The 66,179-nt window shown below is 40.2% G+C and overlaps 5 protein-coding genes across 5 annotated transcripts; 3 read left to right on the top strand and 2 right to left on the bottom strand.

Moving 5' to 3' along the window:
* Nucleotides 1–1,140: 1,140 nt before the first annotated feature.
* LOC306708422 (uncharacterized protein) lies at nucleotides 1,141–14,424 on the bottom strand (the record flags this gene model as incomplete). Its single annotated transcript, XM_079176259.1, has 16 exons — nucleotides 14,190–14,424; nucleotides 13,279–13,399; nucleotides 13,048–13,170; nucleotides 10,495–10,647; nucleotides 10,175–10,399; nucleotides 9,474–9,639; nucleotides 8,406–8,511; nucleotides 8,203–8,298; nucleotides 7,741–7,757; nucleotides 2,774–2,895; nucleotides 2,406–2,528; nucleotides 2,147–2,296; nucleotides 1,838–2,062; nucleotides 1,580–1,745; nucleotides 1,347–1,449; nucleotides 1,141–1,240 (listed from the first exon to the last, which is right to left on the bottom strand). The coding sequence occupies exons 2-16, from the start codon at nucleotides 13,396–13,398 to the stop codon at nucleotides 1,141–1,143; spliced, it is 1,995 nt and encodes a 664-aa protein (XP_079032385.1). The 5' UTR covers nucleotide 13,399; nucleotides 14,190–14,424.
* Nucleotides 4,645–6,420, bottom strand: LOC306708725 (cathepsin S-like; the record flags this gene model as incomplete). The annotated part of the gene is made up of 7 exons (XM_079176645.1): nucleotides 4,645–4,744; nucleotides 4,851–4,953; nucleotides 5,084–5,249; nucleotides 5,342–5,566; nucleotides 5,651–5,800; nucleotides 5,924–6,046; nucleotides 6,301–6,420. 7 exons carry the CDS (start codon nucleotides 6,418–6,420, stop codon nucleotides 4,645–4,647), a joined length of 987 nt encoding a protein of 328 aa, XP_079032771.1.
* A 5,648-nt stretch (nucleotides 14,425–20,072) lies between the features above and the next one.
* Nucleotides 20,073–21,902, top strand: LOC306708236 (leucine-rich repeat and immunoglobulin-like domain-containing nogo receptor-interacting protein 1; the record flags this gene model as incomplete). Its single annotated transcript, XM_079176021.1, has 1 exon — nucleotides 20,073–21,902. One exon carries the CDS (start codon nucleotides 20,073–20,075, stop codon nucleotides 21,900–21,902), a length of 1,830 nt encoding a protein of 609 aa, XP_079032147.1.
* A 1,118-nt stretch (nucleotides 21,903–23,020) lies between these two features.
* Nucleotides 23,021–28,304, top strand: vps72a (vacuolar protein sorting 72 homolog a). The gene is made up of 6 exons (XM_079176401.1): nucleotides 23,021–23,371; nucleotides 24,943–25,095; nucleotides 25,335–25,455; nucleotides 25,645–25,821; nucleotides 25,942–26,086; nucleotides 26,248–28,304. Exons 1-6 carry the CDS (start codon nucleotides 23,255–23,257, stop codon nucleotides 26,636–26,638), a joined length of 1,104 nt encoding a protein of 367 aa, XP_079032527.1. The 5' UTR covers nucleotides 23,021–23,254; the 3' UTR covers nucleotides 26,639–28,304.
* Nucleotides 28,305–38,563: 10,259 nt separating this feature from the next.
* LOC306708420 (ras/Rap GTPase-activating protein SynGAP-like) lies at nucleotides 38,564–65,291 on the top strand (the record flags this gene model as incomplete). The annotated part of the gene is made up of 19 exons (XM_079176257.1): nucleotides 38,564–38,660; nucleotides 45,738–45,826; nucleotides 46,101–46,222; nucleotides 49,467–49,620; nucleotides 50,022–50,120; nucleotides 50,235–50,495; nucleotides 50,590–50,925; nucleotides 51,041–51,185; nucleotides 51,841–51,985; nucleotides 52,621–52,857; nucleotides 54,077–54,278; nucleotides 54,968–55,158; nucleotides 56,194–56,398; nucleotides 57,004–57,582; nucleotides 59,657–60,298; nucleotides 60,426–60,587; nucleotides 61,638–61,849; nucleotides 64,339–64,411; nucleotides 65,286–65,291. 19 exons carry the CDS (start codon nucleotides 38,564–38,566, stop codon nucleotides 65,289–65,291), a joined length of 3,957 nt encoding a protein of 1,318 aa, XP_079032383.1.
* Between the last annotated feature and the right edge of the window lie 888 nt (nucleotides 65,292–66,179).

The following is a 66,179-nucleotide window of genomic DNA, read 5'->3' as shown; positions in this document are numbered from 1 at the left end:
TCTGATAAAGGGATGGAGGACTTTTCATGGCATGGTTTCGGTCTCTACTCTAAGAGCACATGGATCACTTCTGAATACTGGAAGAAAAAAAAAGGGCCGACCCATGCCAGAAAACAAATCCCTCATCTGCAAAGAACTGCAAGAATCCTTCACTACAGCGTGGACTGAAGGAATTTGTTTGCCTTTTTCTTTAGTTTGACTCTGACTTGTTTAAATGATAAAAGTTCTACTCTAAATGAGTTAGAAAAAAAAAAAAACTCAATGTACTTTGTGTAGAAACTGTAGTTGTTTGTACGTGCAAGTTTGGAATTTGTGGAACAAAAGATCAAGGAAAACTATTCCCCAAAAAAGTTCAATATGACAAAAATCTATTGTGTGTTGTCCGTTTTGTAAATGACTGGAAATCTTGGTAAATTCAGTATTTTTTTGTTATTGAGAATATTTTAGTGATGCTGAAAAGGTGCTGTATTTATTTTATGTGAGAGTTTTTCATTATGCTGGGATTTGCACTTGTGCCATTTATCCAGTTCTATGAAGCAAATGATAAATTATGGAAATAAAACTTAAGAAAGCCATTGTCATGGTTTGCATTACACAGCATGAAGTCAACTTTCTTAACTGTAAATGTCAATGTCAGGAGAACTTGCGTTGCAATTTGTCCGAAGAAGTCGCAGGATGAATTTTGATCACAAAAAAAAAAAAACTAAAGGCCAGACCTCTTAGTTCTTTGCCTTTTCCTCCCATCACACACACTTAATCATTCCTCCTGGTCTGTAGAAAGATCCTTACTAGACTTTGAATTAAGAGTCATTAGCAACCATTATTGGCTTCAGATGAGGAACATGTAAATCAAAATAAATGATCAACCATCTCCTTTTGGAAAATCTTGACCCTTAGTGAAAAGCATCATTTGTACTGATATTTGGCTTTGCTTATGTACAAATTAAGTCAAACATGCAGCTGGGGATGCTTGTATTTTCCTCACCACACATTTATAACACTCAAAAAAAGGATGTAAACAATCAGTTGCAATCATTAAGTTATAAAAACTACAAATCCAGAAGTAAGGCATCAAACAATTTAAAATAATGTCCCAACTACTGCTGAGAAATGTACATCCAAACATTTTTTATCTGCTGATCACATGATGGGGTAACAAGCACAGAGAGCGATGCCACACTGGTTGTGTCTGTTTCGAGCCATCTTGATGTAGCCTTCATCGCCGTACTTCACACCCCAACTACAATGCAAGAATATTTAGATCAGAAAACCTAAAATAAGAATCCTTGAAAGACAATCAATGCTGTAATCAAAAATTCACATTGAACATTAAAATCTTCCAACACCTGTTTTTGACCAGCCAGTAGTCGTACTCTCTCTCAGTGCCGTAGCCCACAACCAGCACTCCATGGTTCACGTTGTGGGTGCATGTGTGGTCCCTGTACACACCTGAAGGACCACACACAAAAAACAGGTGTAGAAACAAACTTGAGCTTTAGTTTACAGAACACTTTAACATATGATCCCATTTGAGAATAAACTTGTGCATTATTTAAAGATGTATGAAGCCACTACTCACCATGACGGTAGAAGACGAACTTTCGCTTGGAGGCATCAATAGCTACAGAGATGGGGCCGATGCTAGCCAGAGCTTCCTTCAACGCAAACTCATCCCCCTTCGGTATGAAGGCGTAGTCCGAGCAATTAGCAGCCCGGTGCTGCGAGTTATAGTTGCATTGACCACGCTGAGAAGACAGTTGTTTACAGGGGGAGTTAATAGTCAAAGTTCAACCACAGTAGACCTGAAATGTTAACATGCACTGTTTTTGAAGCTCACCATGGCGACATAGGGGTAGCCTGCATCAGAATCTATGCCTTGGTTTGCAATGACGTACTGGAAGGCATCTGTCATGAAGCCACCGTTACACCCATGGTTGCTGCCTTTCACAGAACAATCCACCAGGTTCTGAGGACTGAGGGATAACAGGACGCCTGTAGACTTCTTGAGTTGCCCTTCCAGAGCTCCAACCGCACTGAAGGCCCAACAAGAGCCACAAGAACCCTAGAAGATAGAAAAGTTGCACATGTAGACCATCTCTTCTTCAAAGACGACTACGTTCTATGTTAACGTGTACCGATACATCACCTGCATTTTGACCTCAGTTACCAGGCCTTTATCCCTCCAGTCCAGTGACGCTGGTAGAGAGGTGTTGAGCCTGACAAAGTTTGAAGGACCCCTCTCCAGGTCAGAAGGCACAGTGGTGCCCATCAGCTTGCTAGTGATCTCCTCAGTTGTCTACATAAGAAAAATAAATCCACATGCATCGTTTGTTGGCATGGCTTTGAGGAGACACAGTATCATTTTAAACCAATGTTTGTAGTAAATATGCGAGTAGATCACTAACCAGATCTCCCAGGTGGTTCATTGCCAGCTCATATGTATGCAAGCCCAGAGAGGCTTCAAGGTTATGGTCACCAATCATTTCCAAGTTCTCTTCCCATATCCGCCTGCGACCCAACTCCTCAATCTGGAACACAGCATTAATATTAACCACATGTGATGCCCGAGTTGATTTATGGGTCACCCTTAACAGATACCAAGAGGTGAAGACAGACGGTATAATGAGTGTTAAAAGAATAGGTTCTTTAAATAAAAAACAAAAAGAACTCCATTAATCATCAAGGAAGAGACAACAAATCAAAGTCCGATTTTATGCCTAAACCAGATTCTGTTGCGATTTACAGGCTATTCATTTCATTGTTTTAGCATTACCTGGTGAGAATAGACTTTATTATGCATCTTCTTCCATAGCAGCCAGTGTCGATCCCGTTCTGAATTGATGGCGGCTGCTGCAAAGCCACAAACCACGGTGAGAAGCAGGCTTCCAAACATCTCTGGATCCGGGAAGAGAAGAACTTGTCACTGAAACAGCAAACACAAAAGGTTCTTATAAGGTGTCCTACATCAGCCTTATGGTCTGGCTCAGACTTTGATTGGCCAGCTGCAGCTGCTTGAAACACTGCCAGCTGATATCAATTGACATTGAGTAGCAGATAAATGTCAGTAGCAAATAAAATCTAAACTAAATCCAAATACAGTAGGTGGCGGTAATGCACCGTTCACTGGATGCCATCCGCCAAAAAACTTAAAAGAAGAAGAAGAAGAAGAATCTAAACTAAACTAAACTGACTGAAGTCAGTGTGTTTGTTCCAGATATTTCTGCATGCATGGAAATCAGTGAAGGCTTATTGTGAGTGTTTTTATGTTGCAAAAGTGCAAAAGTTGATGTATGAAGAAATGCATTTACATAATCAAATTATTTATCGGCTATTTCCAATAAATTCCAGATGTTCCGAGTTCATTTAATTTAACAAATTGATTGGTAGAGGATGCTATACAGGTGAACCACTATTCTTATTGGCCTGTATACTATGCCATTATTAGTGGAAAACAAAACTCGGTAACCAAAGTGAGCACTGAAAAGTATTTAGTTATCCTCATTTAATGACAAATAACATAAAATATGACCAACCAGGGGAGATAACCAGGGGGAAATCCGGGCTGAAGCTCAAATATGTATGCGTCACAATGCTCACTGCACACCAACAAATAATTAAACCTCCAATAACTAAATGTGCCACTTGGAGGAAGCAGAGACAAGTTGTAAACACAACATCGACTGTATCATCGCCTCTCAAGATGATACGGCGAATTCATAGTAAATCAGCTTTAATTTACACATCCAGCAGTTACGGAGCAACATTATTATTCATCTTGAGTCCTGTTTACGGCATTCTGGTAAATGTAAGTCCACTATTCACTCTTTTTGTTGCTGTGATATTCACCAACTCTAGGGGGAAATATCTGTGTTTCGTTCTCTGGCCTCAGGGGGGCAGTAATGAGCCCATTATGATTTAGCGAGGAGAAGAATACGCAGCACGAGAAAATCTACTTTCCTGGGGACAAGTGGCACAAAAAGGTGATCTGTTTACATTTAGTTCTGCTGTCACTGCTGCAAATCATATGTTACCTTGTTGCTGTCCCTCCTCGCTGTACTATCAATACTTTCAGTAGATTGATTATTTAATTCAAATTAAAGAATGTATATGTCTGTTTAGTTTGCAATGCGACCAAAACAACAAAACATGCGAGTGCAAAGTGTCTGAATATGTTTATGACCACGTGTAAAACATGTGTCATTCTTTTAAGATAAGCTCCATAACTTACTGTCCTCCTTGGTGAAGCTTGTGAGGATTTAGGAGGAATACCAAAGGAGAGAAGCTCTATTACACACAGGCTGGTGACATGAAGAATTGGGCTGAAACCCGTATTCTCACCTACGATTATATTTAATAGCTTTATTCAATAGTACAATATTGAACACACTGAAAGCAAATCCAACTGGTACATGTTAAGGTTAACATTTAGATAAACACATCACATTGATCAAACAGAAGGACAAATAGAAGATGAGATCTTATTGAAGTGAGGGAAACTCAAACATGTATTAAAACATCATTGAGTGAGTTGCAATCATTAAGTTATAAAAACTACAAATCCAGAAGTAAAGCATCAAACAATTTATTTAAAATAATGTCCCAACTACTGTTGAGAAATGTTCATCCAAAAACTTAATCTGCTGATCACATGATGGGGTAACAAGCATAGAGAGCGATGCCACACTGGTTGTGTCTGTTTCGAGCCATCTTGATGTAGCCTTCATCGCCGTACTTCACACCCCAACTACAATGCAAGAATATTTAGATCAGAAAACCTAAAATAAGAATCCTTGAAAGACAATCAATGCTGTAATCAAAAATTCACATTGAACATTAAAATCTTCCAACACCTGTTTTTGACCAGCCAGTAGTCGTACTCTCTCTCAGTGCCGTAGCCCACAACCAGCACTCCATGGTTCACGTTGTGGGTGCATGTGTGGTCCCTGTACACACCTGAAGGACCACACACAAAAAACAGGTGTAGAAACAAACTTGAGCTTTAGTTTACAGAACACTTTAACATATGATCCCATTTGAGAATAAACTTGTGCATTATTTAAAGATGTATGAAGCCACTACTCACCATGACGGTAGAAGACGAACTTTGGCTTGGAGGCATCAATAGCTACAGAGATGGGGCCGATGCTAGCCAGAGCTTCCTTCAACGCAAACTCATCCCCCTTCGGTATGAAGGCGTAGTCCGAGCAATCAGCAGCCCGGTGCTGCGAGTTATAGTTGCATTGACCACGCTGAGAAGACAGTGATTTACAGGGGGAGTTAATAGTCAAAGTTCAACCACAGTAGACCTGAAATGTTAACATGCACTGTTTTTGAAGCTCACCGTGGCGACATAGGGGTAGCCTGCATCAGAATCTATGCCTTGGTTTGCAATGACGTACTTGAAGGCCTTTGACATGAAGCCACCGTTACACCCTTGGTTGCCGCCTTTCACAGAACAATCCACCAGGTTCTGAGGACTGAGGGATAACAGGACGCCTGTAGACTTCTTGAGTTGCCCTTCCAGAGCTCCAACTGCACTGAAGGCCCAACAAGAGCCACAAGAACCCTAGAAGATAGAAAAGTTGCACATGTAGACCATCTCTTCTTCAAAGAAGAATACGTTCTATGTTAACGTGTACCAATACATCACCTGCATTTTGACCTCAGTTACCAGGCCTTTATCCCTCCAGTCCAGTGACGCTGGTAGAGAGGTGTTGAGCCTGACAAAGTTTGATGGACCCCTCTCCAGGTCAGAAGGCACAGTGGTGCCCATCAGCTTGCTAGTGATCTCCTCAGTTGTCTACGTAAGAAAAATAAGTCATTCAATTAAAAAATCCACATGCATCATTTGTTGGCATGGCTTTGAGGAGACAGTATCATGTTAAACCAATGTTTGTAGTAAATATGCGAGTAGATCACTAACCAGATCTCCCAGGTGGTTCATTGCCAGCTCATATGTATGCAAGCCCAGAGAGGCTTCAAGGTTATGGTCACCAATCATTTCCAAGTTCTCTTCCCATATCCGCCTGCGACCCAACTCCTCAATCTGGAACACAGCATTAATATTAACCACATGTGATGCCCGAGTTGATTTATGGGTCACCCTTAACAGATACCAAGAGGTGAAGACAGACGGTATAATGAGTGTTAAAAGAATAGGTTCTTTAAATAAAAAACAAAAAGAACTCCATTAATCATCAAGGAAGAGACAACAAATCAAAGTCCGATTTTATGCCTAAACCAGATTCAGTTGCGATTTACAGGCTATTCATTTCATTGTTTTTAAGACCTTAGCGTTACCTGGTGAGAATAGACTTTATTATGCATCTTCTTCCATAGCAGCCAGTGTCGATCCCGTTCTGAATTGATGGCGGCTGCTGCAAAGCCACAAACCACGGTGAGAAGCAGGCTTCCAAACATCTCTGGATGCAGGAAAAGAAGAACTTGTCACTGAAACAGCAAACACAAAAGGTTCTTATAAGGTGTCCTACATCAGCCTTATGGTCTGGCTCAGACTTTGATTGGCCAGCTGCAGCTGCTTGAAACACTGCCAGCTGATATCAATTGACATTGAGTAGCAGATAAATGTCAGTAGCAAATAAAATCTAAACTAATCCAAATACAGTAGGTGGCGGTAATGCACCCTTCACTGGATGCCATCCGCCAAAAACTTAAAAGAAGAAGAAGAAGAAGAATCTAAACTAAACTAAACTGACTGAAGTCAGTGTGTTTGTTCAAGATATTTCTGCATGCATGGAAATCAGTGAAGGCTTATTGTGAGTGTTTTTATGTTGCAAAAGTGCAAAAGTTGATGTATGAAGAAATGCATTTACATAATCAAATTATTTATCGGCTATTTCCAATAAATTCCAGATGTTCCGAGTTCATTTAATTTGACAAATTGATTGGTAGAGGATGCTATACAGGTGAACCACTATTCTTATTGGCCTGTAGACTATGCCATTATTAGAGGAAAACAAAACTCCTTAGAACTTAGTTATCCTCATTTAATGACAAATGACATAAAATATGACCAACCAGAGGAGATAACCAGGGGGAAATCCAGGCTGAAGCTCAAATATGTATGCATCACAATGCTCACTGCACACCAACAAATAATTAAACCTCCAATAACTAAATGTGCCACTTGGAGGAAGCAGAGACAAGTTGTAAACACAACATCGACTGTATCATCGCCTCTCAAGATGATACGGCGAATTCATAGTAAATCAGCTTTAATTTACACATCCAGCAGTTACGGAGCAACATTATTATTCATCTTGAGTCCTGTTTACGGCATTCTGGTAAATGTAAGTCCACTATTCACTCTTTTCTTTGCTCTGATATTGGTCTTCACCAACTCTAGGGGGAAATATCTGTGTTTCGTCCTCTGGCCTCAGGGGGGCAGTAATGAGCCCATTATGATTTAGCGAGGAGAAGAATACGCAGCACGAGAAAATCTCCTTTCCTGGGGACAAGTGGCACAAAAAGGTGATCTGTTTACATTTAGTTCTACTGTCACTGCTGCTACTGGTGCAAATCATATGTTACCTTGTTGCCGTCCCTCCTCGCTGTACTATCAATACTTTCAGTAGATTCAAATTCAGGAATGTATATTTTTTTCTGTTTAGTTTGCAATGTGACCAAAACAACAAAACATGTGAGTGCAAAGTGTCTGAATATGCTTATGACCACGTGTAAAACATGTGTCATTCTTTTAAGATAAGCTCAATAACTTACTGTCCTTCTTGGAGAAGCTTGTGAGAATTTAGGAGGAATACCAAAGGAGAGAAGCTCTATTACACACAGGCTGGTGACATGAAGAATTGGACTGAAACCCGTATTCTCACCTACGATTATATTTAATAGCTTTATTCAATAGTACAATATTGAACACACTGAAAGCAAATCCAACTGGTACATGTTAAGGTTAACATTTAGATAAACACATCACATTGATCAAACAGAAGGACAAATAAAAGATGAGATCTTATTGAAGTGAGGGAAACTCAAACATGTATTAAAACATCAAAACATCATTGAGTGAGGCTACTAAAGCAGATACAGTAATTTAGCAAAAGAAACTTTTTTTGGCAGTATTTTTAACATAAAGGACAGGTCTAAACAATCATCAGGTTTCTGATACTAAAGAAGAAACCTTAATTCTACCAAGATGATTCAGGTGACGGGTCACTTCTTCACAGCGTTGGGTACACTGCAAAGCTGGCAATGCCACAGAGATTTTTCTTGTTTCTGGCAATTCGAAAGAAGCCTTTTTCTCCCCACGCAGTGCCCCAACTGAAATCACAAAACCACTTGCCTTAAATATTGAACATCGGTCAAACATCTCTTTTCACATGTGGGGTAAATACATTTTACTTTGTGACCAGAAAAGACCAATTCACCTGTTTTTCACGAGCCAGAAGTCTTGTCCTCCTTGTGTGCCGTAGCCCACAACCAGGACAGCATGATTTATGAGCTTTGGGTTGCAGTTTGGTACGTTGTATAAACCTGGAAGATCCATAAGTTTATCAGTAGTGGAAAAATACAGGTAAAACAATAACAAATATAGTATAAATACTGCTGATACCATTTTCTCTATGTACTTTGGAGGTAGAGAAACTCCCACTCTGCTTCTACAGTATTACTGGTAATATCATTCATCCCTTGTGTGTAGTAGACGTTATCTAAATTTAGGATTTTGGGAATGGGGACCATTTCATCAAATTATTTAGTGGCTCTACTATCAACTAAACTAATTTAACTGAGACTTCATGCTGTAAATCCCTCCTCTTCCTACGTTGTTGATCACTCCTGACAGCTTCCTGTCTATTAGATAAAATACAGTTAACACATAACAAAACTGAAAATAAATCACATTTCATGTAAGTACCACACAGAGCTGCCCCTGTACGCCTCTAAAGATCTAATCCACTTAGATTTAAAGTGCAATCGATGATGTATTTAATGGTGGTAACTGCACACACAGATTCGTGGTCGGCCTTAGAAGTCTTTGAAAAGTGTATTTTGGACACTCTGGACACACATCCGAGCTTTAAGCACCCCATAATAGTTATACCCTAAATCTGTCATTCTTTAGAGGACTGTGGCATTAAAATTCAGTCAAGTTAAAAGACAAATATTGAAGCAAAACGAAATCATACTACTTTAATCATTGGATTTCCCTGAATGGCAGTCGTACTTTTTGCGAAACAGATTTTTTTTAAATGTTAAAATAAATGGAACAGAAAATGACTGCAAAGCCTGACTTGTTTTTGGCAACCAAAGTATAAAATATAAAGTCATGTTACCCATTAAATTCACACAGATATGTAATGCAACTGATTTCATGCACCACAACCAAAGTTCTCCGTTCTCTCGGGTGTGACTCAGACTCAGGGTTCAGAGCTACAGTAACTAACTCATCACTCATCAGTCTGCTGGCATTAAATGCTCAAATTCAGAAGCCTCACCTCCTCTGTAGAGATGAAAAGATTTCAGCCTGGAGTTCATGGCCACAGCGACCGGCCCCACTGATGCCACCACAGCCTTCAGGGTCTTCTCATCTCCTTGTGGGAGGATGTGTAAATTAGAGCAGTAGCCGGCCTTTCCCTTGACAGAATACCGACATTTACCGTCCTACAAGTAGAAAATCACAAAATATATTATCACTATAAATTGGTTAATATTTTTTTTGTTTTTTTGTCTTAAACACATTTTATAGAAGTTTTGTATTCTGTTTGTTATATAGTTGAATATGCACAAAATCGTAATGTTATACAATATATTATGTACATTATTCATGCAATCACACTGCATATATACAGTGTAAATATGAATATGTATGTATGAATTAAAATTCTCATATCACTTCAGCTAGAGACAGAGCTGTTTTTCTCTGTATTTGACACATCTGTCAAAACACAATTCCAGGTCTAAAATATAACAATAATTTATGTTTCATTATTACATACAATGAACTTCATAAGGATTTAGGCAATCACACATGGCATGGTGCTTTGTCAGATATTCTAAACATTCAAACTAAAATCATTTTCTTGAAAGACGACGAAAGGAAAGAAAGAATCAAGAAAACAAGAAACAAACCAAACATGGAAGAAAACAGACAAACAAACAAAAAGCAGCATCAGTAGTTGCACATTTTTAGGACGACCTGGTGTTTGTAGGGGTAAAAGCACTCTGAGTCTACGCCTCGGTTGCGGATGATGTAGCTGAAGGATTTCGAGATGTATCCGCCTTTGCAGCCGTGATTCCCATCTTTGCGGCTGCAGTCCACCAGGTTCTGTGGACTCAGGGGGACGAGGACGCCTGTCCGCTTCTTCATCTGTCCCTCAAGAGCTCCTAAAGCGCTGAAGGCCCAGCAGGACCCACACTGCCCCTTGAAAAAGAGAAATGGTGTTTATTACCACAGGTTATTTACAGATTGTTTTAATTTCCTGAATTTAAAATAGCTGATCTCAAATCATGGCATACCTGGTTTTGGACTGGACTGACGAGGCCTTTCTTCCTCCAGTCGACACTCCGAGGTGTCAATAAGCCACTTCCATCCTTAACAGTCACATTTCTGAAATGAACATGCTCCTCCAGCTTCAGGCCGTTTAGCTTCTCGTTGATTTCCTCAGCTGTCTTCATAGAAAAGAAAAGAAATATAAGAAATGCAAATATTACAATGTCCAAGCTTAGTGGAAATGTATCATATCGTTCTTTTAGTTAGAACTTGTATCGCTTAAACCTAAACATATGCCGACGAGGCCAACCAGACTAATTTAAAGCCTAATAATGAATGTTATCATATTGAAGGTATTTTCATGTCCCATGAAGACAATACCAAGGCTGGGACCTTGGCCTTGGTGGATGCCTCGGTGAACAGAGGAGGAGGACATCTGTGAAGGGCGGAGGGGACGAGATACTGTGCATATATACTCTGTTAAACTATTCTTTGTTGTTAGACCTCCGAACCATCTGTGGGGAAAGAGCTCTATCCATTCAGCTGAATTATTATAACGTCTGTTCAAAAAATATGTTTTTATATTTTAAGAGTTTTCTCATCTCGGTTATTTCTCACAGGGAGGTTAAAACGATTTTTTTCCACCACACACAGCACACATTTAAAATTGCAATGTTGTTACAGCAGATTCATCTTCCTCTTCTAAATGTTTGCTCTGAAACAGCTCTGCTCTAAGAAACACATGAGCATATAGGATGCTGGTTCCTCCTCCCTCCCAGCACCCCACTAGACTATGGCCACAATTTGGGGAATTAAACTTGAGTATTTAAGTTATTATTTTGCACATGGAGTCCCTTAGCCTCGGCGACACCAGCAAGCAATCATAAAAATGAACCACAAGTTCCTCTTTAAACTTCTGCTTTTAGGAGAAAGGGAACAAAATATAGACCACAAATTCAACATCATTTTTATTTTACTCGTTATAACGTCACACCAGGTCCAGCATCTCACTTCTTCCCCTTATTTGCTGACAGTCCCGTGTGTCAGATTTGACTTTCGCCGTAAAAAAGTTACAATCTTTTTATCTGTCCTCACATTTATTTCCAAATTTTTGACTTATTTTATTGCATTTTATTGCATTTTGCTGTACTTGCATTCTGTGCATAATCATTTACTAAAGTATACTAATTTCCTTGCAGTCCATACTCTTTGTAATTACAAACATTTTAATTAAATGCACAATTATTATGATATATATGATATTTTTCTTTTCTGAATCAGCATTTAATTGTTTCTTGTTTACTTCAAAAGTTTGTGTTTCTTTAAATACAAGAACTGACAACAAGACAACCTTTGCACCACAGTTACACATTAGATACTAGTTTGCATGTACATCTACCTTTTATGTAACTTTATTAGCCTTCCCAGATGTGCTCTACTTGTCCAGATTGGACCGGCCATACTGGATTGGATTAATCAGACTTTATAAGGATGATTAGAGCCGCTCTATAGGTCAGGGTTTAATTTGAGCCAAAGAGGGGGCATGTTTAAAGGCAGATTTACAGTGTTGGTGATCTGTTTTGCATTATCAGAGGTCAATGAGTTAATGCACTGAAGATTATAATGTCAAGCATAAGTCTGAACAGATCCTGGGAGGGAGAGGAACCAGTTCTGTGACATAATATGTAATTCAAAGGCCTTTTGGCTGATAGGTGATTATATTGACAGAAAAGGAGGCGGCTATACCCCATATACCTACAGATACCCTTCACTATACTACTGGTTATAATGGTTTAGCAGCCAGCCAACAAACTTAAGGTTCTGTAAAATAAGACTCTGATTAGACTGTACAAACATCAATCCAAGTGATCAGACAGTTATCCACTTTGTTGGGATGATGCAGGTCATAGTTGATGTAAGTAAAGGAAAAAAGGAGGAAAGGATGGAAGTAAGGAGGAATACAAGCAAACAAAACCGACAACAAACACACTGATGAAAAGCAACAAACAAATGACGAAAAAACAAAAAGAAAGCAAATATACAAAAAAAAAGGCACAAACAAAAAGAAAAAAAATGCCAAAAACTAAACAAGAAAGAAACAAAATTATTTGACTTTTTCCACCAACAGATGTGAGTAAAGATTAGCTTGGTGGATGTGACTGAAGATCTTCTAACCAGGTAAATATTCCTTGTTTTCTTTCTGGTCTTTTACAGTTCACACCCACTGCAACCCACAGCCAAGCAATAGTAGAACCACCTTCCTGGGTTATTATAATTAATTAATTATCTGTAATGAATATGATGCAAGCAAACAAGTATTTAAATGAACATTTACATTTTTGGGGTTATTAGCTTTGGATTTATCTCAATAAGCCAATGATCTGCATGTCTAAACCTTCATTCATGCTCTGAAACAACCCGATGCAGTTTTACCATTTGCATTAAAGCCATTTAAATATTACTGATGAATTACATTCAGGCGAAGATTTAAAACTTGTCTTGTTAGGAAGCCAACACTAGACAGTTTCCACAACCTTTTCTTATAGAGCAGGAGACTGAAATCACAAACGTATTCCTACCATGTCAGACAGATGATTGAGTCCCATTGAGAAGCTGTGTTTTCCTGCTGAGGCCTGCTGGTTGTGTCTCAACACCAACTGCATGTTCTTCTCCCACACCGCTCTCCTGAAAACGATCTCAGTCTGAAACAAAAAACACTGACTGAATGATCGGATGATATGTGTGTGTGTGTGTGTGTGTGTGTGTGTGTGTGTGTGTGTGTGTGTGTGATTAGGTTCTCACAATCTTACCTGATTATCATAAACCTTGCGATGTTTGATTTGCCACTCTTCCCAAACTTTGTTTAAGACAACCGAAGAGTTGCCGAGGACCTGGACGGCCAGAAGCAACACAGCACACAACACGCGCATCCTGCAGAGGAAATGACAAATCTAGTCAGATATGATCCTTATGTAATTCTTAGCTGACACGACAAGTCGCCTAAAAAAGTATTTTTGTCGTTTGTGATATCAAACTAAATATCTTTGGCCTTTTGACTGTTGGTTGGACAAAACAAGCAATATGACCCTTGAGTTCTGGGAAACTGTGATGAGCATTGCCCAGGATTTCACAACATTTTATGGATTACACGATCAGGGAAAAGCTGAGGTAATGAGTCTCCCACAGGTTCAACAGTTTGTCAAGACACCGTGGTAGCTAGTTCTATACATGATGAATTGATTACTTAAGAAACAAATGCTGAGTTGAGCCTTTAATAAGGCCCAATTCTTGCAAAAAGGTATGGACCAGCTGATCATCTTCTGATGTCTTTCTGCAGTAGAAAATATGCAGATATACATATGAACCTATATTAAAACTGTTTTAATTGTTGTTATGCGCACAGTGTTCGTCTAAACTTTAACAACATAATAAACTGCAATAAAGATACAACGCAGTCATGATTGAGAGCACAGTGAGGCCTGTAACCTTGATATGAAAGCAGGAAATGCAGCAGGCTGTTTTCTAGCATTGCAGACTGTTTTAAAGATTTCTTCACCTCAAAGAGGAAAAGTTGAAACCTGAGCTTCTTTCTCAGCAGTTTCTGCCCTCTTATGTTCTATTTACCCACACCATTTAAACCCACACCATACAGCCATGATCTTCTGATCTCTAGTCAGGCTATCAGTCGAAGTGTAATTGCATAACCAAGAAGAGCATTTACCTTGTTGCAGAACAATCAACGGGGTGATTTCATCCCGGCAAGAAAGTGCAACCGATTTTATCGAACCAGTCACACATGAAAGAGGAAGTATAGTTTCCTCACTCACACGCCCTGTTACCTTGTTTTTTACCCTGTTTTTCAGCGCATCTGCTCTGTGGCTTGTCATGTGAATCTAATTTACAACAAGCTGCAGCGGCCCCAAAGACCGCTCCAGTACTAGAGCTGGAAGTGACATAAGTTACATGACAGAAATACATTTACAGAAGTAAATGAAACTTCTGGTGCAGAAAAAAAACATTCGAAAAAAAAAATCAGTGGATGGAAAATAAATTATTTCGCATTATTTTGTGATAATTTAAGTGTGTAATTTTCTTTTGAAAAGACCATTCATCACCATTTCATATTGAATCACTTAAACACTGAACTGAATAATGTTTGACAACATGGACTGAGGGCAAAAGAAAGAAATGATACACATTCTAACAGAGTTTATTGTTAGAGCTGCAGTTAGTTTGAACTTTCTGAGGAAAAGAAACACACCGTCAAGCCTCTTCACATTCACACATACTGGATATATAAATGGCCTGGAGGTGGTTTAACCTTTGGTTTTCTGTTCTTAACTATCTTGTTGCTATATTGTATGTAAAAAAAAATCTTTAGTTTACTTATCTTCCCCAGTGCTTCATATGTACACTGAGTCTTTATGTACAAACAGTGTGTTAACACATACTGCAGCAACCAAATAAACAACAACAAAAAGAGAATACAAAATGACATTTATTAATATCAGATAATATTTCATTTTTGTATGCAAATTGCTGCAGTCCTGTAACATGCCAGTTCTTGCAAAATCATGTTATTTAATGTTATTATATACAATATGTAAATAATTAAGATGCTGATTGTAATTTGCAGTCCCTGGCTGAGGATCCCCCATTTCTCCCTCCCCTCTTTTTCAGTCAACTCTCCACTTTGTCTCCACTATCTAATAAAAAAAAAGAGGCATCACAGCAGTCACCACTACAGGGAGCAGCAGCAATGACGAAAATAAATAATGATAAATATGCGAGGGGATATTATGCAATTAGGAGCTTTGATTTGGCCGAGGCTGTAATTGGCGTTCATCACTGATTTTCTCTTCCGGGGTTGGGCAGAGATTCACTGATGACCACAGGTTCCCCGAGGTACCAGATGGTAAGTGCCTGACTCAGCAGCAGCTCTTCTTCTGTGGTGATCAAGCACCTTTTGTGTCCACACACACACACACACACACACACACACACACACACACACACACACACACACACACACACACCTCATAGTCCTGCAGCTGAGCAGAGAGGCAGGCCAATCTCATTGCTTGTTTTAATCTCTTTTGTTTAAAACTGTCATTGAATTGGGAGTGAGTGTTCGCTAAGTAAACAAATCAACAACTCAACTTTATTCATACAGCACCTTTCATGCAATCATGCAGCCCACAGTGCTTTGCACAACAAGATAAAATAGGACAGACCGACAAGCAAGTAGAAACAAAAGTAAACAACATTGACAAATGAATGAACTCCTGTTATATTCATGAGGCTCACAGTCAATTATTCAAATGCTTAGAGACCTGAAATCAGATCTGGCATATTTAAATGCATGTTACTGCACACCACGAATTGAGTCAGCTGATATGTTCCAAAACACCTGTCATGTTATTATAAGAGAATGGGATCATGTCTAATGGGATATATATTTACATGGATTGTACTCATTTACAGTGAATATTTGGAAACATCACGATTGTTAGACTTTGTTAGTGAGTTGTAGTGAAATCTAACCACATTACCCGACCCTGTGTGGTTTAAAATGACCTTGATATTTTGTTCAGTAACCAGCATTTATTGTGAGTCCACATCAGGGTTTAATCTGATTTAAATATTTTTTAGATTTCATGTCAGACCTGCAGACACACATTCACAGACTCAATGTACGTCCTCATATCATAGCTCCTTGTATCCACGTTTCTCTGCCTGGTCCCCAATTTCAGCTTGTATACTTACACATAACACATGAAGTCAATCATACGAAGACAACTGTAACCTCACGGTTCCAATTACATCCTTAACTATTTAAGTTGACCTCACTCATTTAGGATGTTTTAGCTTATTTTTAGCCTCAAGTTTATGTTGCCTTTTTGAAATCCTATTTTTATATGTATATACACATTTCCTTGTGTTTCTTTTATATATTGTCTTCATTCCTTTCAATAGGACATTTTTAGTTTCAGACTGAACAAGCAGAGCTGAGAGTCTGATGTGAACGCCGAAAGTTAGGAGTTGGGTGAGTTGCCATGTTCACGAAACAATATTATACAAAGAAACACCATTATTCAGAGTTATACACCGTTCACTGCTGCATGCTACAAAAACCACCTCGTCATTTTGTGCCCCGGTCAGCGTTGAGATGAAGTTTTCTTGAATGTTTACAATGAGGTAAGATACTGCGATTCCACTTGTTCCCAATGGCACATTTGATTCAGGAAATATTTAATCTCAGTAACTTAAGATGTGACTGAACATTGTTTGAGCTTAGTTTGCACTAAAAGTGTAGTTATGATTGAGTTTTTGCAGTATTTTAAAGATCTAAATACTAACAAGATGCGGACATCTTAACCCAACACTACCCTCCAGGACAGTCGATGTGTCTTCATCAAACTTTGAAATGACCGACCAGAGAGCTGAGAAGACATTCCTTTATTTGTGGCTTAAATTCATTCCCATCTGGTGTTTGCGCCTAAATCTCTGCATTTGGCTGACCTGTGTGCTTGCCTCCTGTCATCCAGTGCAGCGTGTTGGATGCAGCCCAGGAGCTAGTGTATATAATCCCCCAGCATGCACCAAGCACCCGCGCGTCCAGAGCCAGGTTGTTGTTGCCATGAGGACAGCGAAGCAACAGGGAAACCGATTCCGCAGCAACACGCTTCTTCGGGAGTGGAATGTTTCAGAATGGGAGGATGAAGCTATCTTGTTATGACATGTCTGTCTATTTCTCTCACATTGCAGGTTTCATCTGGATTTATTTCTGAGCAACAAAAGGTTTTGAAGATGCACTCTGTCCTTTTGAATTATCTGTCTTTGTGTCAACAGTTTATCCGGTGACAATTTCAAATTAAATCTTAAATTTTTTTTTTTTACAACATAATTGTGAAAATGGAGCTATCACAATGACAAGCCCTCCAGACTGAAGAAACGGTGAGTTAAAATACCTGATTTTCTTTTGCTTCTTTCCACACAATCACTATTATTCAGAGCCTTTTATAATACCATCCACTGTATTTGAGCTCTTGGAAGCAACAGGCCCCAGCAAATAACTGTGATTTCACCTTTGTACCCTGTTTTCACTCTCGAGCATGTTCGCTCCCAGAGGAGTTCAGGAGGAGTCAGCCTCCATCACTCAGTGCTCTGGGGAGCTGCTGTCATCACCAGCAGTCAAACTATACAGTATTCCCCAGCTCCATACCCATTACCGTGTCGAGATAAAATGACCACCTTAAAAATATGAAGGTAAACACAGTAAGAGATGGTTTTCTGCCTGATGCGCTCCTTTTTTTCAGGGAGTTTTCAGGGAGACCACAAGTTTTTTTTTAAATCCATTGATTTAAATTTAAATAAATTTGAAATATAAGCATAACGTTTTTTAAAGTTGATCAGATATTAATCTAAATTCACTTTTAAACTTGGTTTTTCTTGAGTGAACATGCTTTCTTTCATATTTTACATTGAGAAACACACCTTTCTGCAAACATTGTTGCAAATATTAGATGTCTCTCTTCTCACATGTTCTATAGTGTTGCATCGTTCAACACAACATGGGCGGAGATCTGAGGGTGGCATCACACTTTTTTTCCCCAGCACTTTACTGCCAATTTAAACGTGTTTTTTTGAGCAAGTCACACATTTTTGGATGAGCTGATCCCTTAGTCATTTTTACAGGATGACAGTCGGTTTGCTTAGATCAGATATTAATTTAAATTCACTTTTAAACTTAGTTTTTCTTTAGTGAACATGCTTTCTTTCATATTTTACATTGAGAAACACACCTTTCTGCAAACATTGTCGCAAATATTAGATACATCAGTCCTACTGTAGTCTTTCTCTCTCTGTCTCTCTTCTCACATGTTCTATAGTGTTGCATCGTTCAACACAACATGTGCGGAGATCTGAGGGTGGCATCACACCTTTTTCCCCAGCACTTTACCGATAATTTAAATGTGTTTTTTTAGCAAGTCACACATTTTTTTAAGGGTTGATCCCTTAGTCATTTTTACAGGCTGACAGTCAATTTGCTATAGTATTCTTGTTTCCAAGTTAAAAGTAATGATGTCTGTTTACACGTTCATATGACTTGTCAATATAAATTGTTGCATTTTGGAGTTATTATGTGATTACTGATAGCACTTTGACTAACTGGGCAATTGTTCTGCAGTTACAATTAACCTTCAAGCAGTGTTATAGAACCATTGACCCTGGACAACCTGCACAGAAATATAGTTTTTGCTTTTTCTGCCCCCTAGTGGTACATTTAGCAATGGTTCACATAAAGAGAGATCCTTTGATGATCTGTATTTGCAACCCCCCAGTCTCATGTACATCTTTGTCACTTAATTCTGGATCTGAACATTAAGGCAATACCTCACACATTAATGTAAACTTTGAAGTTCAGACCTTGTTCTGCTTTTTGCTGCAGCCAAACATTGTTGTGTGGTGCTTGGGAAAAAGAAAATGTGTTCTAAGCTTTAAAGTGGCCATATTTTAGGACAAGAAATATGTGAATTAAGACTTTTCTAAGTTCTAAATAGACCAAATGAGATCATATTTGTATTAGTTGGGTATACACTTCTTCCCCTCCTGGAATTAAACTGCTAAGTTTCATATATCTCACATGTTGCATCTTACAGGAAAATATGCAAAAGGTAAAAAAAAAAACAGAAAAGAGGAGAGAAATATCATCTCTTGATCTTGATAATCCCTTTATAGGATTTGATTTTGTATTTGGTGATGGGGTAATAAAGTTGAAACAAATCCACATGTTACATTGTCGTATACATTATAATCCTGTTAAATAGATTCTACAAGTCTCTACAAAATGTCAAAAGAATAAATGGTCTTTTCAGCTTGCAATCCACTTTCACAGCTACCACAGTATCTAAATAAACTAAATATAAAATGTTGAATGTAATAAATGCCACGGAGTATGTGTCACTCTGACATTAATGTGCCTTGAGAGAGATTATTACAGTAATTGAGAACAGATAATTGAGCAGTCGTGTCCTCAATGTTGTGCCTCATATAGTGCAGGCTTACACTTTCTCCCCATTTATGCTTTCAAACAGCGTTAATAAAACACAAGCAGTGAGCAGCCTTTGGACAACCTGTTCTTGTTTTGCAGATGTTTTTTGAAATTGACTGTAGATGAGTGGACCTCTGTGGTGCCAACACCATGTTTTAAGTGTATCTTATCACTGCAGAGAATATTAACCTCAGCATGGAGGTTCATCCTTGACATTTGGGAACAGAATGTGAACATAATAATCTGAGCTCAAAGTCCCTCTTACTAGCTTTGGAAAGCTTTCAACTGCCTTTGATGGCGGTCAGTGAATGGAGGCGGTGACTTAGCAAGAAAACTAACACTTTGAAGATAGAAGTTTCAAAATACTTTACAGGAAGAAGAAAAAATTAAACTGTTATTTTAAAGCCACACCTTAACACCACCAGCTGTCTTGTATTTATGTGTTGCAGAAAGTCATATTTCCCCCCATTTCTACTGATATGATGTCAGTAAATATCCCTTTCTTACTTCTTTCTCAGCTGTGTCTCTCATAAGAAGGAAGGCAACCAGATGTTTGAGGGGATTGCCATCCACCAATGGCTGTGCTGGGGAGCTCTCTACCTGTTGGCAGCGAGGGTGGCATTGTCATCTGAAACACGCCGGCCGTGTCCACAGTCCTGCCGCTGCAACGTCGTGCTGCCGCAGGTGAACTGCTCCGATGGCCAACTTACCACAGTGCCCGACATTCTCCCACAAAACACCAAACTACTAAACCTAACACATAATAAGATCAAGACTCTGGTGCACGAGCAGTTCAAGAGTTTGCCACAACTTTTAGACTTGGATTTGAGTGACAATATTATGGCAATAATTGAAGTGGAAGCATTTCTCGGCTTGGAAAGACTGATAACTCTGCGTCTTGCTCGTAACCACCTGAAGATTATTCCTGTCGGAGTGTTTGCCGGTTTGTCAAAACTAAAGTTACTGGACATAAGCAGCAATGAGATCCTTGTTTTTCTAGATTTCACTTTCCGTGATCTAACTGCCCTGCAGTTTATTAAAGCGTCAGACAATGACATCGTTTTTATTTCTCATCAAGCTTTCACTGGCTTAACCAGTCTGCAAGAGTTGCACCTTGACGGCTGCAACCTCACTGCTGTGCCGACAGAGGCGCTCACACAGCTCAGTGGGTTAAGAAGTCTTCATTTTCACCAACTGGGCCTCGCCACGCTGCAAAACTACTCGTTCCGTCAACTAGAGCGTCTCAAGGAACTTGTCATTACTCGTTGCCGCTGGCTGGAGAGCCTGTCAGGAAACAGTCTCTTTGGCCTAAATCTTACATCCCTAACCATTAAACACTGTAAGCTCAGAGCGGTCCCCTACATCCCTTTACATCATCTTGTTTATCTTGTGTACCTTGACCTTTCTTTTAACCCAATCACCGACATTCATGGGAACCTGTTTGGAGACTTGCTCCGGCTCCAAGAGCTCCATCTGGTAGGCGGCTCATTGCTACGTATCGAAATCGGAGCATTTAAGGGTTTGGCTCATTTCAAATTGCTGAATGTATCTAGAAATCTTCTCACCACACTCGAGGTGGGAGCTTTCCATTCAGTGGATACCCTAAAAACTCTGGGACTTGATAACAACCCACTAGCATGCGACTGCCGTCTGCTGTGGGTGGTGCCAAGGCGACGATATCTGGACTTTGGTGGAAATCCACCGACTTGTACTACCTCAGTTCAATCGCAGGGATGGTATTTTCTAGACTTTACTGAAGCTGAGCTACCCGGCCTGCTCACATGTCGGCAGCCTCGTATTCTGAACCGCAAACCTCGAGAAGTGAGAGTAGATCAAGGAGACACGGTGGTGGTTTATTGCATTGCAGAAGGTGACCCTCTGCCATCCGTCACCTGGATAAGCCCACAGCTAAAACCTCTATCTCCCATTGGTAGAATACGAGCTCTCTCTAATGGTACACTGGAGGTTCGCTACGCTCAACCTCAAGACAGTGGTGCTTATCTCTGTGTAGCATCTAATGCGGCAGGAAATGACAGCCTGCCCGTCAGCCTTCATGTCCGAGCCTTCCCATCATCTTCTAAAAAACACTTTCGTCTTAAAGGTTGGTTTGCCTTTCCGTCTGCCTCTCCGGGTGTGGATGGAAATCAGAATATCCCATTTGATGTCAAGACATTACTGGTAGCTGCAACCATTGGGCTTCTTTCATTTTTCAGCTCTGTCAGCGTATGTTTCATCTTCATGTTCTTCTGGAGTAAGAGTAAAGGCCAATTAAAGCACACAGCCACGATAGCATACGTCCCGCGAAGCACCGTGTCAAGTAGTAACGGAGGGAAAGGCAACTATATGGAGCCAAGCAGGTTCACCATGAAACTAATATGACTTTCACGGGGTATGACTTGGTGCATTCAAATGTAAAACTTTTATTTCAATTTACATGGACAGAATTGATTTAATTTTGGAGCGTGTCAACCTGTTTCCAACAGAGGCTGACTGTTGATTAATTCATATAAATGTAAGCATGTTTAATTAGTATAATGCATGTTACATGAACAGATGTAAATTATTCAGTTAATTGCTTGCTACTTATGCCTTTGTTGATGTGTATATATTTATGGAAGCAATTTAAGAACTCGTTTGTTTTGTACATTTAGTTTGAAATAGTAGATTTTATAATTGAAATAGTTACCTCAGATGGTAACCATGTTAACCTTATATTAAGGTTAATGCACACAATATTTGCATATAGCATGCCATTTCTACCTAATTCTATTATCATTTGCTAGAATACTAATATTGCCACTTACTGCTGTACTCATTATTTGATGGATGTGTAGAATGTGTGTTTTCATTAAATTCCCAAATAAAGCTCTTCATTGGTTTTCTTTCTAAAAGTAGCACACAAATTATTGTGCTTTCAAAAATGTCATTTAGTTTTGTTTGTTGTGCTTTTTCAGTGGTTCTTGGTCCAAAATATACATAGAAACATCAGATTTAGTAAGCATTGTGTTTGCTCTGTTAATCCTTAAATACATTATTTGAACAATACATTAATCATATAAATAGCTATATGTTCAAGACAAGCACAACAAATGGATATTTAAGTTAAAGTATAGCATAATGGTAGAGAGTGAGCACACATATAACATGTTGTATCTTTGAAACATTAATTTCCTTTGAAGCAAGCCGATGAACAAATTAATAATTTAAAGATTCAAGGATCATTTATTTACACTATGCAGTTGTAGCTCATTGCTACACAAGAAAAACATGACGAACATAAGCAAAACAGTTGTGCATGCTATGCTTTTTTAAAGAAATAATACGAGGTGAAGCTATTTCAAGTCCAATTGTCTACACAGTTGTGTACACATCGTTTTTTTCATCAAGTCAACGTGCATAAATATTTGAGCAGTTTTATTTTGAAAAAAACGTGGTCATTCTCGACCCCGGAAGTACATCAGTTGCACCGGATGTAAGACAAGAAGACAGCGGCAAGTCTTATGGGTTAGCTGTGTACTTAGCTTGTATTATTGCAGTTAGCTAATAGGAAACACTCTTGTTGCATATAAGCGTGAATTTAAGGAGTATTCATAACTTAAATAAATATGGATACGAACAGATAATAAAGTCAGTGAAGCGAGAGGTGAAAGAGGAGCCCCGAAACAACCTATATCTGTTAAGCTAGCACCACACTAGTTAACATTTGTTAGCATTGTTTAGATATCACAGCCATGACTCTGGCAGTGGACCGGGAGCCCAGAAAGACTGCGGGTAACCGCATGTCAAAGGTATTGGATGCTGAAGAAGAGGATGAATTCTACAAGACTACGTATGGCGGCTTCAGCGATGTGAGTAACCAAACGGACAGATACAGAGTGAACTGATACGATAGCTAATACGATAGCCCTCCGCTAGCTTGTCTTGGTCTCAGACGAATACTCTGAATTGTTGTTAAACGATTTCCCCAAAAGGAATACATCATATTCGATTTTAACTGACTATAATCGATAACTTCACTTATTTTATTTGTATTAAGCATTCATACAAAATGACAGATATGACGTTTCCCTTTAAATAAATCACCCCAATTAGTCAGAGGCCACAAAAAGGTGCCGCAGGACAATTCGTTATCTTGCAGAATACCTGTGCGAGATATAGTTATTATGCTACTAATCATAGCACCCAGTAATACATTATTTAATTTGGAAACAATTCTGTATCGTTCACAATACTCAACATGAATTTGACTCCAATATGTTGAATGCATTAGAAGTAATCAGGTGACGTAGCAGATCATTTGATTGGGGTGTCGTGTATTTACATTCTCCATATTTAGTCTTCTCTCATTGATATGAATGGGGTTGAAAAAACAACAACAAAATCCCCTTAGTATATACTTTACAGTTGTATTGCAATACATTTTGACAGTAGCGCACACCATAAAGTTGAGTCAATGCTTCTCTTCAACATTTTAAAGATGCAGGATTGTACTATTTCTAGGTGCACTTAAGAACTTGGCAACTCTAGTGTATGCATTAACACCTCAAAGTCTCTGTAGTGTTAAAAGTGATGCCATTTCAACTGTGCTCAGGCCATCGTCCCTGCAGTTAATGCCACAGCAAATATTTAAGAAGGTCATGGGCTTCAGCATGGTCTCAAAAATAGCTCAGACTGCAGATTTTGGAGAGTGAGACCAATATTCATTGGCATGTTTCTAGTAATAGTAAGAGGAGTAAAGTGCATTCAAGCTCAAAGATGCAGTAGATATTAACTAACATGGAAAGGACACATCAAAGGATGCATCTACATAAATGGGCCTTCAATTAAGGGCTGCAGCCGCTCTGGTTATCAGAACCACCGTGCCAATGTGATTCACCCGAAACTGTGACCACGACTCGATAATTTCCTGTTCCAGTCTATCTTAACAGCTGACAAACTGTGAAGGCTGGAGGAGAGTGCCAGCCTTTTATGCGTCATCACTTAAAGAGAGAGAAAGGGCTGTGTGTCAGAACATTAAACACTCTTATTTGATATTGCAGCTACTTTCTGAGTTGTATACTTGAGGTAATTTTCTTCAAGCAGCTGCTGGTTTAAGGGTCAAGGGATTTCTGGCAGGGGCGGCTGTGACTTAAATCTCAGCTGAGGTTCACAAGAATAGCTCGATAAAGAGAGATTCTCCCTCACTAAATCTCAAACACCCAACCTGGCTTTGCACACATGCACATCACTGAACTTAACTCGGCTACACTATGATACACTAGCCTGTTTTAGCTCCAAAATGGTGGCATGCTATCTGTCTGTCTTTACAAAATAGTCTAAATACAACTCATAGAAACCCTGCCAAACAAGTTTTATGTTGTATTCTGATTCTGAATGTTGTTGTTTTTTGCTAAATAATGGCCTTTTTGTTTCCTTTCAGGAACCGGGAGATGATGAGTATCACGGAGAGCATTCGGACACGGAGGATGAGGTCGACAGCGACTTCGACATCGATGAGGGCGACGAGCCGGACAGCGACCAGGAGGACGATGCACCTCGGAGGAAAAGTCGAGTGGTCACTAAAGCATATAAGGTAGTGACAATTACTTCAGCAGCCTTCAGACTTTGAATCAAGTTACTGCATTAAAAGTACATTAAATTATATTTATCAGCGTACATTCATTTTAAATGACAATGCAGCATAAAATGAACTGCTCTTGTGACATACCAGTGTTTTTAGTGACAGATTCACTACACGAACATGAACATTTATGCATGAATGAAATAGATTTGCAGTTAATCTTTTTTTTTGTTGTCTTTGTTTAATCCAAGGAACCAATAAAGGTGGCAAAACCCAAACCCAAAAAACCCTTCGAGGAACAGAAGAAGACGGAGAAAGTCAAAGTGGAGCTCAAAAGGAGGATTCCACCAGAATTCCAAGATTTTGCAGAGAGTAAGATTGCTACAGGTCTCCCAAAAATGCTTACTCACTGTTTTCAGATACCTCTCCATAAATGATCCAAAAACAGTTTAAAACATAAACACACACCATCACATGATGATTACATCACGACTGCATCAGAGGGTCAGTTTTAGACGAGATTCTTCCTCCTTCTTACTTTATGCTTTAATCACTTTTTAGCTCGGAAGTCTGTGCGACAGTCCACCAGTGAACACACACGAAAGACCAACCTGCGCTTGCAAGAGCGTCAGGACGCCCCCCGGCGACGGAGAGGGGCTCACCGGGACCGGCCCCTAACTCAAGACGAACTGCTGGCTGAAGCCAAAATAACAGCAGAGATCAACATTCGATCTTTAGGTAAGAACACGTAGCACTAGTAGTGCCTTACAGCGATGACTTCATCAGTGGAATTTGTGTTTTTAAATTACTCCACTGGAAATATGGACGCTCTTATTCATTTAAAATGTTTGTGTGTAGAGAACTATGAACGTCTGGAGGCGGACAAGAAGAAACACGTCCACAAGAAGCGTCGTTTTGATGGTCCAACCATCCGTTACCATTCGGTCCTGATGCCACTTGTCTCTCACTCAGTCCTGAAAGAAGAAAACGTGGATGTTGAAGGGTACGTGTGCTCTACAGCTCGGCTTCAGGGAAAATGTCTTTTTAGGTTTTTGTCAGCTAGAATAGTCTGCTTCAACTGCATTGACTTCCAGTATTTATTGAAGTAGGGAAATGTTAAATCAACAGCATGTAGACTTACGTAATGATTTCCCTTTCTTATAGGTTGGATCAGGATGTCCCTCAGACGGCACCACAAAACCCATCTACACCGTCCCAGCAGGCTGCCGGAGGCCTGTGCTCGCGTACCTATATAACATTCAGCGACGACGAAGCTTTCGAGGCGTCCTTTCCACACGGCGCCCAGTCGAGTCCTCCGCTGCCGGTCCAGGAGGTTTGTCCCGTCACCCACAAGGCTGCGCTGTACAGAGACCCGGTCACTGACATACCATACGCTAACACGCGGGCCTTCCGCATCATCCGAGAAGCGTACCGCAAATACGTGGCCGCTCACGGATTTCCAAACACTTCGGGTGGGGTGACGGGACTCGACTCCTCGGCAACAAAGGCGTCCCGCCAGAAAATGTCTGTCAAGCAGAGTACTATGGCAACATAGATTAGTTTAAAAAAAAAAAAAAGAATTCATGAAGTAAATCGGTGCTTACAAAAACACAACCAGTCTCTGTCCACCACCGTGGCCTAAATACCTCTTCTTCACTCAGCTGTCCACATCTAGTTTCATCTCCATCCATACGAACTGTGGCACCAGAGATTAGAATTAGAATTTTTGGGATATATCAGTCTCTGTGATTACAGATTTAGTTTTTGTGCTACTGTTGACTCAACGGTATGAAATTACAAGAAGTAATAACGTTACCACAACCAAACCAGTTGGTACATTTTTTTTTAAACTGCAAAAAAACGTGTTACTTGTTTCTCTGTTTAAAGAAATGAATGTTGTTCATAAACACTCTTACAGGAGTCTGTGCCTGGCGGTATGTGGATATGTCCTTCGCATGTCTCGACAACCGTTCATCTGATCTACTTCACACTTTGCGGGTGTATTGTAAAAAGACTTCCGTGTCTGCAGCAGTAGGGGCGGAGCTTCAGGCCTCTGCGGAGTCCAGCATGTTGTCTGCATGACTTACATTCACTGCACTTCCTTTCGCTGCTGTGTGGCGGACAAAGCCGGATAAAGTCACATGGGTGCCGGATATACTAACGTTAAATGGTTAACCGAGAGCGGATAAAATGTTGCAACATAACTGGTCTTCTGTTCCCTCGAGTCAACACACAGCCCACTGGAAGCAGAATCAGAATCGGATTTACTCACCCGTGTGACCAGGACTTCACACGGGTGAGTAAATCTGTATTTCCCCGGTGTATGACTCGATATTAACTTAAAAATACCGTATATTTAAATCCAGGATGTCAAAACCAGTGACTAATACGCCTATTTGGAAGTTACCTCCGCTGTATTTCACCGATGTTTTCTGACAGTAGGCTACTCAAACCTTTTATTTTTTTGAAGTAAAACTATTACAACAAATAATACTGCACAGTAAAAGTCCTGCATTTTACATTTTTACTTCAAGTAAAGAGTGAAAGAAAGGCATTATCAGCACAACGCATTATATTACAATTGTTCTATTTTGTGAGTTGAATCTGAATTACCTGAAACAATACAGTACAAGTACATAGCAAGTAGTATACAGCTGAGTTGCACATTTGTTCAAGTGCTTTGGGGGCTTTTACAAGTTATTTTAGGGTGCAATGACTAAGAATAGTAACATTATTCAATATTTTTCATATTTGAAATCTTAATAATATATAACTGTTTTTAGTTAGGGGCCCAGGCAGTTGTCTACCTTGCCAAACAGTAAAGTCGGCACCTATTTTTATTTTTTATTTTTCATCAACCAGAGTGTATTTAATCGGTGTTTCTAACCGTGAGTAGCAGCGACTTGGGCTGTGACGCTGACTATGTCATGGCAGGTGTATTGCTCAAGACACAAGGAAGTGCAGTGTGGAGTGTGAGGTTGTTTGTATGAGCGATTCACGAGAAAGCTGCAAGCAGTGACACCACAGGCCGAGCATTCGGCCGGTTCTCAACAGACACGTTCTCAACGGAAACCACACTAGTAGATGAGAAACTACAGATTGGCTTTGGAAGAAAAGGACTTCTCCATCTGCACGTCATTTTCTTAATAACATGCCCTTTTTTTACTGTCAATATATTCGATTTCTACAAATGTTCATATTTCTCAATAAAAATACATTTTTGCAGCTTAATATTTTTAAATCTGTAGTCATGATTTACAGCCTGCAACAACACATCCATCATATTAAAATGAATTCCATCTGTAATGCCTTCACAACTTCAAATCCATCCTGCAAGTTTAACCTTTACCCAGAAGACAAATAACATTTCGTATTTGTTTTTAAAAACCTTAATCTAGCACTCAGTCGAATGTCATTACTGAAATCACTTGAGATGGATGAAAACTGGGCCCAGAAGTTTCATTTACTCTATCTGGCAAATCATTGTGACAGTTGATCAAAGCTGTAATTCCTCCCTGCTGTCGTTCATTGCTACGTTTTAACAGAACCACAAGCATTCAAATAGAAAAGACCTTGTATGGTTTGTTATTGATAGCAAACCTCTTGCTTCATCAAAGTTCAATGCTTTATTCCGTCACATAAATCACATCAGTGTCTGAATGAGCCAGACAGTCGACTTTACAAGCATTTTGAATACGTTTCAGTTGCCTGTGACTATTAGAAAAGGTGTTATTTCTCTTCCTGGTAAATAACAGAACATTTATTTGGAGTTTCAGTCTTGAATGTCACAGCGAAGAAAAATCCTGCTATGTTGATCCCTGCAGGACTTTAAATGATGTTTTCTGTATTTATTCTCTCAGGGCACAATCACAGAGCTACAGGGTTCCTCTGAACTCCACTGAGTGTTTGTCTAGCGTGTCACCTTTGACCCCTCTCACACTAAACAAGACGCTCTCCCCTGCACAGCGTCCTGTAGCTTTCGGCCATCTCGACCACTCTGTGTTACATTAAAAAAAAAAACCCACAGGGGAGCAAACACAATGTAGATGTTTAGTCACGCAGGGTAAGAATCGCGCTCCTGAAATACAATGAGTAGCTTTCACATTATTTCTATGATCAGGTTGTTGTTTCAGCAGCAGTTGTGACTTTCACACTTCAGTCGGAGACGTGATTGATGGCTGACCGGTGAAGCTGACCGTGAGTTCCTTTTGGAGTTTCAGGTACGAGTCTTGCCGAGTCGGCCTTCATATCAGTTTAGCCTTCAGCAGATGGTCCGGGAAGGAATTTTTATGATTTGAAGGAAAGCTCCCAAATTTCAGATTTCACGTCGCTGCCAAAAGGATCATGTTGCATTCAAGCGGATTTCCTCCTGCTGTTCCTCTAATGTCCTGATAATGAAAATGCATTTTGCATGATCTCATGTAGAACCCCCACTCATATTAATTTAAAAATTGATGCTTTTCTTTCTTATCTTTTAGAAAACTGAATGTCTTTGTCTGGTTTTTAATTGTTGGTGGAGAAGAAGAAGCAATTTGAAGACATTAAATTACATTCTAGGGAATAGTTATTGGCATGTTTCTACTGTTTTTTATGTTTTTATAGATATGATCACCGGAAAAATTATATTCAACTTGTCACTTGTGAAGATTTTCTGCTTTTCTTTATTTTGTTGAATTGTTCAGAGAATATCTTTTGAATAATATCTCTTTTTGAACTGTTGGTCGTACAAAACCAGATATCTGAGGATGTAATTTTGATAAATTGCGACATGCATTTTTTAGTATATGCTGACATGTTATAGACCAATTCATCGAGAAGATAATTTGCGGATTAATCGATGATGAAATCAACCATCAGTTGCGTTCTTATTAAGATTCATGTCTTCCATGACGTAATCTCTATAGACAGACGATGCATTTATATGCAGACAACGGGACAAGACTTTGGCATTGGAAGTGTTCTAGTTTCCATTTGTAGTCCGAGTAGTATTGACCAACCACGTTTGAGCAGGCCTTGGTTGAATGCAGGTGAACAGTCTGTGTGGAAAGCAAAAGCGATCTCTGAACCCAGCGGCTATTGTCTTGACGATGATTTAGCTTTTGATTGGTTTAGAATTAGCTTGTAAACTGCTACTTGTTAAACAATCCGGTCATACTCTTCTCTCTCAACTCCAATTCCAGTGTTTGAAGTTTGAAGTTGCTCATCGGCCTGTAAACAATCGAGCAGTGCACAGCTGGCTACACCCGGAGCCCCAGAAATATGGCCCCTCGACCCCAGAGCCTGTTCTGTCGTCGGACAGAATGGGTTCTGAGATCGTCCGTGATGAACTACTCTCTCAGATTGCTTAAGCTTTTGGAGCTGTTAATGGAAAGGCAACACACTGTCAATGGGAACCTTTTTTAGAATGTCACTTTGCACAGGTGAAGGTGAACACTAAGTGCTATTAATTATGACGATGCTCTACTAAAAGGAATAAGTTAATTATCCATTAGACAACAGGACTTCACACAAATATGAGCTTTCATTTTTATGTCATCATTAATGCAATATTGAGGGCTGTACCTTGAGTGGTGACGTCATCATTCCTTTAACACACCAGGCTGCTCAAATGAGCAAATGTGCTTCATGTGTCGGTCGGATGCTCTCTGTCATGACACAAGTCATCGGGGTGAAGTGAGGAGCAGAGGCGGATCGGCCATCTGGAAGTTTTCCTGGTTCCACTACAGACTGTACTTTTCATATGCCGAGTTGATGGTGACCGACTGTTTACACTTTGTCTTAAATCATGACAGCCCGCCAAGCAAATTTACATCGAATGACAGAAGACCAGACAAAAAAATAAAAATCCCCCTTAGACTGAGGTGGCCAAACAGCACAAATTGATTCTTTTTTTTTCTGGTGGCAGCGTGAAGAAGTATTCGGTATAACAGCAGCAACAAAGAGGGTGGTGGGTGTAGCAAAGACACATTGTCTTGAATAATCTCACCAGCTGTTTTAGGGTTAAGATATGTAATTTAGCACGCATTGTGTGCCCATCTTGTTGTCGCATTTACGCCCCAGGTCAAACTGTGTTCAGCAGAGTGCAACTTGACTTTTTAAGGACACAGATTACAAAGAACATGTCGCACAAAACCACGTCTGAAGGTTTTGTCATGGTGTGACTTTACACCAGCAGGAGCCAGATTGGAGAAAAAGGCTTTTATTTGATCAATTCTATCAACCTCAATACTTGTTCTTTGAAGGCAACTGCTGCCCACACACTGTGCCACTTGCCTTGGCGAAGAACAAAAACACATTTAATTCAAAAATAACAAGTTATCCCTTAAAGCGATGATGATGATGAATTCAGTGTCGGGCGAAAGCCAGAGTCTCTGGTGGATAGACGGATGTAACGGGATGTAGAATATAATCAGAAAAGATATTTAGCCACTAGTTCATTATTCATTACATTGAAAATGTGTATCGTATCATCTGCAACATCAGAATACTGAGAGCTTTGTCTCCCACATACTGCACGGTGCATACGGCACCAATTGAACAGTTCTCAGCATCGGAGGAGAGGGAACCGCATTATCGCTGGTTCTAGTGTGGTAGTTGCCATGGAGACGAGTGTAGGTGGTGTACTGTGCTGTTCTCTGAGCTTCACTCCTTTCCTTGTCCTCTCCCCTCTTCTGTTGCCCACCCTCCCTCCCTCTCTCTCTCTCTCTCTCTCCCTCCCTCTCTCTCGCTCTCTCTCTCTCTTCTGCTATCTGCAACATCCGCGCAACTTTCATTCCTTCAGATTTTACTCACATAATTCTGCTTGTTTTTAATTCTGCAGGATTTGGATTGAGCAAATGTTCAGTTTGATGCACTCTTGCATTCAGCGTATAGCCTGTAACTACCCCCCCCCCCACCCCGAAATACATAAATAACCACAATTTTCATAAAGTAAAATTGTGTTGAGATCATTTTAGGTTCTACTTTGTGGATTCAAACGGTTTACACGAGTATCATGTTACTCATGTTCTGTGACGGCCTTTGTTCTGCTTACACCCCTTTGTTCTTCCCCCCCATAGATTAGTTTCTTGCTGACCATCCAAGTTCTTCTTCATGCTTTGTCAATCGCTTCTCTTTTGCAGAGCTGCTACTCTTTTTATCAGTTGCCATGGAGATGTATGTGTTTCTGTGTGAGAGTGGGATGTTTCATTTCCAGTTCATGTTTTTTTGTTTTTTTTTGGTGTATTTTTGAAGACTGCATGTGCTTTCCAGTGTCCCAAAGTTAGTCTTTAACATCAGCTGATGTTTGCTTCTCCCCAGCCAATCTTTTCTTGCATCCTATACTTTGCTTTTATTGGGTGCAGTTGGATCACACTTTAAATCCCAGTAAAAACAGACAATAGTGAGTAAATAAGTGTAATGCATTGTTGTTTGTGCACTTTTAACAGATCCAACCTTTAAATGATTCATTTAGAGGTTTATTACCGTTTAGGAAAAAGGTTATCTTTAATCACATCTCAGTTTTCTAACCGTTTCATATCCACCAGTGTCATGTCTGTGATATAGAGACAGACGAAGAAATAACCGGGATTTATGTAACACTGTCTTTATATATGCCCACGAAATGATCTATGACACATTCAGGATATAACAATTAGCAATACACATTTACGTAACATGTTTACCTGGCAGGTATCAAAATACAAAATGCTTTGAAGCATAACAATTGCTGGTGCCTCCACACTTTTGCACCTATATGGACAGTGTTTGTTGGACTGTCGGGCATTTTTTTTCAGTTACCATAATTAAAGGGATTAGAGACTATTAAAATACAAATGAGTCACCCACAGACTAAAATAACATCACTGAGCACCTTAAAGGACAGGTTCACATATTTTTCCAACTCTGTCACATGCCCATATGTACACTATAAGAGTTATTGGTACTTTGCTTCTATTCCTCCTCCACACACACATGTAAACATCTGTGAAGCAACTAAACCCACAGTCTTCCTCGTGTGCAAAAACATATTTTTAAATCCAGCCGAAGCTAAAAGGACAGACACTCCGCTGCTTACATGAGGATCAGTTTACTTGTCATCGGGAGTTCTTCAGTTGTCATAACTCCTTCTGTGCTTTGGTGCAACACGAGCAAAGTTTGAGAAACGTAACCTGGTGATGTCATAGTGATGTCATCGGGGTTATTTCAATATGGGGCTTGTAACACTTGAAAAGATGGGCTTTTACCAGACAGGGGAAGTTGAAGAATAGATGCTATTGAGTTGACTTATGGGAAACCTAGCATCCATTTTTGGACCTTGATGTATACTAGGGACTATACTGGTCCGTTACTCAAACTGGACTTGATCGGATGTCATGTCTCTGTACCTGCAACAACATTCCCCCACCAACGCAACATTTAGTTTAAAGGCAGGGCTGATATCAGTCTGAACGCCCACTAAAAGTCTGGGTATCTCTGCCTCTGCTGCTTTGAATTTAATTATTCTTTATGAGTGTGGACGAGAGAAACGGTTACAATGATGACTAATTCTCTCAATGTTACACAGGCATGTGAGTATTGTGTTAAGATAGACTTGAAAACATCTGAATCTGTCCTTTTAATCGGTCTCTGTGGCTGATTTGAATGAACTTTAATGGCCCGTGTGATACATCTATCCTTGGCAGTATTTAGTGAGTTAAGGGCATTATTCCTATATGCTGAAATATTACATATTGATTTTTGGAATATACATCATGTCACCTAGATTTTGATGGTATTAGGGCCTCAAGAATAGGCACATGTGCTTTTTAGTCGTGCATATCATGTTCCAAAAACTATTTCTAAACTCTGAACCTTTGGGTCCTCTGGTTAACATATACACCATGCAGCTTCACATACCACTGCCTTAATAAAACGTTTACATCAAATAATATGTGTACGTCTTGACGGTTCCTCAAGCTTTAAAAGCATAAAAAAAAATAATTGTATGGAAATGTTTCAGGTGTGCAAGCTTGAGCCTTATTAGCAGTGCAGCAACCCTACTATAAATAAGACTGCGAGAGACATTAAGCCCACGATACATATTCAAGAAGTAACTTGGATGAACTTTGTTGTACTCCCATCGTGATTATGCAGCGCAGTGGGCGGCCGGCCGTTATCATTTAGTTTTATTTTCGGCTGTAACAAACTCAGAGACGGAACAGCGCAGGGCGGACTCGAGCTGCATTTGGAGGCGTTGGTTTCTGTTTCTGTCTATCTCACGCGCTATCTCCGCCCTCAAGGGATAGACTTCAACGTTTACCGACCACCTTTTTTTTTTTTTCACGCACTGCCGTTAAATCAAAATTAGGTGTGACGGGACTGCAAGAGCGCAAAGGACAAACTGCGTTAATTTACCACCGGATTTCCCTTCCCCTCCTCGTTATGAACGTCTGGATTTTGGGGACGTCGTTATGCCACGCAGGGTGAACTAGAGCCGCTTTCCAAGATAAAAATCACCCGAGCTAAGAAGCGAGGAGCACGTCCAAAAAAAAAAAAAAGAAGAATGTGCACGAATCAGATGCTGCTGCACATCATCGGGATACCGCCTGCAAAAAACCTCTGGGATGTTTATTTGTGTGCTTTTGTGATTTAGTGCGCTCAATTTGCAGCAGGTCCGCGCGCTGCTCTGGAGTTGGCGTAGCCCACAGCGTCGCCTTGATAATTATCCTCATTTTGATATCGGTAATCGGGGGGGATTCATGTGCAGTAGTTGTAACCATGCAGCACCCGTGTGTTGGGTCGTGAGTCTCTGCGGTGTTTTTCAATGTAAATATAGCCTAAGTGATATATGATGAACTAATTGGCTCCGTGGATCTTCAGACCGAACACGCTAATAGGACTTCTTATCGTTCCCTCATCATAAAGCGACGCAGGGGGGCTGTTTGAATTCACATGTGCCCAGAACAAACAACTAAGATGACAAAACCCGTCTTCAGAGGAGATTCTCTTTATTGCCGAGGAAACTGCATTGAGATCTCATCTCAGTTCCTGGATTGCAATAGAGTTGGAGGACAGGGAGCAGAGGAAGAAGAGAGGGAGGAGAAGCAGAGGAGAGCTGCTGAGCTGCACAACAGAGCCACTGCTGATAGGCAAGCTTTGGCTTCCGTGATGGACTGAGCTAAAGGTGACGGGACCCCTGTGACAGCCAGCTTCACCTTTTTCCTCCACAGCATTCACACTTCACAAAGGCATGTATGGACACACACTGCAGCATAGGTGAGAACAGGAGGAGCTGCCCACATTGAACACATGAAATTGGCCTGATGATTGAAATACGACTGTCTCTCAAAGTGGACAACACTGGCCTTTTTATTTGGAAACGGTCTCTCAGGTCTGCACAAACTGATTCTACCTTTGTCCCAAAAAGTAAGTAAACCTGGAACCTCAGCCCCTTCCCAAGTGCCCTGGAAGCCCACCGGATTCCGTCTGCAACCACAGATGTAACTAAGCTGTCAAGATTTCGTCGCCAGGAAGTCCTGTGATTTTGGGTAAGTGTTGTACGCATGCGTGGGTGGGAAGTAAAGTGATATACTCCGAATATCTACCCCGTCTCACAGTGAAGTGTTCACCAAATGTTGGTGTCAGCTAGCCTGGAAAGGCTCACTAATCGTGCTGTTGAAGCTGGTCGTCCACCTTACAGCCTGAATATTATTCTGCAACACAGACAGGAGGGTCTGTACCAGCTGTTAGTACTCACCAGAGCTGCTCAGGTGTTCAGGTGTGGAGGGGGGGGCAGGGTCTTGCAAAACCTGTTGTTAAGGTGATGCATTATAGGCCAGATGACCTCCGACGACACAGTGGGACATCAGTACAAAGGTAGAACATTTAAGATTTGCCTGATAATTGTATCCAAACACCGGGTCCTTGTGAGAGTTGTCTTTCATGTGTTTCATGGTGCATTTTTGGGGATTATGCATCATGTTCTTTGCAGGATATGAGGCCTTATTTATCACATGCTAAATTGAAATAGTACATAACATGCATTTTGTGCAACTAAATATGTTTTAGTCAATTAATGTTTATGAATGCAGTTTTCTGGCATATGAAGCCACACGAGCTTCATGAATTTGCATTTAAAAGTTGCATTTCTAACTGCATGATTTAATGCAGCGTCTGCACATTGTCACAAAGCTGCTCTCATTAAGTGTCACTGCCACAAGATGCATTTACTACACATAATATTGGATATCACATTACCTATAATGTCGTGGCACAAAATGCAACATCTTTCATTTTACTTAAAGTGGACATGAAGCAGTCAACCAAGTTAAGCTGATTTAGTAAATGGATTTCTAATAATTATATACCACACGTGACCAATGTAAGCATTTAAAAGATAAATTAAGCTCCGTGGCTTTAGTGGCAAGAGGGCCGCCATGTTGCAGTACTCCTGTTACGACACAAGGTTGTTTGGCTTGGCCGAGTTCAACAAATGCAACGGTAGAGACGGTGAAAGACGGAGACTGAGGAGCTACAGGACAGAAGAAGACAAAAGGGAGACTGCTATTGTAAGGCCCCTGGATGTATAGAATAGTTTTCCAAGGTTAAAACCAACAGCAAAAGACTCAATTTTCATAAACTGCTGCTAAAACGGAGAACAGTACCGCTGTGCAAAAGACTCCAGCTGCAGCTGACATGGTCTCCCCATCTGACATGTAACATGCTGGGAGCTTCCACTAGCTAGCTACCAGCTCAACATTAGCAAACCAAAACCACCGCCACAAAGTAACTTTTCTTTTGACTGATTTTTTTTAACAATATCTTACTTTTTAAACCCAAAGTGTTGACCATCCGACTGTCCACCGCTGGAGGCGAACCAACCCTGTTACGAATGCAACGATGTCACTCCAACATGGCGGCTCGCTAGCTAGATAGCTTGGTAAAAATTACAAAAACAAATGTATCGTATCTTATAAATCTGATTTTATGCATGCTGTTTTTTCTAATATATGTGGGCACTACCAGTGCCAAAACATGCATGTTTCATGTCCTCTTTAAGTAGGAACAAAGTTGAAATGACCAAATAGGATTTGGCAGGGTTATTTTACCTTTCTCAAATTAGTGTACTCTTTGCCAAAAAGAGTCCCACTTTCACTGGACATTGCACCGGGGTTTCTGTGTGTGTGTGTTGCGGATGAAAAGATAAGAAACACTTTTTGTGATTTTTATTTCCTCAGTTTTATTTGATGTTTGGACACTGTAATGTATCACAAGTATGATTGGAGGGCACTATCTTTACAGTCCATTATATTGCATGGTGGGCTCTTACATATATAGCTAAAAAAAACAATGCAGTGGAGAGAGAGAAGAGCTTCAGTTAATGAAATGTCTGAGGCTGCACACTTGATAGAACGAGATAAGTCCGGCTCACTCTGACTCATTGCCCCTCGCAGGACTTCCTCATCCTCCTCCGTATGAAGTGCCTTTAAGATATGACCTATCTCATACATCTCTTTATGGAATTATGTTCTTAGTTTAGCTGAAATAGAGAGGCGAGAGTCATGGACGTCTATTAATCTTTCTCTGGTCCTCGTGAACTGTTGAGAATCTGGACTCCTTGCCTCTCGGCCACAGTTGTCAGCCGGGAGCCTGACAGCCGGCAAAGATCTGAATCTACTCCAACACCACGTTTCTGTCATAATTCTGCTGCTCTTCAGCCATCTTCAATGCAACGCATGGAGGGGGCTCTCTCTCGCTGCCAAGGACAGAAAGGCTTGGTCAGTCTGTTTGTCAGCATGTTCTCTCAAAAAAAGTAGGTACTCCTGTCAGCGAGCTCCTGTCCTGCAATCTTCTCAAATTGTTTTCGTTTGCCTCAGGCCATGAATTTCTTTGACGTCCTCCATTTTTTGAGCAACCTAACAGAGAAAACAAAAGATATTGTACCGCTCTGGTAATTCTTCTCCACCCTGAGCCTCTGTTCTCACTCCGCACAGTCAATGACACATTATACTTTTGTTTTCTCTTGCAGAACCGCCTAACAAACCTCTCCTCCTATTCACCTCCTCTTAGTGTCTTCCTACATTGCCACTAGTTAGCCACCTCTGATTTTCCAAAAGGCCCAGTTGACAAACGGAAGGAAACAATATGTAACGGTAGTTTTTATTTTAATTCCAGAGAACAAGGCACATTAAACACTGATGTGTCGGTAGGAGTGCTTATCAATTAATCATAGTAACAGCTTGTGGTGAGGCAGCATCATGACATTTAGTCTACATTGCTATAAAGGGCAGCTATGATAAGTTGAACCTTGCTTGTAATAAACGCACGTTTATAATTTACATTTGAACTAAAATGATCAAGTTTTGTTTTCATCATATTTGTCTATAATGTGACTTTCCTTTTTTATTTATTTTTATTTCCATGCACAATAACGTTAATTTTCCTGCCATTGTTGTTGTAAGTGACGGCCTATGACTCTTAAGAACTAAAGAAACAACTTGTGTCTGTGCGATATAGCTGCATGGACACATCTTCAAAGTCGTGGCTGCCGCATCAGAGTCAGTTTGGGTTGGTTGGTCAAGCGGAGGTTTGCTGCGGACCTGGAGTTTTAACCCCAAGTGAGTCCGTTTAGAAGTCTACTTTTCCCTTCTGTCAACTGTACCTCACTTTTACAGCCTCTTTTCCTGTCTGTCGTGGTCCAATGAGATTTTTTCTCTGTTATATATGTTTTTATATGTTCCCTCTCAATGCGCCGTTGTCTCTGATATCCATCGGCACCACTGTTGCCAAAGGTAAATGGAAGGTTAAACATACACTCCAGCCTCAGCTGCGACACTCAGCTCCTTTTCCTCTGCCATTGCTTTTCAGTCCTTTTCAGCCCTATAAAGCTTTACAAAAGTACCTCAATATATTGAGGATTTTATTTTACCGCTCAATCCTCCACCGGAGCATCACTCACCCTCTGAGCCCTGCTTGGTCACACTCCCAGAGTTTTATTTTGACATTCTCTAGGTCTGATAGCGCCATTTGCCTTTTACTCTGGCTTTGATACACTCCAGTCTTCCTCCTCTCTGCGCTCTCTTTACCTCCCCAGATGAAAGCAGCCATTTCTGCTCCCTCCAGGGACAGGAAGAGAAATCATTTTTCTGTTAGTTAGCGCTGCGTGTAAAGCTGTTGTTTCATTTCAAACATTAAGACCTACGCAGTAATGTTCTGAAGTCTTGGAGAGAAACAAACAAGACATCTTGTAGGGGGATTCTTAGTTGAGAATCACCTTGTTTTTAATTGTGATGAGAAGATGCAGAAGTATCTCAGAGCAGTCTGAGTTAAGAGCTTCGAATTGATGCTTGATCTCTAATTTCATTTTCACAATGTTCAGCTGTTTAATTTGACTCTGCTCATTTACAAGCACAGCACCAATGTTTCTAAATACAGTAGTAGAAATGAAGGTAGTTTGATGGAGGGCTGTGCACAAGCTGCGAACATGTTCCTATGGTAACTAGGCCACACTCCCCTTGGCTAGCTCTCACACACAGGCAGAGAGGGACAGGAATGCTGGAAACACACGTGATGGAGAGCAACTTCATATTGTTTTTTTTCAGGTTCCCGTTCTTATGCCTTCCTTGCGCTTGAAGGGTATTTACATTTCATAATGTCTGTCTCTCAGATATTGAAACATTGTGGTTACATTGCAGGACGTTGGAAGTCACTTTCTTTCTGTTCCTGCAAAAATATCAAGCCGGTCTAAGGTTCATTCCCGTGGCTCTCTCACGCCCACACAGCCCCTGCTTCCTCGACCCCTCCACCCACCTCTGCTTTGAAATCCTGCAGCTCTACCTCTTCTGTGCATTTTACATTTACTTGATTACAGTGCTGTTTCTAAACATAGCTCCGGAGTGGTTCTGAACACCGTCAGGAGTGTCACCAGTACCTTTTTTTATTTTTTTTATTTGCTCAACTGTTCTAAGCAACCCCTTTTTAAACCGTGTAATGAAAACACTTCATTTTTGCGGTTATTATTATTTTCTGCCGTCTTCACCACGGCAAGCACAAACCAAGCTTTAAGCAGCTCTTAATGCCAGCAGTGTATGTCTCTGTGTTCTCGGCATCTCCAAAGTCATTCTGTGTTTTGTAAGTCACTGCTCACACTTAAACCGTGTCAAAACCTCCTGGGGCGATGACTCCAGCCTGTCAAAAAAGCCACAAGGTTGATACAGCAACGTTTTGTGTCTGTCAGTCATGTAGGCTAATTGTTTGGTCAGCTCGCTATTCATGAATGGCCTTTTATGTCGTCTGTTGTCTGTGATAACTTTTTAAAGAGTTTGGACCTGCAGTATATTGCAGATTTGTTTTTCCCTAGAGCAGTAATCAATCACATCTAAAGTCACTTTACAAAAATCTAATCATAAAATGCTTTCAGTTGTCTAGAAGTGTACAGACAATTGACATTAAACTGAATATAATTAGCATTACGTTGGATCCTTTTGAATAGATACATAGCCTACACTAGTAACTTTGAACTTAAAAAGGCTACACTGCTGTGATATATGGATGTCACTTATTTGTCCAAATGTAGTAAACGTGCATTCATTTGACATTTTAACAATTTCCAACAACTGTTTTATGATGGGCAGATCACATCGGCATTAAAACAAGATTTAGTCAGGATACCTTGGCATATGGACTTATGTTATGAACATATTGGAGCTGTAAGAAAAATAATAAATTCAGAGCCGTAATTACCATGTTGTTGGTGACATGAACAGTATTTACTAGTCGGAATATGACAATTAAGGAAGCTTCCATATGACATGAATGTGACATCTGCCCCAGCAGGCCCGCCTGTGAGTCACCAGAGGCTCCTCGTCAGATGCTCCAGACCAGACGTAACGTGTGTGTGTGTGTGTGTGTGTGTGTGTGTGTGTGTGTGTGTGTGTGTGTGTGTGTGTGTGTGTGTGTGTGTGTGTGTGTGTGTGTGTGTGTGTGTGTGTGTGTGTGTGTGTGTGTGTGTGTGTGTGAGAGAGAGAGAGAGAGTGATCTGTAACTGGAAACACTGTCACTCCAAGACAAAGTGGACTGCTGCACCATCAACACTGGATAGTCTCTATCAAATTAAGCTCACTCAATTTTCTCGGAGGGCTCTGCTTCCAGCCTCGATGCAGGGAATAGAGAAACAAAACACCTGTCTGAGAGCACGCCGCCTCATTTGGTAGCATGAACAACGCAGATCCTTATCACGAGGGAAAATGCTGATGATCATTTATCTCTCAGGATGAATGTGTTTTGGGATGCAGAGTGGCCTCAGCAAAATTATCCATATCGACATCATTTATGTCCAAACCGAAAAGTTATAACTTGATTTTAGGTTTTTAAATACATATAAGTATTTCTATCCAGCTGCAGTCACAAAGTCAAACTTTAAAACAAATGAAACTGCTGAGGGGCCTGTTGACAGAATGAAAAGCCTTCCTTTGTGATCCCCTGATTTTGTTCTCTAGCACCACCATGAGGTTGACATATTTTTGTTCTGAGTGAATATATAATGGGTTGCCAAGAAATTTGATATAGATATTCATCTTCCCATCAGGATGCAGTCATTTTAGTGATCCCTGATATTTTACTGTTTTAGCAAACAAAGTGTCTTTAAGATGTATATCTTATTTGTTGGTTTACCAACATCTTCCTGGAAGTCTTTCACCACCATGCAAACTTTATAACATTTTTCCCCAGTTGCTAGCAGCTGCTCCATTTCCTTTGTGCATTGCATTGTGGGAATAGTTTCCATCAACAGCAGACCCAGAAATATTTTAGTCAGCACTTTGTCCAGTGTCCAGACTACTTCACTTTGTCACTTTTCTTGTGTGAACGAGCTCAATACTAAAATAGAACTAGTATGGATTTGAGGTACGCAGGTTGTCATTGTTAGTATTCTGGGATTAGCATTCAGCCCAAACCAGGCTAACAGAGCTGCTAACATGACTGTGGACTTTCGTTGTCCACTAATAGGGCTATGGAGCAGGGTTTTTTGTGTTGTCTTCTTATGTAAGGTAACGTGATGGTTATGGTCGCAGCCCGCTTGGACTGAATGAATATAACTGATAGCAGAAACACTGAATTGTTCGATGAAATTGTCAAAGAAAATGTTGTTAGTGTTGATTGGTGTCGTAGCTTTTTGCCGTCTGGCCAGTAAGGTCAGTATTGGTGTTGATCTCGATCTGGCGGATATCATTAAGTAGATCTTTTGGTAAATGTATGGCTCCTGTGAGATTTCATGGTTATTAAAATACAATTTAGCAGTTTGTCCCGGGTAGGGCAGCTTGAGGGATGGCAAGAACTTGCGAAATAGGTCATGATTTTATTCAAATTATTAAAAAGAATCAAATTTCCAAATGTAACGTAATATTTTATAGAGAGATATAGATATATAGATATATATATATATATATATATATATATATATACTAAAGGTTGAATATGTTTCTCCAACACCCACTCACAGTCTTCGTCTCTCTGTTTTTTTTCTCCCTCTGTATCACAGTTAGCTAGAGGCTGTTGCCACCCACACACTCCGTCCTGACAGCAATTTACATTCAGAATGGCCCAACACATCCATGTGCTATAATATGTCACGTTTACTTAAAGCGCCACATGTAGCAGGTGGCAGAAATCGGAAATATCGCTAAATATTCCTCCGCATGGGTCCTTCAGTAAGAAGTGTCAGGATTCAGCCCCACATAAGACACAAAAGGAACTGAAATTTCCTTCAGCAGAGGACGATAGGTCTGATCAGTTCACTCATGTCAGTGTTGTGCAGCATGCTACTTCTGTGTCTTTCATCATCTTTATTGTGCAGTTTTGTGCCAATATCTTCCACAGTTCAAGTAGAAGCCCTTGGAGTTGTTTCCATGGATACCAAACAATTAGCTTGGATTCAGAATAGAACCTGGAGAGCCGCCTATTTAGAGGCTTTGGGAGCGAGGAAATCATAGGATGACAGAGTGTCTTGTTCCTCTGTTGCAAAGGGAAGAAACGGCTCCTTTGGGTAATGGGGAATTAGAAAAAAAGATCCATATATGTGTATATATATATCTATATATATATATTGCTCCAACGGATCAATCACCAGATAAAAATAGCAGAGCAGAATGAATGTCAACATGAAACAAAATCACGGTTTTAGCTTTAAGACCCAGCTATGGATGAATCTGTAACATTTTATGCCACACTTCCATAGGATCACATATATGATGAGTGGTGTTGATTACACAACCAGCTTAGAAAATGCATCTAATCCTAACGATGTATAATATGTTGTGGCTTTGATGTGGCTTTGTTGGCTACATGTAAGAGTGATGTTTTATCTTTAGACATACTTCATTCCCCCTTGTATTGCTGTCATAACCTTTATCCGTCAAAACCCTTAAAGATACAATATACAGGATTCAGAGCATTACCATATAGCAGCAAACGGCTATCATCTATGTGATGATATAGTGGAGCAATGCCTACATGAGCAGAGAATAAAGTCGCTCTCCTTCTGTGTGTGTTGCTATCCGAGCAACTCCTTCCTTTGTTGACCTAGCCGGGCCGGCCGAGTGTGCCTTTATTGCATCTTTGTGCATGTGAGCGTTCCCCACTGGTTAGCTTACGCACGCCACTCTGCAGCGTTACGGCGGTTACTGATGTTGATGCCGTCCCAAACGTCGTCGTCGTCGTAGAACCATAGCACCCACCCTCCGGTTCATCCCTGGGGTTGCCCATGTTGAGAGTCAATAAAAATGCTCAATCACATTTAAGCCACCTTTAACTGTGTTTAGCTGGAAATTGCTACCTTGATCGGACTGAATTGTGAGGTAATTGTTGTAACGTTTTGCAGTAATCCATTGGTATTGACATCCTGTAACTGTCGTGTCATAATTCACTTGACACAAAAGCTGCAATACCCACGAGAATTTAACTTAACCCGAGCAAAGAAATATGGCAATTTAAAACTTTATGGCAATTTTAGACAACGTCTACAGCAGCGCCAGACTTTTATCCATGCGCGTCACTATTTTTCAATGCCAGCGATATTGGAAGAAGACGTCCCCCTTTTTTATTTCGCCTTCTAAACTGTGATTGGTTGGTTGTTTTATCTAACACCCATCACTGGGTATAAAACCTATTTGAATTGCTGAACAAATTGCATATGTGGGTGGCTATTCAGAGGTCCAGAACCAGGCTAGGAAATGGTACACTTTTCAAGAGAAAGAAGAATTTGACACATGTCCCATAAAAATAGAAAGCTCAGTTTAAAAAACCCTGCAAGCATTTGTGTTGTTCATATGGCGAGGAGAGGATTTTGGAGTCCCAAGGATGCTTTTGTGCATTGGCCTCATCTTATCTTTCTCACACTGCAATGTAGAGAAAGCATCAGATCGTATTCCCTACAGTCAGCTGTCTGTACTTTTATAGATCCATCATCATGTTCGAGTTTGCACAAGTCCGAAGTCAGACGAAGACCATAACATTTAAGATGACTCATTGTTACTTTTCCCCACTAGATAGGGGTCCAATATTGTCCTCACATCAGGTTTTTTGTCTTTTTGCACTGACTTTGGATACAGGAAGCTTTCCAATGGAGGAGTGATGAAAAGCCTCTATAACTGTCACAGTGTTGTTCTTTGTGTTTTTCTGGAGGCTGTAGCTGTCTGTCCTTGTTGGTGAGCTTCATTCACACCTCCTATTCTGCATTTTTGGTGTGATGATAGCTTATTTGTGAATATTATGCATTTGTGAGTTTTGCTATTTCTCTTTCTGTATGTGACCAAAGCAGCTGCAAAGCAAAGACGCACGCTATGAATAAGATAGTGTAATAACTTTTCAACGTGTAATAAAATGTCCCTTTTTAAATGATTGGAAATTGACTTAAGTGGGTTAAGACCTCTTAAAGGGTGCAACATTTTTTTTACATTTTAGTGTTAATGTAACTGTACCATCAATAAATATCAGATAGTTTAAAAAGAATATAACAATTCAAGGTCGTATATCATGACTCAATATTACAATGACATTACTCGTTAAGCTGCAATATTGTTCTAATGCTTTTTGTTCCTTTTGTGACCCACTTCAAGGGACATTTTGTTATAACATCGAAACACGTTTCCTCCATAATTTATCCTTTCTTCCCCAAATCTTGTAAACAAATATTTGGATGAGCTCAAAAAGTCATTGTGTTTTCTGATTTCGTACCATTTTCCTGTTATTGGCTGCCAAAGTAAGCGTGACACATTTGACATTAAATTGTCATAATTGTTGAACGTCTTGTGTAATTGCTGCCTAATTTAGACGACGCAAGCACAGAACAAAACTCTGTCTGGGCAAAATGTGATGGAAATGTACTCAGCAACAGCCCTACAGCAACATGATACATTTAGATGGCCTCAACTCGGCAGCCAGTAGTCTGACTCACAGACGGGCTTTGCACAGTTCATCATCAAAATCCTAATATCCTAATGTCGCATAATGTATTTTGATGTTCTGCCTGAATTCAGACCCAGTAGAAAAACAAAAAAAACATTTAATATTCATTAGAATAATAGCCATACATTTAGGAACTTGTGCTTTTATGTTGAACACCTGCATTTGTTGACTAAGTATAAATATTTCATGTCTATGTTCTGATTTGTTTATCTCAATTTCTTTTCTTCTCAAAGACCAATCCCGCAGGGCAAGTTTTGCCTCTGTAAGACAGTCAAGCATGGAGACCCCTCCCAATGCCACCCCACAGCCCTTCAGACAGCCGGTGAGTACAGCAATGTCGGTCACACTCTCCTGATGCTATGGAAGCTTTCTGCTCACGTAGAAAACACGTACGCACAAGATGTTTTGGGGCCCTGTCATATTTTGTGAATTCCCTCTGGGGAAGTAAAGCGAATGGGATGCTTGAGGGAGAGTCTACACTTTTCTAGGTGCTTTTACGTTTCTAGCTAATCCTGCTATTACATTTTGGATATTTTTTTGTTGGGTCAGTGTTTTTACACTATATTATTCTCTATTTTACCCTGTTGAAACTTCAGAGTTTTCTCAATCGAAGGCTGAAGGGCTCCATCAAGAGGGCCAAAAGTCAGCCCAAACTGGACCGGACCAGCAGCTTCAGACAAATGATTTTGCCCCGGTTTCGAAGTGCTGACCAAGAGAGGCAAGTTACCTTTACTGCATGGAGCACGGTATCATTCAAGGTAAAACCAATTGTCATGGGGGTCGTAGCCTGCGAAAGTCAGGAAAATACATCGGACAGGTCTCCCAGTTTATCACAGGTCTGACAAGTAATTTACTGTTCACAATTCACTTGATATACACGTTAGCATAAAGTGTTTCCTTGTTATTGCAAATTAATGATCCTCTCCACCAAAACGTCATGTCATTAGCAAGATCTGTTAAAATATGAAGATTTTCTGATAAAGCAAATATCTATAACCAGCAGACTTCATGCACGACTGTTACATGTATGTTACCTTTTGTGTTGAGTCAAGATCATGCCATAATGATGGGATCATGCAAAAAAGAAACGTAAAAAGTAATTGCAGCATGGCTACTGTGTTCCTCGGGATCATATTCTTGGGAGGAAGCTGGAGCACCCGGTAGCCAAGGAGCGTATTATAACTCCATGCAGAGAGAACCGGAGACATTTTCCTATTTTTGCCTTTATTTGATTGTCGATGGTGTAGAGCCTCACATGAAACATGAGGAGAAAAAGAAGGGTGTGACACGGAGGAATACTGTGGCTGTATGTGTTTTAACCACTTGGATGTCCCTTTTTTACCGTGAGGTGATACTGTTAAACACTGAGCCACAATTCTGCCCCACAACCATCACAAAGACGACATACACAGTATGTGTAACTTAAATAAGTATTTGTATGCACTTAGATCAAGAGTTGCTTTAAGCTTTGGGTGCTACTTAACCATCAACACTCACAGCTGTTCTTTCTTGGATGTTTGACATGCCGCTTTGTGTATTGAGTGTTACTTTAGTGGGTTAGGTGTGACTACCTACTAGAATTGCTTCTGCATGGAAACCTCTCACTTTAGCTGCTGAAGACTACATTTATTTTCAAACATTGCTAACCTCTATACCAAGCTTTAAAGTTGCCTCTTATTACAGGACAAGCTGATTGTGTGACATTATCATAGTGTTGTACTATAGTGCGTGTAATTAATCACAGTGCACTGCATTGAAGTAGAATGTGGCCATTGTTACTCAAGGAACTGTTCATGAAAATGATGGTCGCATCATATTGTATACGATGCTGCTCGACACTCATAACTTAATGTGTGGCTTCTTATGAACCACTCTTAACAAAAGCAAAACCCTGCAGAATGAAGGACATTGCATGTAGTTATACATTGACAGATTGTCTGAGCTTGTTCTAGAGCCGGCAGGCACCCTAGGTGGGTTGGAGGGTTAATTACATCTGTCATCATGAAGCCTATCAGCCTTTTAGTATATATATATATATATATAAATAAACCTTGTCTTCTTTAAATTTATTTTGTGGTTTCTGGAGGTGTTTCTCTTTTCATCAGTGCATAAAAGGGAAAAACCATAGAAACTGTCATGACTGTTGTTTGGAAAAATATGTTATTCTCAAGATCTGTTGGACATTCAAGTAAAATTGTTCGGACTACATCAGGCATGCATTACTCAGTTTGATTTCTGTTTTCCAATCTTCAAGATGCAGTAGCTTGTAACTGTCATGACAGCTCTTTCTTGACCTCTGACTTGAGGTCACATCCCGGAGGGTTCGGGCCTGCACTGTGACCAGAATTTTATGCAGTTCACACAATCCAGTCACGACGCACATATGGGAAATGTAAAGATGTGGAGCGGGAGAGGCAGAAAGTCAAAATGTAATGCTGACAGTACACTTTCCTCCCGCCACGGGAGATGCATAATAGGCATTTTCAGGGCAGGTGTGGATGTCCATACTCAGAGATGTAAAATGTGTAGGTTTAGCACAGGATGTAAAAATCCTTTTTAGTAAAATGCAAGGTGAGTGCCAATGCAGAAGCCCAGTTCAAATGATGCAATGAATCACCCTATTAGAAATGTATTCTGTGGAGGCAGCACTTAAGAAGGTGGTGGGGATAAAGGGACTTTCTCCCTCTAACCTCGGCCGTTAACCAGCTCCGACCACTGCCTCAGACAGCTGCCTTCACAGCCTGGTTTCAGTTCTGCCCACACGCTTAATCCACTCATAGTGTTAAGTAGACATTGCTAGATACCCTCGGCGTCCAACTTCACACACTAGCTTTCCGACGCAGCTGCTCTACCTCTGCTGCCAAGTTGGTTTAAGAAAGCCTTTCTCATACACTGCATTCTGCGATGGCACTGCTCCTCAAACAAGACGATTCACTGCACCTCTGACCAACATTAAATCTGGGCTTAAATTAGTGCTCCTCATTTGCTGCATAATTATCAGGTGTTTCTTCAAAGCCTCTGCTTTTTCTTTTCCTTCCGTTTCACTCCATGTTCAAAGCCAGTGTTAATAATGCAGCATACTAGCTCCAGCTTCTCAGTACAGATGCACTCCTCATTGGAGTACGGGGAGAAACAGCTAGACTGGCTCCCAGTCTAAATCAATCCGAACAAATCATCCTACTGTTGCTTTAACTTTCCCAGCTCTCCAGCTTTTCAGTGTCGATAAACTCCACGTTTTCAGCTTATTCTCATTTAAAGCTAGTTTCCGAAAATTTTAAAGGAATAATTTTTGGACAAACCAGGTTAGCTCCCCCTGTTTCCAGCCTTTATGCTAAGCTAAGCCAATCATAACATGACACTAGCAAAATCATGCTTTCCTCACTACGTTTTTTTTTTTTTAATTGGCCCCACTGACATTGCTTCGCCTGAGAGACACAGTTTGCTCACCTTTTTGCTTCCACTCCCGCTTTTCTTTTTCCTGATAGAGCTGCCCTCTTCTAAAGGTTACCCAGCGATCAGGTCTAATCAACTGCACCTTTTTATAACTGCATTACAGTATTTCTGCAGAACAGCTTCCATTCATTTACATTTACACAGTAGTCAATACCAACATTACATTTAAATTAGCATTTTTTAATTCTCGTGCTGAAATTTGTATTTCGAGACACCACAAACTGAGATGCTGTGGGCCAATTTCCCAAAAATGCAGTATGAGTCACTTGAGTTGAGTCAATGGAAAACAAGCACCAGAACTGAAAACCTGGTAGTCTTAGCTTTTCCATAAACTAATTTTGAAAGGATCAGAACTCAAAAATGATATTGAAATTGCAGGAAGGACGACTTCTGAGCTGCAGTGACTCATTTTTGTTGTAGAAAACCCTTTCTGGATTGTTAATCTAAAGACCATAAAATATGATATGATGATTATATATATAATCAAATCTGAATTCTTCTCTCACCAGGACACGCTTGATGCAGAGCTTCAAAGAATCCCACTCCCACGAATCCCTACTTTCTCCTAGCAGTGCTGCGGAGGCTTTGGACCTAGTTTTGGATGAAGATGCCATAATCAAACCTGTCCACTCGAGCATTTTAGGACAAGAGTACTGCTTTGAGGTGTGTTGTACAACCATTTCCTTCTTCCTGGCTTTACCTGCTTTCTAATGGACTTATTTTTTTTAAACTACTTGTAGACTTATTTAACCGACCAACCAACTGAATTGAAAAATGTTCTTAGTCTGTAAAGATGTCAAATCAGGTTAAACTATAAAGCCACTTCTCAGCTCTCTACGAAATGTGATAAATAGTGTTTTATTGACTGTAAATGAATAATTCTAGAGTTATGGACGATTTAAAGACGTTAGCTAGTCTATACCACATTTTTTATACCAACTGATTAATGGGGGAAAAACAATCAACAGATTAATCGATAGGGAAAGTTATTGTCCGTTGAAGCCATAATGATATATTTTATAAAAATATATATATGTATAATAAGACGTTATTTTTGTCTGAAGGTGACCACCAATTCAGGGACCAAATGTTTTGCCTGCCGTTCTGCTTCTGAAAGAGACAAGTGGATTGAAAATCTGCAACGAGCTGTCAAACCTAACAAGGTAGATGCAATAGATTTTTTTCATTTTAAATTGCCTTGAAATGTCAAAATGACCAGATCCTAAGTGTAATATTAAGGACAGATGTTAATAAGAACTGTTGTAATGCAGTAACAGAACTCCTCGTTTCCCTCCCAGGACAACAGCAGACGGGTTGAGAATGTGCTCAAGTTGTGGATCATTGAAGCTCGAGACCTTCCGGCTAAGAAACGCTACTATTGTGAACTGTGTCTGGATGACATGCTGTACGCACGCACCACCAGCAAACCCCGGACCGACACCGTGTTCTGGGGCGAGCATTTTGAATTTAACAATTTGCCTACCATTCGTAGCCTTCGATTGCACCTCTACAAGGAAACTGACAAAAAAAGACGAAAGGTAATGTCTTCTAGTATTGATATAACGGAGTCCAAAAAACATTTGATTGTGCTCCAAATATTTAGAATAAATGTTGTTTTTCTTGGTAATCTAGGAGAAAAGCACATATCTTGGCCTTGTCAGCATCCCCATCTCCAGCATCACGGGCCGGCAATTTGTGGAGCAGTGGTACCCGGTGATACAGTCCAGCGTCTTGAACAAAAGCGGTGGTGTTGGAAGTACCAAAGTGATCAACGCCTCACTGCGTGTCAAGTCTCGTTACCAGACTATGAACATCCTTCCTATGGAGCTGTACAAGGAGTTTGCGGAGTACATTACCAACAACTACAGAACACTGTGCGCAGTTCTGGAGCCGCTGTTGAGCGTGAAAAGCAAGGAGGAGGTGGCGTTCGCTCTGGTGCACATCCTGCAAAGCACAGGGAAGACAAAGGTATACAAGGGGTCAAATGTAACCTGATTACATTATTTTTCACATAAACCGTTGCTGTTATCTGTATGATCTGTCGGTTCCCTTTCTACTGAACTGAAATTGAGTGTCTTCTCAGGAGTTCCTGTCGGACATGGCGATGTGTGAGGTGGATCGGTTCATGGACCGTGAGCACCTGATCTTTCGTGAGAACACGCTAGCTACGAAGGCTGTGGAAGAGTACCTCAAACTGATAGGTCACAGATACCTCAAGGATGCTATAGGTAAGGCTGCTGTAGATTAACCCAACTCCATATCACTCTGTATGTAATCGGATAAAAGGAGTATTTTAAGCTCAGTGTGTCCGACAAGACTTAATTCCATTATAAACATCTGTCATTTAGCAGAAAATTACCATGAAATTGTTTAATGTTGCGCTCGTTTGATCTACAGATTAACGTGGGACATTTTCCAAATTACTGTTATGTTTTGTGGTAGCAGCATTTCGAAAATACTCGTCTTGTGAAGTCCCGTCTAAATGTCACATCAACAAATAGGAATTGTGCTTTAATAACATTTTAGTGGCACGACATAATTGCCAATTTCTTCTTTTATTCTCTCGTACAATGAAAGAAAAATAGTTGGATTCACTGTTAAAGGTTTTTCTTGATGTACACAAAAACAACCCAGCAAGATCTACCAGTCATTTTTCATGTTGTATCCCATTCATTACAAATCCTGTATATTTTACATTTATATTTATAAGTTAAATTATTAATTTCATAATCATCTTTATTCTCAGGGACTTTGAGAGGTACAGCATATGTGCAATTGTGTCTTCCTCATCCATCTGTCAGAGTAGTTTATGGCAGAAATGTTCTGGTGCAAAATGTTTGGGTTTTGGGGAAATGTAATGACAGTGGGATCTACAACCTACAGGTGACTTCATTCGAGCCTTATATGAGTCTGAGGAGAACTGTGAGGTGGATCCAATGCGTGTCCCGCCGTCAGTCCTCGCTGACCATCAAGCTAACCTCCGAATGTGTTGTGAGCTGTTACTCTGCAAGATCATCAACTCTCTTTGGTTGGTTTTTCCCCAGATGTATCCCTCAGTAAACTGTATACAGTTATCTGTTCTGTGTGTGTATTGATTTGTGCCCTGTATGGTCTAAAACCTGCGAAACGCAACTCTCTGTCAAACGTCCATTTTGGACAAAAACAATAAATTATAAATATAAAATAGGTATATATGAGATATGTATATATTTCTATACATAGATAATGATTTAATTGTTCCAGAGATGAAATTGAAAAACATTTATAGTATAGTTACAGCATTTAAGATCTAGCTTTCTGTTTCAAATTTCAACTTTACATTTAAAATGTTTACTTTCTAGTTTACAAAACATATGGCCTCCATTTGTCTCCATAGTAAGAACAATATGAAAATGATCTTTATGCATATTTAAATGGTAATAACTGAAATTTAACATGATTATTTACAATTTAAAGGTTTTTTTCAGTGCTATAATCATGAATATTATCAAGGTCATGTTCATAAACACAATCTCAAATCCGGAGCAGAGTACGGTCAAATGATTTTCCAGATGTTTTAGTTTCCCGACCTTGCTGAATACCTGAAGGCTTTGGACAAGCTTCCGGATTCGACCTTGCCATTCACCTTAACAATGGGGAAATAAAATATTCTTCTTCTTTCAGCATATTTCCCCGAGAGCTGAAGGAAGTTTTTGCGTCGTGGAGAGCCAGATGTGCTGAGCGTGGAAGAGAGGATCTTGCCGACAGCCTCATCAGCTCCTCCCTATTTCTTCGCTTCATGTGCCCAGCCATCATGTCCCCCTCCCTGTTCAACCTAATGCAGGAGTACCCCGCTGAGCGCACGTCCCGCACACTCACGCTTATTGCCAAGGTGATGCAGAACCTGGCCAGCTTCAGCAAGTGAGTCCCCGTCATTGCCTGTCCTCTTACACCAACATTCATTTGATTCAGTTCACTTAGATTTCTAGACGCTGACGCTTGTGCGAGATGGGTTACATGTCACAGACACAGAGTCCCATTACGGAAATACAGGCTTGCAGTTTTGACTGCGAGGGTACAAACTATTACTCACCCACACTGCAGCTCCAAGGCTTTTAGCGACGAGACATTTGTTCCTACCTTCAGTTCTTTGAATATTAAAACAACTCTTCTGCCTTAAATATGCAGGTACACTCACTGTACAATTAAGATGTCAAACGTTTAGTGGCAATTTAACAGACTCTACATTTCAGGAACATTGGATACAAATGATCAGACATCCTCAAATAATATAACTTATGTCGTTGTAGTAGTCATTTATTTCCTCATTAACTCAGTCTTTCTTAATCATTTCCCAAATAGAATGCACATGATAAAGAATAAATAACAAATGGGTTTCAAATTACATTAAAAAAAAAAGTTTAAAAAAATCTTAAACTTATTATACTTACCCTTTTTACTGAGCATACAAGCAACTCATTCACAAGGCTTAAGCTTTACAAAAACCAAACAAAAACTAAAGGTGACTGCGTAGAAGGCAGATCTCTGCCAGGTGTGTCTGCACAGCTATACTGTTGTATTGCGTGATTGAATGAATACAACCCATAATTGGCATGCCCACTTTCAAGACACCAAAAGCCTGTAATGAAATGTAAAACACACTTTGTTCAAAGTCAACAACAAGTGGCAATGAATGCAGATAATCATCTCGAAGTCATCGTATGAGACACTACGTACAATCTTGCCAAAAACAAAAGTAAGCTCACCAATCTGTCTGCCTGCGTAGCGGCGGATGAGTTTCGGTGAGGTACAGCAGTTGCGCTAGAGGGAAACAGATTATAAACAATGTGATGGTGGTCTATGTTCTCAACTATAATCAAAACCAAGATATGCCTCAAAATGGCTCACTGTTTGTTTTACACGCAGAGTGAATATGCGCGGGAAATCAAAAGTACACAACAACAAAGAAGGCAATCACTGTCCACACATATATTTTTAAGTCATAATATACATATATGACCCAATATACAAGATGTTATTCAACTTAACTTCTACACGCCCCTTAATTGTAAATATTAGATCGTTCCACAGTGCAATTTGGAGTATGTTTCCATCTTCATCGTCATTATTGTCTCTGCAGATTTGGACCCAAGGAGGAATACATGTATTTCATGAACGAGTTTCTGGAGATGGAGTGGGGCTCCATGCAGCAGTTTCTCTATGAGATTTCCAACATGGAGGCCGGAGGAAACGCCGGAGGGTTTGAGGGCTACATTGACCTCGGAAGAGAACTGTCCATGCTCCACAGCTTACTGTGGGAAGTCATGGGCCAGCTTAGCAAGGTAGGTGGAATAACATGCTGGAACATTAAATGAAACATTTTAATGTGATTTCTTTCTCGAACTGAAGAATGTAGAGAGAGTTGGAAAATGAGGCTCTGCGGTTCTCTATCTGTCAGACAGGATTAATATTATTTGAACTCGATTAAAACTGAGGTGGAATTAGTACTTTAATATTTAACTACAGTGCTTGCACTGTTAATTTATTGAAATTGTACTATAGTTGTAACGTAATGAAACATATTTTATGCTCAGCCCTAAATTGTCTTAAAAGTATGTGCTTTTTACTATCTGTGTTCTGTGTTCCTTGAAAGATAATCTCTGTTTTCTGGATGACATTTTAATTTTATGAATGAACAAGTACTGTATAAAGCAGAGGCTTCCAACACCTGGGGCAAGTACTGTGCCGTTTTCTACTGGGCTGCATAAAATGCTGAATAATCTAGTCTCTCTCCTGATACCTATTTAGATGCCTAAAATGAGTATATCTGCCGTTAATGAGTACCACGCTTTCTTTATCCCAAAATTAAATATTTATAACACGTGTTAACATGATAATGACTTTGAACTAAAGTTGGTTACATGAGGTAATCAGTTTCACCTACATCATGATAAAGGGGGGAACACCTGGTAGAAGGCATGTGAGCATTGGATTTTCTTGATTCTTTTTTTCAAACCTTTCCATGTTGAAGGATGCCATTCTCAAACTCGGACCCCTACCGAGGCTGCTGAATGACATCAGCGTCGCCCTGAGGAACCCGCAGCTCCACATGCCTACAAATCACCAGCCGGACAGACCGAAGGACAGACTCTTCTCGCGCCCATCTTTCAATCGTCTGATGTCCTCTGACTTCCAAAGCCTTATGATGCGTGACTTAAACAGGTATTCTCTCATGGTTTCCTTTCTCATGTGTTGTTGGTTTTATCACTTCTACACATGAAATCCCTGCTGTGACTTTATCACGACAATGTGAATGGCCATAGTTGCAAATATGCACTTACTGCACATAAACAGTTTATGGGTATAATTATTAGTAGCACATATAAAAGGACAAGAAAACATAATAAATGAGGATTCAGTAGCTCAAAACAAAACACTGGCATATTTCTAAAAGCCCATAATGCTAATGCAACTCTTCAGGCTTTTTAAGTAGTTTATCAATCAGTAGTTGCCAGCACCATCTGTTCCCAGACTCTCTTACCCAAACCTGTTTCCTCTGTGTTTTAATTCATGTCGGCACTCTACTATTGTCAAGAGACAGTTGCTCTCGTTACAGCATAACTGTTTAAGAGTGCCTTCTCCTCACTGGCTTTCAACACGAGCCATTATGCAACAATTACACAATAAAACTTTAGTTCTTGCACAACAAAAACATCTTAAAGACAGGTGCATAGGACCAAATACTCATGACAGAATTCTGTGGTTTCTTTACATGCTACCGTTGTAAATTATTAATTCCCCTGTTCATCCTTAGCTACCAAACTAACCAATTAGTTTTTTATTTTATTTTAACATTTATTTACAGCTTCAAACAATTAACAATCTACAGCTACAGCTAATGAGTGCATTGTCTGTAATATTTATGTAAAACAGGTCAAGGGTCAGACCCTTACAAAGTGTAGCCAGATTAATATAATGGATTATGATCATTCTTTAAATGAGAAAAAAACATATTCTAATACAGAATAATGTGTTTATATTTCAGATTTTTCTTGTGAAATACTGCTTTATCCTTTCAGGTCTCTGAAGATTATTCTACAAAAACCACTCTTTGATTAAACTGCCCACAAACGGCCCATGTTGTTTAACATTTATTGGGTTAATGCTAAGTAGAATAAAGTATAAAATATCTATGAGACGGTGTTAATAAACCCCTCAGAGCCATTTGCAACATGTGTCTCTGTTGTGTACCTGCAGTTCAATAGACATCTCTCGCCTGCCATCGCCTACGACTGGAGTCTCCGCTGTAGAGTCCCTCTCGTCTAACCTGAACATGAGGCGTCACGCAGAACGAGACCTCCGCTCGTCGAGAGAAGTGTTCTACGTGACCCGCCCGCCGCTGGCTCGATCCAGCCCCGCGTACTGCACAAGCAGCTCGGACATCACTGAACCTGATCCAAAGGTACAATGTCAAGGTCAATTTAATCACACTGTTATTAAATCGAGGTGAGCACTTGGGCTTGATTGCTTCTTTGTTTGTCAGTAATAATGACCGTTTTTTAGGAATTTTATCTTTATCTTTTAATTTCTTTTGAGACTGGATTATAATTGAACGTCAGATCTTAATAACAGGTTTTTAGTGTTGTATTATTTAATCATTAAAGCCATTTTCAAATCTACAGACTTTCGATTTAATAACATAGAATTTGGTTGCAATGTAAGATTTTCACAAAATATGACATTTAAAGGCCAAACATTACGTTAATCATTCCCGGTCATCTCTGTGCACTGTTTTTACAAACGTAAGACAAATGAGTTTGTTTTTAAGTAAAAGATTTGGAAAGGAAGGTTATTGGCAAAGCCTTTTTCAACTACACAACAAAAAAAGAAAAGAAAAACAAGCCAAGACATTTTTATTTCAAGTAAAACCTTTGTCTTCATAAGTATACAAACACAATTAGCAGTCTAAAAGCATCAATGTAATATATGACCGCAAAATGCGTTTTAAATCAAATTTGAAACAGAAAATATTTTAAAATGGAGTACATTTGTATTGTTTTTCCTCAGGTCCATAGTGTGAATAAAAGTGTGTCCATGATGGACCTTCAGGATTCCCGCATGAACAGCATTTCCAACCTCAACTCTGTGGGAGACATGCTCACCTCCTCTCAGGCCTCTATTGCCGGCCTGGGCCACAGCTTCGGAAACCTCTGTGGTCCTCCTCGTATGGGAGGGCATATGCCAGCGGGCTCTGCGGGGTCTGGTTTGAGGCTGAGCCAGATGGGCCACATCGGGGGGCCCACCGAATCCATCTCCCAACAGCAGCAGCAGGCGGCAGCGGCCATGCACTTCCCCCTGTCTTTCCAGAACCCGCTATTCCATCTGGCTGCCCAGAACTCCCCGGCTCAGTCTCAGCCTCATCCCCCTCCTCTGCTCCTCGCCCCAGAGCAAGAGAATGGCCACCACGACTATGCACCGGCCTTTGGCAACAGTGCTTTCTCCCGCAGTGAGGACTTGTCCGCCCTGCGGTCACAAAGCAGTCTGGTGCAGCCCAGCATTGTCCACTCACACAGTTACAGTGATGATTTCACCCGGCAGAATCAGAGCAATGACTTCGCCTGGCACCAACTGTCACTGCAGGTGCAGGTAGGAATCTCTCCCTTATCTTCACACACATTTAACACAAAGACGGTTTGTAATGATATGCACATTTTGTATTGCTTAAACAGGGTTAACTTCTTATTTTTCACAAATCTGCAAATCTTAAGCAATAAATATATATATAAAGCATTTAACTTTACCATTTCATCTGTACAGGTGACTCCCATAGTATGAAGAACTGTTTGGTGTCTACAATTATATTTATGGATGTAACCTATGTAACAACCTATAATGAAGGGTTTTATTAATTATGCAAAAACATCTTGCATAACTCTTCATTTTTATCGGCAAAGAGGTGACTGAAACAGTCATCATAGATTGTGAAGTTTAATCTGTAACAACAGAACGTCTCTCGCCTGTAGCTGAATATCCAGAATGTGTTTTTAAGGCATGTTTTAGCTCTTTTTCTTAATTCACAATGCTCACTGATATTAATTTCCGTTGCTCACTTGTATCTGTTTAAGTGTGACCTCTAACTACCTCTCTATCAGTCTGTGATGTTTAAAATAAGTCTGATCACATTTTAAATCTTCAAACTTGACCACCTGTTAGTTGCTTGACACTGGATGATGCCATGGTGGTTGCTTGCCTGCCTGTCAGACCTGTCAACAGTCTACACTCATTTGCCACTTAATAGGAGTGCATTATACTGACAGGTTCTGTTATAATGTCCTCCCACATTTATTTCAATAAGGGTAGGCTAAATAATAGAAACACCTCTGTATATTAAAGCCACTCGAAACTCCTGGCTAGCTACTATCATTTTGAGTGGACAAATAAGGTTAATAAAATAGCGTGCCTGATTTTATTAAACTTTATACCCCTCATATAGAGTAGAATAGAGTTCCATGGCTTTTGGGTCGTATTTTAAAACCATAAGGCACTTCTATTGAGCAACAAAAATCTCAACATCAATTGCTAAAACTTGATGGTTTAAAAGCTTGAACCTCTAGTCTCGTACGTCAGTGGATCTTCTGGTTTATGTCCTTCATTTTAGCAATCACTCAATTTCAATAAACACACAGTATTATCATTATCACTGCTGGATCTACAAATGTTGAGATGAGGACAGTCACAGCCAGGAATTTATTTTCTCTTTTTTTTAATTTCAAGCCAAATTGCCCAACATACTTGTCAATTATTAAATTATTCTTAGTGTGATTTTAACACCTTTATTGAGCAACGAAAATGTCTGCAGTGATTCAGTTTCACCCCTGCAGTTCATTGGATCCTGCTGGAACTTCAGACTTTATTGACAGGTTGCAGAACAAAGCTGGAATCCAAACAGAATAGGAACGGCACTCTCATGAGCAGCAGAATATGCAAATCTAACAGTCATGTAAGGGCACTTTTGAGGGACACTTCATATGCTACAGACAACACACTGAAGCAGGTTCATTCACTGGCCTGCTCTGCTGAACTCAGGGCAGATCATAACTGTTGATACTTCTCATAATAGTCTGTATTATACATATTTTAACACTCTGTGTACTGTAGATCAGACTTAGATCTTATATCTTGAGAGTCCATACTGGAGTTTGAACATTTCCAGTAAAGCTGGTTAACTTTTGAGGAAAATAATTTTATACGTATGCAATAACTATATGTATAATTTGTTTCAAACTTGTTTAAAAACACACCGCCCAAATTATAACCCAAAAAATAGGATTCTTCTGTTTTTTGGAACAGCTTTTAATTAAAATAAACTGACCTTTTTGGCTGTGACTTGATGATGTGTGCAAAATGATAATGTCTAGTGATATGGTCATGTAGTCCTGAGCTATTTCTGTCCTGCTGTGTGGGCCTTAATGGAACAAACATCACAGGCCTCCTGTTTATTAATACAGATGGTGTGTCAGAACAATGCGTTATCTATCTATCCATCCATCCATCCACCCACCTTCCTAGACATTTCTGACCATCCAGACCTCTCAGGTCGACTGGGACAGGTCTGCTTCAAGTCTGATCAAAACATCAGTGTTCAGTTTCTGTGCACCACATTTATGGAACAAATATTTGCTTAATTTTCCTTGTCTGTTACCCTATTGTTTCCTCTCAGGAGTCTCTTCAGCAACAGCACCTGATGGGAGTTGTATCTCAGTCAGGCACTGGGACGGGCACCCCCGCCTCCTTGGCCACACCACCTACTACAGTTCACCCTATACGCCACTCGTCCATGGCTCCGCCACAACACCTCAAGTCACAGCGGTCTATTAACACTCCAGCCACCGCCACACCTCCAAAAGTTCGCCCGCAGAGCCGGAACCTCCTCCTTGACTCTTCTGACACCAACTTCAGCGGCAGTCAGCCAAAATTGCGCCATTCTCAGCAGCCACAGCAACATCAACATCAGCAACATCATCAGCATCAACAGCAACAGCATCAACAGCAGCAGCAACATCCGCAGCAGCATCCGCAGCAGCATCCGCAGCAGCAGCATCCGCAGCAGCAGCAACATCCGCAGCAGCAACATCCGCAGCATCAACAGCAACATCAACAGCATCAACAAGAAGCGCAGCTGTCGGTGACAGACAGTCCAGCTCCTGGACTCCCATACCAGACGAGCTCCGCCAAAGAGAACCAGGGTCCTCAAGCAGCTGCAGAGGAGTCAACAGACACGCCCACGAAAAGCACCAAGAAGTCTCAACAGACACAACTGCAGCCGCCACAGCAGCATCTGCTCAAACCAGGCAATAAACAGGTCAATCTAACTACAGTCTCAACTACAGTGTCTCACTTTACATTATTATATTACTATATTGACATGTGTTCAAGGCATTTCTAATGGGTTTAAAGCATGACGCGTGTTGTTGTTATTGTTGTTTCAGGGTTCTCAGTCGACCTTGACCACCCCGGCCCTCAATGAACGGACAGTTGCTTGGGTGTCCAACATGCCACATCTCTCTGCTGACATCGAGAGCCTGCGGCCAGACCGTGAGGGTCAGCTGAAAGAGTACTCCAAGAGCATGGATGAGTCGCGACTGGAGAGGGTCAGCAATATTTATTTTACTACTCACTCGCTTCCTAAGAATACTAAATATTAGTTTTGTAAATATAAAAAGTATCATCTGGTCAGTTGACCTAAAAAATGATAGTATATAAGAAAAAACTCCCGCACACGGTCTTCTTCACTTGTATTCAGCGATATTTAGTGACAACGTTTCAGTACATAGACCTTCATCAGGTTACTTTACAAAACAATGGGAGACAATGTGTTAAATAAGTTGGAAAGCCCACGTAGACCAATCAGGTCACACGACACGATGACATCACTGAATCAGTCAAGAATCATAAACATCGCAACATGCCACCAAAGACCTAGAATATCAGCATGAAAACATATACATAATTTAATATAGAAAGAGTGGCTTAAAAAATTGTTTTAAAATGCACATCGACAGCTGCCATACTGAGATAAATGTTTATATTATGTAGTTCAGAATTGGTTGGAGCGGGACAAATGTCTTCTAGAGTCTGTGTATATATAATTGGGAAAGAAGCTCATAAAGACGAACTCCTTCATAAAAAGATGACATAATAATATACAAGTGTAAGAGTACAGAACAAACAGTACATCAGAAAAATCACAGACAATATCTCATAACATTACATTGAGAAGTAGCTCATCATTCAAACCCTTGAGAGAAAAATAGTTAAAAAAAACATTAGCTTTTTCTAATAGCAATTTCTACATGTACATCCCCTGCACCGGGGTGACACTGTTCCAACCTGTTCTGTCATATTGCAAGTATAAATCAGAGCTATAACTAAATCATACATGAGTTGCATAATGGTGGCTGTTGTGCATGTTTTATGATGACTCCCACACTCTTGCCTTTATTAGACATGCAAATGTGAATTTACATATTTAAGCCAACCACAGTTCCGCTGCAGGTTTGTCAGGTCTTTTCCACTTGCAGCTTAACATAAAGAGAGGCGCACTACAGAGCCGTGTCTATATTGATAACATCCCTCGTCATTCAGGAGGACTTCTGAATACGAGTGACGACACAGGTGAAGTGACTTTCTTTTCACTTTAGGTAAAAGAGTACGAAGACGAGATACACTGCTTGAAGGAGCGGCTGAAGATGTCTCATCGCAAGCTTGAAGAATATGAGCACAGACTTGTGTCGCAGGAACAGCAGACGAGCAAGATCCTAATGCAGTATCAGAACCGCCTGGACGACAGTGAGCGCCGTCTGAAGCAGCAACAAGTGGAGAAGGACTCTCAAATCAAAGGCATCATCAACAGGTGATTAGTGTTCAGCTTGAACTAGAGCTGGCAGAAATAAGGCTGTGCCAATTGCTGCCTGGCTTTCTCCATTGACACACATTTCTACCAAGTTCATAGATCCAGTAAACTATATACTATATACAGTAAAGTTAAAAGATTGTAGTGTAGCAAGTTGTGGATGGCAGCTGGAAAAGCAAATGTTTGAGGGCTGCAACAAAACACATCTACAAGGTTAAATGTGGTGACTAGCTTTATAAATGATTCATTTGCCTCCATTTAAATAAATGTTTTTGGTCTGCTGTATAAGCACTCAGACAAACACTGTGCTTAGTGAGGGAAGATGTATCAAATCTTTTTAAGAATTTCTTCTTAACTTTTAAGAGCTTCACAAAATATGATTAATGGCAGAATGAGTAGGATTTGTTTGTTGCAGTTTCTAAACACAACATTCAAAGTTGGCCCATCTTCCCCCCGGCTCAATGTCACCAGAAGCGCACGCTCCCCTGACCGCTGTTGCCAGGACACAGCCGGGTGTATCACATTTAGCTGCAATTCAAGAGCGGTGGACCTGACTTTGAGCTTTGTCTGCTTGGCGTCTGGACTTGCTATATTTGCGTTTTTTTGGTGCTGTGTTCATCATTTTTGTAGCTTCCAATCGGACACCTGGTCGCTATGTTCGTATGGAGTCCAGCCCTCATACCCTGCGCTGTGTGGCTGGAGGCTACACACACACACACACACACCAAAGTTACCAAAGGCTGACGGCAAGAAACGTCCCGAACACAGCAGAACTAAAAGAAAAGAGAGAATGCATGCAGAGGGGCAGGGTCTCTGCAGACTGCCACACACCTCTAGTGGGTCATAAGTGATGATTGAGAGTGATTACCTTTGTAGGAGTCTATACATTCTTTTAAGAAAATCCTACTCATTTTGCCTTTTTAAAGTAAAAATTGCCAGTCAAATAGAACTTTCATGATGTCATACGTATCCATATTTAAAGAAATAGTACAACATTTTGGGCAATACGTTTGTTTTCTTACTTGCTGCGTGTGAGGTGAGACGATACGGCTCTCATATCTTACTCTGACTTTAGCTCCAGACATAAAAGGTACTTCATGGAGTTTGTGTTCGTCAACAAATGAAGTATATATTCACATATAACACCTTGCATCGTGTTATCTAAGTCCATGCATTTAGGGGCATTTATATATATATATATATTTATATACACATTTGTATTTTGATAAAAAATGTAAATACCGCAAAAAGCAACAACGTCTTACACTTAGCTGAGGAATATTTGGCATATAGTTGCATATAAGTGCAACATAGTGCCATGGAAACAGACGTAGTACATAAATCATGATGCACATGAAGCATGTGACTTTAGGCGTCCACTGAAGATTCCGCTCCACTGAAGAGATGAAAAATGGCGCCAGACCAAAACATGACTGGCGCTATGACGAGAAAGTAACGTTCCTCAAATGAATACATGAAACAACCGTAAATAACATATTTTCTACATCGTTTTCTATCGTTTGAGGTTTGACTGGCGCCCGCATTACAGTAGTGAATGGAAACGCACTTTGATTTGCATTTTCTGAGACCACATTACACCACCATTTTCACCACATTACTAACTAAACCCTGCAGAGCTCTGAATTGAGACACACAAAGGACTCACTCAACACATTTTTCCCCGAGCACTAGTGGTGCTGGTCAAAAACTCCACAGGGTACCTTTAATGCACAGGCAAGAGTGGTATCGATCGTCTCATCCAGCTCTCGGAGAGAAAGCAAACATGTGTATTTCCCAAAATGTAGAACTATTCCTTTAAATGTAGCTCATTTAAATATCACAACTGATACCGAAAATCATACCCATTAGGCTCATACATATGAAACACTTCACGAGGTTGGTTTTCATTTTATTTCAACAACTTGATTACAAGCGCAGAAGAAAGAAACAGGCTAATTCTGACTGTAGCTACATGTACTTGAAGGAAATGTTTCATGGAACAAAGTCGGATTCCTATCCAATGAAATGCTTAGTGCACAACATTCAATTCATTTCTGAAAGCCAACGTTTTGTATAATTTGAGTATACAACGCTCACATCTCATCTCATTTGGTAGAAAAACCTTGAGTTGAATTAAACAGTTTCCTCCGAGTACAGATACAGCAGATGGGTGCACACTGAACTATTTTATTTTATTTTTTACCTTTTTATTGAACCAGATAAGTCAATTGAGAACCAGTTCTTTCCTGCACGCACTCATTTCACAAGATGTGTATCTGAACAGCTGAATTTGAACTGCCTAAATTATTCTGACCACAGTTCCGATTCAGCTTCAGGAAGCTCCGAGGATGGCTGAATGCACCCAGAAACATGTCAAGACCTTAATATCATCATATGGCCACATAGTCCTTCAGTAAATTTGAAGAACACCGGATTCATAACTCTATTTTTATCAACCGGTATGTTTGTTTCTATTTCCCTGTTGTCAGACTCATGGCTGTGGAAGATGAGCTGAGAGTGGGTGCCATTCCTGATATTAAGCCTCGAATCCTCACAGACCAGGTTTGTGCCTGTGTCTACATCTTTTATCATTACTATTTGCTAAACCAGTCATGTCCTCAAACAGCTTGCATCATTCTTACATCACATTCAGCGCATTTGCCAAAGCCAGTGCAGGAGAAAAGTTTGCAGCTGTCATACACTTCACCTATTCCCATCTTTCAAAAGTACGTTTGTCACATCTGAAAAAAAAACATTTCACCATTTATTCTGCACGCCGAGGGGGAAAATACAGTGCTCATCCTCAAAATCAAGGGCTTGTTGGAGCTTAAATTGATGTGCAGAGGTTAATCTAGGTCTGAAGGAATACCAAGTCTTCAGCACTGAAACTGATTATTTACCACGAAAAGATTATCATTATACCACAGAACGCATCCATCGTCAGAAAACCTTGACTGTGACTCACCAGCGCGTCATAGTAATTCTGCAGGGCTCAGTGTCGTGAATGCACCATGTGGGCTGGATTGTGACGCAGGTGAAGAGGCTGTATGTGTGTGTGTGTGTCGCTTTTACGCCGAAAATAAACATTTGCTGTCGTTGAAATACACCGCTAGTCTTTTAGTGCTCAATATCAAGAGCAAATAGACAAAATTGCCCGCTTGAAAAATTCTGAAAAAAAAGTAATGTACTCCACTGGGCCTGCTGTGAGATTGTAATTGTTTTTACAACAGACTTCTTAAACAAATAGGAATGCGTGATGAGAATAGAGGCCCAGCTCTGCAGCCCATTTTAGAGTGTAGTAAAGCAGGATTAGTTTGCAAGCCGTCCTCTTTGGCTCAAACTATAATCCTAGCTGTAAAAGCAACACTCATGGTATTGAGTGTTTCAGTTAACGGATTCACAGTGAACGTAAGTGTTGAGAAATGCTTGTCCTTAGGATTAGGAGAGTTTTGTTTATTACTCTTAAGTGAGTGTGAACAGTTCTTTCCCATGGACAGAAAACCAAATTAATATTTAAAGGAACAATTCAGCATTTTAGGAAATACCTAGAATTTGCTCTCTTGCCAAGACTTGAATGAGAAGATCAATACAAGTCTCGTGTCTGTATGTTAAATATGTAGTTGGAACCTTGCGGACGGTTAGCTTTAGCTTAGCACAAAGACTGGACACAGGAGCAGTCATTTCCTGAGGTTTCCACTGAACGGTGGTCCCTGCTGTTCTGCTGCCTAAATTCAATTGTATTATATGACTACTGCAGCCATTACATTTAATTTAATAGTAATGTTAAGACAATTGCTCTGGGCAAAATGGAGAGCTGCAGGTCAGCTGAGAATTCTCAAACTGATGGCATCAGTATTTAATTGGTACTTTACTTTTTTTATTCAGTTAACATTTCTATTTGACTGCTGTAATATCATTCATTGTTATTATTCATATTTTTATTATTATCATTATTGCTATGCAGTTGATTCGATGTGTTTGGGGCACATTCTAAAGAGTACAGTAACAACAATACACACTGTCACCCAGAGAGAAAGTACCAAACTCCCTTAAAATAATGCGGAGTTTTGTGAGTTGTTGAGTTAAGGGAAACTTTATAAACTTTGTGAAACCCTGTTTACAACAAACTCTTAATTATTTGTCGCCTCTTGTAAATTCGGCAAATGTAATGCATTGAGTTATTCTTGTCTTAATATAAACAAAAAAGAAGTCAAAAGTCAGTTAGTCCTGGTGTGTTGCAGTTACCCTGTGTCCAGTAGTTAGCTGTAACTTATATAACTCATGCTCTGCTTATATGTTCATGTCACTTGGAACTCTACAGATGTTTACA

The sequence above is a fragment of the Pholis gunnellus genome (genome assembly GCF_910591455.1).
Source record: "Pholis gunnellus genome assembly, chromosome: 16".
NCBI lineage: Eukaryota > Metazoa > Chordata > Actinopteri > Perciformes > Pholidae > Pholis > Pholis gunnellus.
The sequence above is the reverse complement of the archived record's forward strand: the minus strand, read 5'-3'. Positions and strand labels throughout refer to the sequence as shown.

What these genes read in the sequence shown, in the direction of transcription:
- vps72a (XM_079176401.1), top strand. Translation starts at nt 23,255, where the DNA reads ATGACTCTGGCAGTGGACCGGGAGCCCAGAAAGACTGCGGGTAACCGC. An exon ending in ATTCCAAGATTTTGCAGAGA is followed by an intron (nt 25,456 to 25,644) that starts GTAAGATTGCTA and finishes ATCACTTTTTAG; the next exon opens with CTCGGAAGTCTGTGCGACAG. An exon ending in GAAAACGTGGATGTTGAAGG is followed by an intron (nt 26,087 to 26,247) that starts GTACGTGTGCTC and finishes CCTTTCTTATAG; the next exon opens with GTTGGATCAGGATGTCCCTC.